The 64,340-nt window shown below is 31.9% G+C and overlaps 2 protein-coding genes and 3 long non-coding RNA genes across 5 annotated transcripts; 3 read left to right on the top strand and 2 right to left on the bottom strand.

The window, feature by feature from the left end:
- Positions 1-5,969: 5,969 nt before the first annotated feature.
- On the top strand, positions 5,970-6,814 carry LOC111708665 (serine protease inhibitor dipetalogastin). Its single transcript, XM_023482106.1, has one exon. It carries the CDS (start codon positions 6,090-6,092, stop codon positions 6,744-6,746), a length of 657 nt encoding a protein of 218 aa, XP_023337874.1. The 5' UTR covers positions 5,970-6,089; the 3' UTR covers positions 6,747-6,814.
- Positions 6,815-9,858: 3,044 nt separating this feature from the next.
- On the top strand, positions 9,859-10,808 carry LOC111708657 (uncharacterized). Its single transcript, XR_002766705.1, has 3 exons — positions 9,859-10,030; positions 10,093-10,213; positions 10,695-10,808. It is a non-coding gene; the product is annotated as an uncharacterized LOC111708657 (long non-coding RNA).
- A 1,515-nt stretch (positions 10,809-12,323) lies between these two features.
- LOC111708664 (glutamate receptor 1) lies at positions 12,324-37,538 on the top strand. Its single transcript, XM_023482105.1, has 20 exons — positions 12,324-12,384; positions 15,719-15,832; positions 16,452-16,549; positions 16,884-16,978; positions 17,575-17,630; positions 17,993-18,053; positions 18,958-18,996; positions 19,343-19,380; positions 25,781-25,856; positions 27,224-27,314; positions 29,455-29,533; positions 30,901-30,970; positions 31,042-31,149; positions 32,197-32,262; positions 32,868-32,942; positions 33,686-33,778; positions 34,127-34,192; positions 35,064-35,136; positions 36,932-37,461; positions 37,515-37,538. Exons 2-20 carry the CDS (start codon positions 15,795-15,797, stop codon positions 37,536-37,538), a joined length of 1,776 nt encoding a protein of 591 aa, XP_023337873.1. The 5' UTR covers positions 12,324-12,384; positions 15,719-15,794.
- Positions 37,539-39,100: 1,562 nt separating this feature from the next.
- On the bottom strand, positions 39,101-42,110 carry LOC111708669 (uncharacterized). The gene is made up of 5 exons (XR_002766707.1): positions 42,045-42,110; positions 41,414-41,465; positions 41,053-41,183; positions 40,595-40,651; positions 39,101-39,162 (listed from the first exon to the last, which is right to left on the bottom strand). It is a non-coding gene; the product is annotated as an uncharacterized LOC111708669 (long non-coding RNA).
- Positions 42,111-51,610: 9,500 nt separating this feature from the next.
- LOC111708662 (uncharacterized) lies at positions 51,611-54,263 on the bottom strand. Its single transcript, XR_002766706.1, has 4 exons — positions 54,219-54,263; positions 53,093-53,250; positions 52,365-52,451; positions 51,611-51,681 (listed from the first exon to the last, which is right to left on the bottom strand). It is a non-coding gene; the product is annotated as an uncharacterized LOC111708662 (long non-coding RNA).
- Positions 54,264-64,340: the final 10,077 nt, after the last annotated feature.

A 64,340-nucleotide genomic window follows, 5' to 3' on the forward strand; every position in this document is an offset into this window, starting at 1 on the left:
TTAAAGGGACTGTAAGCCCCCTAGCAAAAGTCCCAAGCTAGTACAATATATATATCTGAATAAGAGACATATATAACGGAGAACAAATATACAAGATTTATTATGATTAATTAACTCGATACAATCATATAGATACATATTTATAAATATAAGTATAAATATAGCATTATATTCGTGTTGGTTGACATTCTCATATATCCCTTTTTTTATATCTGTTAACTCTTTCGAGTTCTAGAGGAACTACATTTTTATATATCTGTTAACTTTTTCAAATTCAAGGAACTACATTTTAATATATCTGTCAACTCTTTCAAGTTCAAGGAACTACATTTTATATATCTGTTAACTCTTTCAAGTTCAAGGAACTACATTTTCATACATCTGTTAACTCTTTCAAGTTCAAGGAACTACAATTTCATATTTAAAAAATCATATTCTAAAGAAGAACTTAGCTGCACAGTAAACTAAAAAACTTACAGTCTAACGGGAAAAAATATCAAGAGTGTTTGACTGTAGTATTGATATATTTCTAACCAATAACACAAAAAGTATAAATATTTGTATGGTTATCTCAAACCAAGGTACTAAACTCATGTCATTACTTCAAAATTGGTCCGGTTTCTAAAGTGTAATATTTTTTCGATAGGCACGAGAAAAAAGTTGAAATAATTATTGTTTAAAGGTTTCAAAAGATTAAAATTCTCGGTCATAATAGGTGAGGTCCAACCCCCCCCCCCTTCCCTTAGTTATAAACTATGCATCAATTGTGTTTTGAACGTGATTATGAAATTATTCATATATTTCTTGTATTTATTTTAATCTTTCTTATTCGCATTTTAACAGGGCCTAAAACAAAGAAAAACATGTAAGAGAAAAAAATTAGTCCTTCATTTTGCATCACAAGAACGCATTGATTAAATCAGCCCCGTAGCCAGAATTTGTTTTGAGGGGGGGTGGGGAAGTTTTGTTCTATCAATTCTGTTGGATCAAAAAATCTAAGTTTGAAATATCGCAGATTTACACCATCAGGTTGTAAAGACATTTTGATTACAAAATTTGAGTTTGTGACATAGACTTTTCTGGAAATTTTGGGTCTTAATTATTCTATTTCCTGAACCCTTTGAGTGAGTTAAACACAGTATAACACACAAATATAGAGTCCATTCTCTTCTCAACTGTAAACTTTCCTATGTTTAGTAACCATTAGATGATTAGATGCATCAATAAAATATAAATAAATGAAAGGATTCTAAGATTAATCTTTATTTGGTTATTTTGCCAGTTTTCTGTTTTTATTGTAATGTAAAATGAGATTTTTTTTTTTTAAATAAAAAATGTTTGAGAAATTTTTTTTGTAGCCTATAACGCCCCCCGCCACCCATGAGTGTCCACAACAAATTTCAGCTCAATCGGTCCAGCCGTTTGGCCGGCCATAGACAACATATATATTTTATTTATTTAAAATGTTTATCTTATTAAAAATTATTATTTTTTAGGGCATTTCTTTACAAATTTCTTTACAAAAGTAAATTACACATTTTTCATGTAGAACAAACGGGAGAAAATTATCAGAATACAACATATTTTAAGATATAAAATTAATGGTTTAAGATGTACCGTTGCGAATCGGACTTGTCCCTCTTTAAATGAAGGGCCACTTAAAAGGGGGAGGTAATGTCCCGCATAAAAAGTCCGAGAAAAAGGAATAGGACGGACAATAAAAGGAATAGGACGGACAATAAAAGGCAGAAAAGAGCCTGCATTGTTCGTCATATTCATGCTACACAGCAGTTTTGGTTTAGTGAAGTGTAATTGTAATTTCAAGTGAGACTCCATGGCAAAGATGACATTGCCCAATTTAAACGGTTTACCCTTAAAATATTTTTCTGAAAGAGAATGAATGAATTATTTTCTAATGTTTAAAATTTTGAAAACTTATTGAGTGATGATTTGAGGATAGTCTTTAATCTTTGAAGTAATTTGCGGCATTCTGATTCTTCTCAATTTCATTTCAAATCTTCAAGTATCATAACTCCTGTATGCAGAGTCCATTAGCGCCAGATCCAATCAGGGTTCAGTCATGTGTTTGTTGTCTATTCTGAGCCAATAGAAATAGTATGGCGGTAACATCTATCTTTCTATCTATCTCATTATCCAATCAGAGTTAGGAATCCTTCAATCGGCGCTATCAGTAAATGGAAATATTTACTTCTGCTCAAACTATAGTGATGTTTATTGTCGACCAGTTAATACAGATAAAAAATGAACTCCTACTTAAATTTAAATTTCATACATGTTGAAAATGTACGGTTCTGGCATCCGTCCGTATACACTATTGTTGTCGGATAGGAACAAGATTCTCAATAATGAACAGATAGACAGCGGAATAACCCTCAAATCAAAACCGATAATGCAGAAAACTCGTTATTTCCTAAAAAAATGAAATGTATAATGATAAATAAATTATTACAATGGTTTACGAATTTTATAATGAAAAGATTCTTACGATCTATTTAAGGATCTGTAGGTTAAAACCGTCGGGGAGTCCTAAGACGTTTTTATACATTAAAACTTCTGAAAAGAATGACAATTAAATGTTAACGAAAGCCACTAATTCTTTATATGAAAATATTCTTTGCTTAACTTTTGAAATGGGTTCACAATAATAAAAGTGTTTAGACTCCGTTGTCGGAGAACAAAGAGAAGCGGGGCTAAAATTGTTTGGTTTGTTGTCTCTGAGAGGTGATTTTAGGTTAAAGACGACATTACATGGATGGGCGGGGGGAGGTCTTATAGTTAATGGTTGACAACTATACAGGACTTTTCTATGGAGAAGTTATTGAAATGTCTGTTTTAGATAATGCTATTCTTAGTACCCACGCCAAGTAATAATCAAGACATAATGGCACCTTTTTCAAACCTTTTTCAAACCTTTTTTAGAAAATTTTTACGCCTTATTTAGACGGTTTTTGCTACTCTCGGCAATACACCAGGTGTCGAAATAATTGTTGTAAAAAGCCTGTATTGGATTGAGTATAGAAGAAGGAGAAATCAGAGTAAAAACTTGAAATTATGCGTTTACATACACCCCGCTCACGGACTATATACACGGAGTGGCGGGAGTACCCCTCGGTCCTATACATGGACCATCTTCAATAAATCACACTCCGTGAAATCTTTATCTTTATAAAAATGAGAAGAACATTAAGAAAGAAAGAACAACAAAAACAAACAAAAAAACGGTATCCGCCTGAGTTTTGTTGGAACCTTGTATCTTCTGTATTCTCATATATCCTCTTGTATTCTTCTGTTTTCTCCTGTATTCTTCTGTTTCCTCCTGTATCCTCCTGTATCCTTATGTATCCTTATGTATCCTCCCGTATCATCCTGTATCCTCCTGTATCCTCATGTATCCATATATATCCTCCTGTATCATCCTGTATCCTCATGTATTCTTCTGTGTCTTCCTGCAACCCTCCTGTATCAGCCTGTTTCCTCATGTATCCTAATGTATATTGTGTTCTCTAAAGTGACCAATGTGCTCAAGGTTAAGGAAGCATATTTTTTTCTGAATAAAATGAAATGAACTAGAAACAAAAAAGAATTTATCCAATATACAATAAAATAAAGTTTTATCACAATCATTCACTTTCGTTCTTTCAAACCTTGATTTCTTTCAATAATATATTTTCTCTTTTGCCGAGAAAACATGACCTTGATATTTTATCCTCTAGACTTTATAAGAAGTGTAAAAGAAAAGTGTATTATATATTACAGTATTAAGAAGAAACGAGAAAGTAAAAACGGAAAAATCTTAAAGGGACTGTAAGCATAATTTAGAATGATCCTTATTGCAAAGATTAACAATGGAACCGTTAAAAGCTTTGTCTGATCAAGTAAGTTAGATATATAAATATTTGTAAACTGATGGTTTTGGTTTCTTTAATAAAGTGACTGGTACATTTCTACTGCAGGAATACATACGGGAATTATAAATATCAGATACTTTTCTAGTTAAAAAAAACCGACAATATATTCCACTTTATTGATCAGATAATGGTTTGAAGGGTACCATTGTGAATGGGATATTGCCATCTTTGCATGAACAGTCACTGGAAATCACGCTTACAGTCCACTCTCCACTAAATCACACTATTTCTTTGACCAGAGCACTACAAATCACTGCAGCACACACCAAAAGCTTAGTTTTGGGTGGTCCATTTAAAAGACCTTTAGGTCGTCGTTGAAGTCTCATTTTTTGTGGATAACCATGAAGATGAAACCATGACCTTCTTATATCGGTTTTCTTTAAAACTCTAGCAAAAACTAAACAAAAAAAGGAAAAAATAAATAGAATTCTTTTACCGAAAACATTGTCATTTTCTGAAGCAATCTGAGGTATTGGAAACAATGTCGTCTTCATTCAAGTTATTTTTAAACTAAAGAAAGAACAGGAACTCCCTTCCCTGTACACATGAAAATAAAGTAGAAATAATTCTTTTCTTTTTATTTATGTAGCATGTTTTCGTAAATTTATTTTTATATATTTTCCAGAGAGCTCTGGAATAAAGTGAGAACCAGAGAACTTTGAAATATAGTGAGAACCAGAGAACTTTGGAATAAAGTGAGAACCAGAGAGCTCTGGAAAATAGTGAGAACCAGAGAGCTCTGGAATATAGTGAGAACCAGATAACTTTGGAATATAATGAGAACCAGAGAACTCTGGAATATAGTGAGGACCAGAGAACTCTGGAAGTTTGTGAGAACCAGAGAACTCTGGAATATAGTGAGAACTAGATAACTCTGGAATAATGTAAGAACCAGACAACTCTGGAATAAAATGAGAACCAGAGAACTCTGGAATATTGTGAGAACCAGAAAACTCTGGAATATTGTGAGAACCAGAGAACTCTGGAATATTGTGAGAACCAGAGAACTCTGGAATATTGTGAGAACCAGAGAACTCTGGAATATTGTGAGAACTAGATAACTCTGGAATATTGTGAGAACCAGAAAACTCTGGAGTATTGTGAGAACCAGAGAACTCTGGAATATTGTGAGAACCAGAGAACTCTGGAATATTGTGAGAACCAGAGAACTCTGGAATATAGTGAGAACTAGATAACTCTGGAATATAATGAGAACTAGATAACTCTGGAATATTGTGAGAACCAGAGAACTCTGGAATATAGTGAGAACTAGATAACTCTGGAATATAATGAGAACTAGATAACTCTGGAATATTGTGAGAACCAGAAAACTCTGGAATATTGTGAGAACCAGAGAACTCTGGAATATAGTGAGAACTAGATAACTATGGAATATAATGAGAACTAGATAACTCTGGAATATTGTGAGAACCAGAAAACTCTGGAATATTGTGAGAACCAGAGAACTCTGGAATATTGTGAGAACCAGAGAACTCTGGAATATTGTGAGAACCAGAGAACTCTGGAATATTGTGAGAACCAGAGAACTCTGGAATATAGTGAGAACCAGAAAACTCTTGAATTTGATGAAAATTTTAGACTAAAAAATTACTACTTTACATAATTGAATATGGGAGACACCGCAGCTGTGCAGTGTAAACAGGCCTATTTTCCTTCAACCATAATAGTCGCAAGTAAAACTTTTGCTTTGTAAAAGAATTAAATACACTTAAAGGAATTGAGTTTTTCCACAAACTCTGATTTTCTAACCCCTATATCTTTGCGACCCGATGTTGTAGATCTTAGATATTTCAAACTATGAACTCTGTTTGATCAAGTAGTCGTAGTTTGAAATATCAAACGTTTACACCATCGGGTTGCAAAGATATAGGGATTAGAAAATTTGAATTTGTGGCTAAAACTTAATTGCTTTTGCCTAAATATCGTCTTCCTATTCCACAGTTTTTCGGTTCCTACTGTAATTAGCATGAAATTATCAGAAAACACAGTTGAATAGCTAGCTGAATGATTAGATTATATTATTATGTTTTTACTTTAAAGTCTCATATTTCATTATAAAATATTTATATTTTAGACCAAAGAAGATTCAGTGTTAAGGAATATCGTACAATAACTTAAACTTTTCGGAGGAATAAAATAATGAAATTAAGAGTTATACTGATACTTCCTGCAGTACTACAGTGCATTACATGTTTGAAGCGACCTGCACCTCCAGATATAACAGTAACACCTACAGGGTGCCTATGCCCTGAGAACTATAAACCAGTTTGTGGAAAAAATGGCATCACTTACAGCAATTCTTGCGAGGCAAGGTGTAAGAAAATACCTATTCTTTGTCAAAGAAAATGTCCTTGTAAAATCGAAATACCAACTGACCAGTGCATATGCCCAGCTGTCTATGACCCAGTCTGTGGAGCAAATGGTAAAACTTACAGCAATTCTTGTAGAGCAAGTTGTAGCAAAATTGGTGTAAAATGTTCTGGAAAATGTCCATGTAAAACTGAAGACTGCATTTGCCCATTATATAAAAAACCAGTCTGCGGAGTAGATCGTCAAACTTACAGCAATGCATGCCAGGCAGAGTGTAAAAAGAAAAGTGTACAATGCCAAGGAAAATGTCCTTGTAAAATCGAAATACCGCCTGACCAGTGCATATGCCCAGCTGTCTATGACCCAGTCTGTGGAGCAAATGGACAAACTTACAGCAATTCCTGTGGAGCAAGTTGTAGTAAAACTCCTGTAAAATGTTCTGGAAAATGTCCATGTGGTAAACCAACACTTGAATATATAAGATAATAATATAGCAAAATTACCAATGTGATTATCACTTAGAAATATTTTAAAAATAAATCAGAAACTTATTAGTCATTTCAATTAATACTAAAGCTGAGTTGATTTTTTTATATATTTCACTCTCCCTTTTAGTTAATTGCATCTTCTCGACTTTATTCTTTAGAAAAATAAAATATTAAAATATATTTGTTGCTGATATATCTGATATCTACATGTTAATTGTGCAAGGCGTGGAACTCTCTATAATCCGTTAAACGACTGAACCGCTCGAGCCCAGATATTTACAAAATTCTTTTAAATATTATCTTGATCAAAAAGTAGAAATCTTTTTTAAAATGGTGTGATAGCAGATACAGGAGACATTTGTTCCAAAACTAACACTTGGCCCATTTCTAACACTGACTGTTAGAAATGGGCACAAATTGAAAGACTGGGTTTTTGGGATCCCGGCCCATATCCAGAGTAATGGTCGATAACAAAAACTATAACCAACATTTTATTAATCAAGACAAGGACAACAGTTCCCAATTTTAAACTTTTTTTAAGATCAAAATTAAAAAAGGAGTTCTATTTATATTAAATCTCTTGATCGTTTTCAAGACAATGTCAGGTTTTCCATTTTCGAACATATCCTGAATTTGAAACATTGTCGCGTTTTCGAGACAAAACCCACTTTCCCGTTTTTGAGTATAATCCACAATTCAAAACAAAACTTTCAACACTTACACAATAAATCACTGAAAAGAAAAATTATCTTATGACGACTAAATTAATTTCTGAATTATTTCTAGAATCTAAGTTTCCACATTTTATCTGTTAAATTAGAGAATATCGATGAATTATTTTCAAACATTTTAAACAAACAGTTTCCCGCATTTCTAGTTAATTCTATACTCTAAGAACAAATGATAATAATATTTTGATTTCTCAATGCCTCATCAAAAAATCTTGTTTTGTTACGTAAGTGCATAAATGCTTGAAAATTGACATTGATATGAATTCCGGTAATTGTCTCAAAACCAAGATATGTTCCGAAATCGCGACATGAGCTGAAATCTGGTAATTGTTTCAAAATAGGGGTATGTTCGAAAATGAAAGCCAATGTTTATAAATATATGGTGTAATTTTGTTCTACTCGTCTTGGATTTAAAGATATAAACTCTTGAAAAAGATAACTTTGCAGATTTCCCATTTCTGACACTCATTGTTAGAAATGGGCCAAGTGTTAGTTTTGGAACTAATTTCCCCTGAGATAAACTTTGTCCCCAAAAACATTAAATTCTTTAAAAACTTTTAAAAATCTACAATCAAAAACGTATGCATGCATGCAGAGAAAACAGCAACATTTGAAAACTGTTTTAAAAAACTTGGGAAACATTTATATTTACCATTGTACTTAGAGTTTATCCATTAATCTGATTGAAGTATTGAACTAAATTAGATTTCGATTTGTAGACTGAGGTTTTTTTAAACAAATCATGATTGGTTTAAACCAATTTAAACAAATTGATTGGTTTTAACAAATTGCATCATGAGGATGTTTGAAACTCAAATGAAACTTGGAAATTATTTTTTCATCTATTTCATAATACTTTAATTCTATTTCTTATCAAACTCTAAAATATTTGTTTTCGGTTCTTGTAAAAAAAAAAAGGTTGATTAAGCATGATTTAATTCGAGATTAGCAATTAATTTTTTTGTTGTTCAAATAGTAATTTATCCGTTTAATATCAGCACAGTGAAAGTTTGATGCTTAAAATGGCAGCATCTTTTGGGAGACAAAATATAATCCAGAACATTCATTGCAAACTTTATAGTGCTGCGAACCAATATAAAATACAGTATTAAAAAAGTATTAAAATATATAAATACTAGGCTTTTAGGGCGCTTCGCGCCCATCTTCTATTTAAATTGTGAACATGTTCTTTTGTTTACATTTTAAAACAAAGAAAAAACTAATTTTGCGGATTTAAAAAAAAAGATTGGCGGATTTTCAAGAATTTAAATTTTTTTTACAAAATTAAAAACCTTTAAAACACATTTTTTTAAATTTTTATCATTCACAAACCATCCCTGTGGTCACGTGATGTCCTACAAGAAATTTGGGCCCGATTGGTTCAGCCGTTTTGACGTTTATTGGATACAAACAAACAAACAGACACCCAGACAAGCCAAATTTGTATATAGATATAATAAAGTATATGAAATGCAGTATTAAAGCACTTATTTAGAAAATATTGAAACTAAAATTAAATAAATTTCTTGTCAATTAAAAATATTTAACTTTTAAACTTTTTGTATCTTTTCAGAAAAGAAATGTTCTTTATATCTTTGTTAATGCTCTTATTCTTTAGTTCATTTCTACACGCAGAACAATCTTTACATGGTGTTAATAATATTAACAATATTATGCACCAGTTTACCAGGAAAGTAATATATTTAAAACAAATTAAAAACTTAAATGTTAATTTAAACTTTGCTTTAAAAAGAGCAATAAGTAATAATAATGGTTTGATTATGTTGAAACTATAAAGGGTCAACCCAGACCAAAGTATGTCTTTAAAGAACTTAAAAAAAAACAATATCTGCTTTATTTACGTAGTTATGGTTTAAAATCAAATCTTTTTTTTAACTGCAGTAAACATTATAACAAATTAAACAATATATAAAAATAAACATCAACCTCAAAAACTATAGTTTCATTAGAAGTAAATATTTCCATTTACTGATAGAGCCGATTAAAGGATTCGTATCTCTAATTGGATAATGAGCCGATTAAAGGATTCGTATCTCTTATTGGATAATGAGATAGATAGATCGATAGATGTTACCGCCATACTACTTCTATTGGTTCAGAATAGACAACAAACACATGGCTGAATCCTGATTGGATCAGGCTCTAATGGACTCAGCATACAGGAGTGGTTATCGAACAAAAATGTTTTAAGTTAACAGAAACCGAACTGAATTTTTTATTTGATAGTAACTAAACAAACAAAAAATAGTTAATTAAATAAATGAAAAGTTACTATTTATAAAATCAGGTGAATTTTTTCTAAAATTTTTTTTTAAGTTAAGGTTAAATCCCCTTACATGAAATGTTTGTAATTGGTTGTCAAGCAGCTCTGTTAATAAACGAAAGTTTTTATATGAGTGAAACACGATAATTTTTATTCGTAAAACAAAAAGTTTAAAATAAACTGTGTAGATATATTATTTAGTATGTACCTGCATTCTGGTGTTGGATACCAACTTTTTAGCCATCAATGTTTATTCATATGTATTGGGTACGAAAAATAAAATTAGAATTTTTTTAGTCAGACTATCTTAACATTGATTTGTTTAACAGGGATGGACCAAAGATTGAGTTTTCTTCAGCCAGGATATTTTTAGAGGATTGGAAATCGTTCACTGATATTAAAGATAATATTATTTTTCATAACATATGCTTCTTCATAATATCCAACAAGGTGGCTTCAATTTCCAATTATATATGTATTATAATTGTTTGTCTGTCTGTTTTTTCTTGTTTTTTTGTCTTTTAGTGTCCAATAAACGTCAATACAGCTGAACTGATCGGGCTCAAATTTTTTGTGGGACTTGTGTGACCCCAGGGAATTTCAAAATTTTCCTCTAACAAAATTCGATTTTTGAAAATTTTGAAAATCCACGTAATTTTTTGTTTGTTTTGTTTTACAATGCACACGAAGATAACAAGTTCAAAATTGAATTTTAAGATGGGCGCGAAGCGCCCTAAAAGTCTAGTATTATATATTATTTAAGTTTTTAACAAAATGTTTCACAAACGGTCAAATTCTTTAAACATCTAAAATTCCAGAATTGTTCTATAATCACATAAGTAGTGTTTATTTTTTCTAACACTACTATTTCCGATGTCTCTTTGAAATTTTATAGATATAAAAATTTCAACAAAATGTTTACTTGATTCAGGGTCTAGGACAGGCTCCTGTTCAAGTTAGAGGATACAAACCCACTGCATTATTTATATTAAATGAAAACGAAGATATAAAACCAACAGGAAATAAATAAATAATTTGTTTTCGATAAAGTTGTCAAACTAATTAAAACGTTAAATAATTTAGAAATATACACTTGAAAAAGAGCTGAAATAAAAAGGCCAAGATAGAGTGGAATAACGAAACATGTTTACACACAAAACTATATTTACAAGTTAACTATACAAACTGGTGATTGAATGATCAATTCAACACGACATTTGCCTGCGGTAGCGAACGTATATTCCATTAAACTTCTCCTATTCAATGCTTCATAAATACTGGGTGTGGGGAATCCAATATGGCTGATCCCTGCTCCTTTCATCCCTGGCTTTATATTCCCGTAATTCTCCTTTCCAGAGATGAGATTTTAAAAGCTTAAACCCGACTAAAACCCTAACTCGGGCTTAGATAGAACCCAAGTCAGGATTGGTTCTAATTCGACCAATGAGAGACTGTTTTGCAAGCTTTCTCTCTGTAGCAGACAGATTGCCGTCAGATCAGCTGTGACAAGGAGATGTAAATTTCAATAATTCAAACTTTTGTAGATACATTATTTTCATAGTATGTTTATTTTATATAACTAGAAATTTAAGGCGCTTCGCGCCCTTCTTTCTAGCCTTAGAGGGCGCTTCGCGCCCATATCCTAAATTAATTGTGAACATGTTCTCTTTGTGTACATCGTAAAACAAAACAAAAATAATTCGCAGATTTTCACAAAAAATTTCGCGGATTTTCAAAATTTTAAAAAATTTAATGACGATCGAATTTTGATGGAGACAAATATTTGAAATTTTGATGATTCATAAACCTTCCCTGAAGTCCCTAGATGTCCCACAAAAAATTTGGGCCCGATCGGTTCAGCCGTTTTGACGTTTATTGGATACAAACAAACAAACAAACACCCAAACAGACACCCAGACAGACAAGCCAAATTTATATAAAGATTAACAAAATTTGACACCACAAATAATTCCCGAGATTTTAAATGTACAAATATAAAAGATTTTATGAAATTTACAATCCTCAGCTGCTGAAGACTCGAGCCTTAAAGAGAGTAAAACCCAAGAGGGTTGGTTCTTATCCAACTCAAGGCCATCCAAAACCCGGGTCTTGACTTGAGCTTTACTTGGGTCTAAGCAGACGCAAAGACCGGGTTTTAGTCGGGTTTAAGCTTTTAAAATCTCATCTCAGGCTCTTGTCCTGGCCTGTCTGTACTAAAATAAAACTAAACTTGAGAAGGGTTCAATACCCTTTGAGGCTAGATAGATAACCGGTCAGCCTTATCAGATTAAAAACATATTAATTGTAATCTGTCTATTTATATTTGGTTCACAGTAATAGTAAGAGAACTATGTAATAATTTTTGTTTTTATATTAACAGAATTTTACTAATTTTCTAATTTTTAAAATTTTACTGATCTTTTTCTAACAAATCTGTGTTATTCAAGTTACAATTAAAACATGTTGCGACACTTAATAGATGGAAAAATTACATTTTATGCAAGTTTTTCATCTGATATACAATTACAAAGGATCTGCTGATAACATTATTTGTTGATTTTTGGTATTTAAGGAGATATTCCAACTTTATATTTGAAGTCTGCAGAATCATTTATAGTCAGGTAATACTGCTAATGTACTACTAATGTACTTATATACAAATGTGTAGTACACACCTACTCCATAACAAGTTCTCGACACATATCTATCCAGGTCCAACCCATTCACTATCAAAGTCAACCAGGACACAACCCACTTGGGTCTAATTGCCACACAGGGACACAAGAGTAGCTATCCAACATTCTATTGATCCAGGCTCTAAATGCCACACAAGCAAAGCTATCTAACAAACTATCAATTCAGCGCTTTAAATGTGCAACATAACGTTTCAAATGTTTATACTTTTGATGAACACTATCGTAACAAAAGCTAAAATCTAGAAAAATCAAAACGTGGACATCTCTAGAAGGGGCAGTTATCTACGAAACTCTCCTATTAATGGTTACCAAGACTCGCTTCGTGGTTTCTATGATCATTGGGAATTTTTGGAGTAGGGAATGATCTAAGGATGTATTGTTGTGACCAGGCTATCAAGATCAGCTAATAGAATAGCTCCACGGATGATGACAGGTGCAGCACGGACACAAAAAGATATCTCTGCTAAGGAACCTTGGTAGCCAAACATAGATATCCAAAAAAAAGTAAAAAAATATTTAAAACCTCTAAAAGTAGAGGTTTCCTCCCAATTCTAAAAAAATATAAGAATAGAAATAAAAGGAAAAGGAAAGAATACAGAAAGTTACATATTTTTTGTTTACACTAAGCATATGTGTTTGTGGTTCCAGGCTGATCATCACATCCTTCAAGGTGATGGAGTAGATGGTCATGCCTGGGAAGAAAAAAAATGATGATTCTTTGGTGTTTTGTCAGGTTGAAGATGATGGTTCCATGGATAAGGTCGGAGTCTGTACTTCTAGGATTGTTGGAACCAAGCAGTTTGCAATGGGCAGGCAGGAAATATTTTTAAGACTGACTAGGACTTGACATTCATGGACTCATAACCTGTGACTGATTTCCTTCCAGGCTGGAGGATTCTTTAAACTCAAAACTTGCCAGAAGCACCATGATAACCCCATTATGATCCATTACATTATTGCAGAAATTGTCTCACTCCTTCTGGTTCTATGTATTTCTTGATAATGATGATCTTTGCTTGATTCCTGGTTTAAGCTGATTGCTATTAATCCTTCATTTTTCCTGCTTGCTGGCAATATGTCTTATTATTCCTATGTCTGTGATACGGTCCTGTACTCTCTATGCCATGGTCCTGTACCGGTATCATCTCTGTTCTCTCGTAGTTAATCTCTGTTTTACCTCGTCCTTATCTTGCCTAAAACTTTCATTCAAACTGAAGAGGTATTTTTCTAGCTTGCCAAGATGTTCCAGTTTTGCTTCCACGTTTTTTTCTGATTTCTTCTCAGACTCTGTTAATCTCCTTTTCTTCTGTTCCAACTGTACTTTTCTCTGTCTATGTCTCCATTTGAGTTATCATTGTTCTCAGCTAGAGCTGTGAGGGTAAGAGTGTTAGAACCTGTTTTTTCACAACTGACTTGCTCTTAATCCCTTCTTGTCTGCTGGTTGTCTCTCTGAACATTCTGGTTGATTCTCTGGAACCAGATTATCTTTCTTACTGTCCTTGCTGTACCTGTCTAACTCGGTATTTGTTCTGGATACAACTGTGGGTTTATAGAATAGCTCTTTGGATCACTCTTCTTGCACGTTTTGCTTATCTGCAGTTTGAACTTTCTTACTTTCCCCTTTCTCTCAGCCTTCATTCTCTTGTTGATTTTTCTCTCCTTTACCAACTTCCTTGATTCAGCAATTCCTCTTCCTTTATCTTGTTTTCTTATTATCTCTTAAAATCCATTCCTTTCTTTTGACTTTGTTTCCACTCTAAGTACTTGTTTATCTGTGTCTTCTGACCTTGTTTCCACTCTAAGTACTTGTTTATCTGTGTCTTCTGACCTTGTTTCCTCTCTATAGGTGTTGGTTTTTGATTATTGATAAAATAGAGCTTGTTCTTAAAAGGTATATCTTTTCATCCAGATATGAGGTTAGGTTTGACAGCCATGAGAGAGTTCAGACTCTTTATTTTAGACTTCATTCACTGTAATGCCCTTGTTCTTGATCATGGTGTTTCTCCTGATCTAGATGTTTCTCTTGATCTTGAACCCTGCTGTTTTTCTTCATATTTGATATTTTACTATTCCATTCTTTAGCTGTTCCTGCTGTATCCCCTTCTAGATCTGTTTTTCCGTGATGAAATAACCTGATTCCTGTACATCATTTACTGTTTCTCTCAATGTTTTATCTACATTCTCTTGTTTCTTTGGTTCCACAGCTTGTCTGATGCCTGATCGCTCATTATCTTTCTTCAGCAATATTAGCTCTTGACCTTTGTTGAAGTTCTTGTTTTCCCATTTTCTTTCACTTAGATTAATCATTAAACTATTGGCAATGATTCTAAAATTCGCTTAATTCTGTTTTATCTTCTCTTCTTGTCTCTACATGCATGTAGCTTGGATATTATCTAATAAACTAGAATTGTTTTTTTGACCGACCTGTGTTATCAAAACAGGACTTCAGGATTACTCTCTTGCAGTAAACAGTATGGAGTTACTCTATAAACTAACTTTATGTAAATATCTTATGTTACAAGTTAACGTGAAATGATGTAATTACAATTCCTACATCGTTGTCTGTATCACATGATAAAGCCAATCATGTTACATATTTACCGCACAGTTAAAGTTTAATGTACATATTTATAAGATTAGCGAGAATAGATATAACGTAGTCAAGTTATCTCCACAAATGCTTACAATGTAATTTAAATATATCACATGATTTAATCTAATCATGCTATGTATTTAATTGAAACGCAGTTTCAATTAATAATGTCATTATGTATAAGTCTTAATAAAATTTACAATGTACTGCAGGTTTACAGAATATCATGTTTACACGATATGTGCTTCAAATGAACTAGTTTTGTTTTCATAAAATATTATGTTTTTATAAGAATCATTTATTATAAAATATTAGCATTTTCTTTGCAGAAAAGTAACTCTAGAGTGACTCTAGACATTATTTCAACTGGCCATCCCTTCGTAGAGTGACATGTTTAATTCACAGCGGTATCTTTCAACGATTTGTCTGAACAAGACATAATGAAATATAAATTTGTATCTCTTCAAAGGTTAGCTTTTTTAAATTGCTCCTACAGAAACAATGGAGGAAATTTGCCAGAATGAAACATTATTCAAATTAGAAAAATGTCGATACCTGTCACATAAATAATCTTAGCTTAGAATCGGGCAAGCTCTTTTCAAATGAGTGGACACCTCAAAATACAACAGCAAATAGAATTTTCAATAATGAATTAACATATCCTAGAACTCGTCATGGAGAATGGGTTGACGGTGTTTGGTCAAAACATTATTCAAAGCTGATATTTAGAAATAATACTGATATGAATCATCTTCAAGCTTTTGCTAACCGGAAACTAAGGTAAACTGACGAAGACGACAATAAAATATGGAGGTTTAGTAGCGGTTGTTTGCGTTAACAATGTCAAAACTTTACTTGCGATACTTCCCAGGAGNGCACAGTGGGGTATTTTATGGGGTAAGGGGAGGGGTCACTGGTTTTTGTCACAATATTCATCTTAAAATGATTTTGTCTCTTGTTTCATGTTGAGAATGGGCAAAATGAATATATTCTGATAATCTTTTCATTTACAAACATTGTATCAATTGTAGCTTGCATTGATTTATTATGATATATCAATATTTAGATGTAATTTTGTTAAAGAAAACTATTTCGGGGAAAAAGTATATATTTTAAAGTACAAGAAAGCACATACAGCGGTTTCGGGATAATCTAAATATATAAATAGATTAAGAGTAGCGTGTTGAACATGAAAATCCTATTTTAAGGGTTTTTAATGAAATAGCGGGTTTTCGGTCGAACGTCTTAACAGAAACAAAAAATTAAAAAAACTTAGAGACTTCTTTCAAAATAATTCTTAAGCGACCAAGCCAAGTCATTTTGCTGACCCCCTAATACCCCACTGTGGGGGGGGGGGGTGAAATTTTGTTAAGAATATACTTTCAGTAACAAATTCTAGAATTGCTTACAACGACATTAAGCCGTTCTTTAACTTGAGCTCGAAAGAGGAGTGTGATCAGAGGACATATGAAGGTCTTTATCTAAATAGTTACATAGGTATGATTATTTATTATATAAAATTGCAAATAATAAAAATAATCCAAATAAAGTATTGATAGAAAGATGTAATGTTTTTTAATTTTAGCGCATTAATTTCATCGTAATACTTCGAGAAGAAGAAAAAGGTGTAAGAAAATGTAACAACATTAGCGCGCAACATTTTGTATATATATACATATATATACATAGTGAGAACCAGTGAGAGTGATATATATGTATATATCTTTTATTTAAAAAAGAAGATGCTTCAAAAATGTTTTATTTCTGAAAATATCTTTTAAGTTTCTTTATTTTTATATCTCAGTTATATATAACTATATAATTTTTTTAGAAAAAAGAAATCTAAAAATTGAACTGATATTTTGTAACAATACTTGGGGGTCTTTAAACCCAGAAACCCGACAATGGAATGGTGTAATAGGACAGGTTAAAAATGTTTACTTATTTTTATATAAACAGTACAACAAGTGCTGAGAATTTGTGCGTTGATATTGTTGAATTTGTTTTGATTTTTTTTTCTTCTTGTACAGGCATGCTTTGGCGCAAGTCCAGCTAGTCTAAGATATAACCGTTCTGCAAAATTATAAAAAATGCTCTATTTTTTGGAATGGGACTTATTATTCTAGGTTTTGAATGGCGCTAAAAGAAGTTTTAATTCCTTTTGTTTTGCAATTTTGTATTATTAAAGGGAGTGTTTGCGAACAATGAAAAGGGGTAGGTTTACGTCGAAAAATATTCGATGTGATTGAACCTAATCTTACTTCTATCTCTTGCGTCTATGAAGAGAAAATGGTTAAACATGACTAATACCTAAGATTGTATCGTAGTTTAAAAAACGCTACGTTCTTCAGTCTTCTTATGAGTCGTTTTTAACAATTTTCTCCTTAGACGCAACTGATGGAAGTAGTAAGATTAGTGGCGATCACCATCGAATATTTTTCGACGTTAGCCTATACGAACTCTTTCATTTTTGCGAACACCCCCTCTAAATAAAAATACTAATACATATAATCAATTTCAAGGTCGCGTATGGAAGTGCAGAAGTAGGTGTTGGTTTTATCTCCTATACAGAATCAAGGTTATTCTTTAGATTCAGATGATTCATTTGAACAATATAGTTTTATATAATTTTAATATTATATCCATGAAAAATTGACAGCTCTGTTTTTTTGTTTTTGTTTTTAATAAACTTGAAAAATTACTTCCAAACCTTTTAATTTTTCTTTTCAAATTTCGGAAATTCACAATTCACAAGTAAAAACAAGAAAAACTTTCACTGCTTTTATTTCATATGCCTTCTTTATTCATATTAAAATTGAAATATCAGTCACACTCGCAAACAGCAAAGTTTATCAATAGTAAGGGGGAGGGGGGAAAACAGAGATTACTACTTTATATATATACAGAAGATATAAAACAATTAAAGAAAGATGATTTCAGAAATAGTATTGTATCTTACTCCCATCCAGTAGGTCTAGATACAACAAATTGGATATCAAAGGTACAGATAAAATAATAAAATTTATTTATTTATATTCTTCAAAATATGGATTTACAATCTATATACAATTAAACCCTTTAAATATCAAATACATCAAAAGAATTCATCAAATGTCGTATTCTTCACTTTCTAATTATGGAATGTTGCAGATATTCAGTTTTTTTAATTAAATGAATATGTGGAGATCTTCATGGCTATTTATTTGTTTGCGAAAATACTGAGATTTGCGTAAAATAGTAAAAACTCGTTGAAAAATTGTCAAGGCGACATTTGATAAATTCTTTCGATGTTTGGCTCATTGAGGGTTTAACTGTAATAAAGCTCTTCGTTCATATATATATATATATATTGTATGTATGATGTATATATGTTCGCTATAGCTGGCCAAACGGCTGGACCGAACGGACTGAACATTTTTGAGAAAATTCATGGCCCATGGGTACCTTAGGGGTAACATAGGCCAAAAAAATCGACATTTTCTTATTAAAAATATCTATTTTTTAAATCGATTTTTATATTCGATTTTTTATATTCCACGGGCAACGCCATGCACTTAGTATCTTATAAGAACCAATGTTCCCCCTGGCCCTTCTTAACCCGAATTATCATTATCTTTCTTTCATTTATTCTCAATCATAGGATATTTGTTTAATGCGGAATTACTTTTTTGCGAACATGGAACCCCATGTTGGGAAAATGAGTAAAAAAATAAACTTTTCTTGTTGGAAATTGTTTTTAGAACCTATTTATCTCTTATGCTTTAGTAAGTTCAAAAGGAATTGTGTTCAAAAATGAAGGATTTCTATTTAAATTTTTAAATTAAATTAAATGTTGATCAATATTGATTACAGCTTCTAGTTTCAAGTTCTTTCAAACACTGACATTTACGGAAATATTTTTAAAGTACCCTGAGAGGACGTCTCCGTATTTGAACATAATTCAGGTATAATTTTGAAACTTTTAAAAAACATTCTAATCAAGAATGGTGTAAAGAACAGCTTTTACAGTGAAACCCTTAATAACGAATACATCGAAAGAATTCATCAAATGTCGTATTCTTCACTTTCTGATAATGGAATGTTGCAGATATTTAGTTTTTTTAATTAAATGGTTATATGGAACTCTTTCAAACTGTTTCCGCATATTCATGGCTATTTATTTATTTTCTCAAATACTTAAATTTACGTAATATATTATAAAACTCATTGAAAAATTGTCAAGACGACATTTGATAAATTCTTCCGATGTATTCGTTATAAAGGGTCACTGTATTACACTTATTTCTCTAGGTGTTTGATCTTAACAGTTGGATAGCAGTTTTGGTTAGGTGAATTTTCAAGTTAATTTGAAAAAAAACATCAAAAGGATATTTATTGATAAAGGACACGCAAATCGAAATGCTCTTAAGACTACGCTAACAGACCCTTACAAGCATACAAAGGATTACATATAAATACTTTAGGGCTGGGAAAAGTTTCGTTAACGGAATTAACGGAGGTTTTCGAAAATTGATTAAAGAGTCCGGTAACGAACGACAAAAACCGTTAACTTTGAAATCGGTAACAAAACGGATTAGCCGTTTTTCAAAAATAAATAATTTTTAAAAAACGGTTAATTTTGTTATTTCATTCTTTTCTACTTAAAGGGAGTGACCGGCTATGTAAGGTAGTTGAACTGAGTATGCAGTGGTGTGGACAAATTCTTTCGGATTTATTTGAGACATATTAAACTTTTTAAAGATCTGTAAATCCTGAGTTTGAGCGCAAATTCGACGTTCAAAACTCCTACTTTGGGGGGTGGATACGTTTTCAGAATTAGTTTTTTGAAATTATTAAATAACGACGACATAAAATGTAAAAAAAGTTCTACAATAAACTACAGACGTCATGTATAGGAACATGTTGAGAAAATAAAAATTATTCTTATCATCGAAAATAAGTAATCTTGTTCAATTAATAGTTTCTATCTTCTCATTATTCTTGTTTCTCATTATTCACAAAGATTTTCGCAGATTTTCCAGAATTATTACTGAAAAGACGACATTTGAAGAATTTGAAGAAATCTGCGAATAAATTCAAAGAAGATAAGAAATTCAATATATTAATGAAAACGAAAAAATCGATTTTTGAATTGATTTATTAAAAAATTTCTTTGGAGAAATATGTTCCTACCATTTAATTAGATTACTGTCTAATATTTACTTTATTTTCCGTTATCTTTATTTAATAATTTAAAAAAGACTAATTCTGAAAACGTATCCACCCCCAAAGTAGGAGTTTTGAACGACGAATTTAAGCTCAAACTCAGGAATTACAGATCTTTAAATGCACAATGTTTCGGTATTTTGAAAAAAACACACATTTTTGCACTTTTTCACGATGCAAAATTTGGTCATATATAAACATATGCAAACAACTGAACATAAAATCCTGTGTTTACAAACCGTATTAAGTGTCAATCTAATTATCAGTACTAATTTTCAATTATCTACATTTTACCACCCCAAAGAAATACGATCACACTCAATACAAGTGTACAGTGCTAGATACGTAAACATATCATGATGTACACAACCGACCACTCTATTAATTAATTAATAGGGAGGTCGGTTGTGTACATCTGAGGTAAGCTTTACCTCTTCGTTTATTACTCTATGGTTCTTACTTTTAAAATTAACGCTAACAAAATTTTTTTTAACGGTTGGAACTACCCGTTAAATAAACGGCTAGAAAAAGTTGGAACGTGCCCTGCCCTATACTTGGCACATTGATTTTCTTAATCAAATTTTGATTTTAGGACGCCTCCATTATTTATTATATTTCTTCTATTAATATAGGATATTAGGATATTAACCCCCCCCCCCCCCCGAATTTATACAGGGAATTTGGTAAATTTTAGCTTAAAACCATGACCAGCTGGGGGTGGAAGGTTGAAAATGTTTTAGCAATATTTTGATTTGTATAAAAAAAACTTCATTTTTGATTTAATAAGTAGTGCTGTAATAAATATTGGGTAACATGATATTCTTAAAATTCGGTGATGGTGATGGACCAAACTTATTCTGTAAACTTATACAAGTACATTTATTTATTATCTATGTTTGCAAACTTCTACGTAAAAATCATTATTCATTTGAACTGCGTTTCAAATAAATACGTAGCATGGTTAGCTTAATCCTTTTTTAGTATATACATTCAATTTATAAACATGTGGAGAGATAACTTAACTACGTTATATCTATCCTATCCATAAATATGCACATCTTGAATGGGCCTATTTCAAATGTGCTGTAATGTGTAACATTATTGCATTAATCATGGGCGCTACGACATATGCTCTATTTCCATTTGCTCTATGGCCATTTGCTCTATTTCCATTTGCTCTATTAACCATTTGCTCTATGAGTAATCACGTCATTTGCTCTATAAACATATTTTACAAACATCTAATCATATTAAAACTATATTTTTACAATTTTACATTTTACAGTTCTTCCTACAGTTTCATTATTCCACCAACTTCCTGGAGATAGTCTTGTTTGTCTGGCATTTGTGCATATTGTGAGACCAAGCTAAATATAGTTTTCACCACATATTAGGTTTTTTACCCCTCTTATTACTGCATTTCATAGTCAAGTCACTTTTAGGAATTCCAATAAAAGCTATTTTATAGTGTATTTTTATGTTATAGAGCCAATGATGTGTTTAGTCATAGAGCAGATTGAATATAGAGCAAATGACGTATAGAACAAATGACATATAGAGCAAATGACTTGATAGAGCAAATGGAACTAGAGCAAATGGCCATAGAGCAAATGGAAATAGAGCAGATGTCGTAGCGCCTTAATCATGTGATATATATAACGTAGGAATTGTAATAATGTCTATTAACTTTAAACCTCAAAGAATTGTTAGAATCAGAAGCATTGAATTGGAAGCCCTGAAGCAGAGATTGGAACAAGAACTTTTACAACAGGAAATGGAAGCCCTGCTGAAGAGATTGAAACAAGAATTTAAAAATGAGAATAAGATGAAGAAGTGAAAACCATACTAGAGCAAAAAAATAAGACGGACAAGAATCAACAATGCATGAAACATCTAGAAGGAGTAAAGAAAGATGGGAAATCAGATGATAATACATGTATGGAAATGGCTGAGACCAAAGCTAATATTGAAGAAAGAATACTAGAGTTTATAGAGAAGTTCTCCTGAACATAATGGAAACCTGGAGGAACTATTAGAATGGTGCAAGAAGTTTGAGACTAATCTGAGGAAATGTGAATGGAAAACAATCCCAAATGAAGATATAAAGAGAAAGCTGCAGTCCTGCATCACTGGACCAGCCAGGAGACAGATAATACAGTTTTTACTCACAGGATTAGCATTCGAAAGATGTGAAATAGGAGTTTACAGAAATATTTAAAAGATTCGCAAAAGTAAAAGATGAGGAAAGATGGAAACAGAGAGAATTTTGCCAGAAGCAGGAATTCCTAGATAGGAAACAGGAAAGTAGTGAAGACACCAGAGAATATTATGCTGAGAAAAGCGAGCCTATCTAGATTGGTTGGACAGAGTGGAAAACATGTTGAGTGATGAAGAGAAAGCTCTGGTTGAGTGAAGAAAAGATTGAGTCTATAAAGATAGGTGGTCAAAAGGATTAAATCACAAAGTTACTTTTAACACAAGAATTACATCATAACACTGGAAGTGCCAAAGCCAGGTTTGGAAAAGAAAGTAAATCATCCACCGGAATCGTAGAAAGAAGATTTCATTAATTCCATGCTACCAGAGTTACCACAATCAGGTCAAGAACTAGAAGTTCAGGTGGAAAATAATAAGTCATCAGTCAATATACAAGGCGTATATGTGAAGAAACATAAATATGTAGATAAAAGATTAAAAGATAGGATGAATTATTTACAAAAACCTCAGAAAATCCAGAATCAGGTCAATAACTAACAGTTCGGGAGGAAAATAATAAGTCATCAGTCAATATACAAGAATACAATACAGAAGAAAGTAAGAATACATTTATTCATGAAAGCTTCAAGATAAATGAAAACGAGATGTTAAACCAAGAAATTAAGTTAAAAGAAGGAAGGTGTCAAGCTGTCTAGATTATCAGTCCTGATGCATCCCTTAAATGATACATGAAGATAAACATGTCGAATATGAACACAGAAAAACAAATATCTAGAGCAGAAAAAACTTCTGAAGAAAAAAATCAAGATCATGAGATGCAAAGAAAGCAAAAGAAAAGGAGAGAGATTGCAGATTCTATCAGAAGAGAGGAACAAGAAAAAAAAAGGAAAATAGAAGAGAGAGAATTGAAATGGGGTATGATGCACAGAACTATTCGCATGAAAACCCCATAGCAATGTTTAGAACAAATGTGGAGTTAGACAAGCACAGCAAGGACAGTAAGGAAGCTAATCCGGTTCCAGAGAATCAACCATAGAGTTTTGAGAGACAACCAGCTGATAAGAAGAGAATAAGAGCAAGTCTTACAGTTGTGAAAATGTACAGGTTCCAAACCCCCTACCCTCACATCTCTAGATGAGAACAATGTTAATATGAATAACTACATCAGAGATGAAGGTACGAGAACAGGATGGAGAGAGTGTGTATATAGAGACAACCAGCAAGAATGATGACAGACTTGTAAGGGTCAGTTTCAGCCAAGAACCAAACCAAGATCACCAGTCTCAGAAAACACATAGAACAAGAAGCAGTGAGACAGTTTCTGAAATGATGTCACACATAGTAATATTGTTATCTGGGTTCTTCTGGTAGGTTTTGAGTTTGGAGAACGCACAGAAAAAGAGCACAGAGGATTAGCTAAACCACAGAATGCAGTGAGGTCCGAGCAGTCAGTCAATGGGACCCGACTCAAGTACAGATCTGGAGACAGATATAATGTACCACTTTCGTGTCATAGTGATCTTTTTGATAATGATTCAGGGATAAAAATATATATCCCAAGTTCTCTAATCTGTATATAATGTGGCGGGAAACTCAAGTTGGTTGACCCGCATCAGGAAGGGGCCCGAGTAAAGAGGCAGGGTGCATTTACCTGGGATTTTGTTGGCATCAGAGATTCCTGAAATAAAGGAGCAGGTCAGCCTGCACAGAAACCAAAGGCAGTTGACGACAAACCTTCATATCAAGGAGTAAAAGAGAAAATTGGATTGTTAGTCGGAACTCAACCTCAACTTTATTTCCCGAATAACTCCTATCAAGACTCGTTTGTTATTTTTATCATCAATAAATTAATTGTATCATACATCGCTTAATATTTGGTTAGGATGAACTAAGTTTTGGCCCTTCCAGCATAAGAGAAAATACCCTTTCTCTCATATATTACAATAACTCTGGGGAGAGAGTTTGATGCAGTAAGAAAGGGAAGACACTTGGAGCAGCAACGTATGGAGTCAAGAGGTAGACACATAAAAGATGTACAGAGTGAAAGTGTACAGCAAGAACTAAGTGTCATATTCAGTATAAACAAGAGTGAAAAACTGTTCAAGTGTTCAAAACTTCCCTGATTCCAGAACAAAAGTGCCAAAAGGTTCCCAAGCAGAAGTGTCAAACTGAGTATAGAAAGAAGTGCCAGACTTAATATGGATAGCAGTGCAACACCGACTAAAATACAAAGTATACCATCAAAGAAGAGAAGGATTATAGGACGGGATTCAAGAATAAGTACAGCTGACTGCAACATGATACAAGAGAACCAGTTGGAGACCAACTGTGTCAGGTGGTGTTAAGGAGCCAGTCCTATAACCACAAGAAGGAGTGCAATAGCATGCAGAAGTACATGGAAAGGGTCACTAATGAGAAGGAATCTCAGAATATATATTCTGAGGAAGGAATGCAACATTGGGACTGAGTGCAAGGTTGAAAATGACCAGCAATGTAGACAGAAAGGTTCTTGAACAAGAGAAGGAATTGGAGAATGCAACCTAGTGAACAATCCTGTCTGCAATGGTATCCTATGAAGTGATCTCTATGCAGTGCAAGGAGATATCCAAAGAAAAAGGTTGGGATGAATATACTCCAGTTTACCAGAACATTCCCAAGATGGTGTGCCAGAATGTTCCAAAGGAAAGGTCTTAGGATAAGCCTAGACAAGAATGACATGATGGGCCAAGAGAAGAGTGACATGAGGTTCTCAGAGGGTATATTGACTATGTTTCTGTACAAGAATGCAAATCTGTCAATGATCTTGTATGTTGCCCTGTACACCATGAATTATGCTGGGATGTTACAGGACAGACAGTAGAAAACAAGAATGTATGATTGAAAGATTGAAGATACTGTATGATTGAAAATAAGTGTTTGATTAACCACATTATTCAGCCACTTCTTCCTACCCCCCCCCCCCCCCCCGTTTGTAATAAATATCGGGTATCACAATATTCTGTAAACTTGCAGTACGTTGTACATGATTAATTATCTATGTTTAAAACTTCTACGTAAAAACTGTGTTTAAAAAAAATACCTAGCATGGTTAGTTTAACACCTTCCTAATATATTGATTCAACCTATAAACATGCGCTATATCTTTCCTGACTGATAGATTTTGGGACAAAGTTTTACGGCATCTTTTTTTCTCTCTTCTTACACTCCTTATTTTTGGGAGGACGTCTCCCTGGTTTTCAGGAAGGGGATGGCCCCCAATATTCCCTTACCCTTCTATCTGACTTATTTTATTTAAAACCATTACAGTGCTTTGGTATCTGGATTTTTTCTTATCTTAATATTGGTTGTTACTGAACGTACTGGAAACACTGGGCTGAGGCAGGTAAAAAAAATCCAGAAATTGTATAAACTGCAATAAAGTGCAACATTTCTTTGTATATTTGTAACACAAGAATATTTGGGAAGATACAAGGGTTAGTAAGAAAGGATGAGACCTAAAAACCTAAAAAATATGATGTCTTAAAGCTTGATTTTTGGTTTCTGCAATCAATGATTAATCACAAAATTAAGCCAGTTTTTGCCTACTTCAAGCAACTATGAATGAAAGAAAATAGATTTTGAAAATTCCATACAATCGTCTCTGAAGTCTCACCCTTGAAGTATGATATTTGAAGGTAACACCAAATATTTTGTCTGAAACCTTGGATTTTTTGTGAGAGTCACTTTCACTTTCTGCTGCAGGAAAGTGAAGTAGGAATTATAAGAATTTAACCATTTACAATCTTGAAAAATTAAGTTATCTTTCACATTTTTTATCCAACAAAATTACCATTGAATCGGTCATTACTATCTTTAAATGCGGGGTCACTTGATATTACAGCAAGATATTACAATGATAGTCCCATGCAGCTTTTCATTATATTTCAAAAAGTTTGACAATTCTTACAGATAAAAATCCATAGAATAGTGTTGACAAGGGTTTAGCCATATTTACATAAGCTCATAAGTTCATTCTCCCAGGCAGGGAAATGATGGATAATAAATGCAATCTATAAAGCCAAATAAGTCCGGAGTAAGTCCATGGGTATTGAACTCCAAGTATTTATGCAAAACTAAATAAAACAGAACAGAAATAGAACAGATAAGGCCAAGCTGGTCGCAGGGTGCAGTGAGCCTGGAGTATAGGCAGCCTGACAACAAACTCCGGAGAGTATTGAACCCTTTCTTATCTAGAGAAATAGGGAAGTTAAGGAATAATATGATGCTGGGGAAATGAGGAACGGCATCATCTGCCGGCAGTGAAAGGAATATCGTCGTCCATCTTAGGCCCCGATATGAAGTCAGTCAGCATGAAGTATCTGAAGATAAGAGTTGAATGGAAATATATTTGCCCCTAGAAGAATATCATGTGTATTTATATCTGTTTTAGTTGGTCCAACAATAATCGTTTTATCCTTATAATGTAAATATATTGTGTGTGTGCAACCATGCTTTGTAATTCCACTCAATCTTGGCTTTTTCAAGTCCATAATATATTTATCAGAGTGATTAAGATGCGCTGTAAGGATGATTTGTTTTCTGAACCCAAATCATATATTGTCACTTGATATATGACTTCTTCAGATAAAATTTTTACATCCAGTATCCATTTTTAATCAGTATTACTGCAAATCCTCCATAATTAGGGATACTTTGTTATAGTGTGCCCAAAAACTGTTAAATCCTCAATTACTATTTGTTCATAATAAGGATTCAGATAAAATTCTTGCCTTCTTTGTCCCGATTGCTTTAATGAATGCTGAGGCCATGCCTACCTGGTTTCTTAATAATAATAAAAGAGGTAACATTATATTTCCAATAATTTAACCCTATCACGATTGGTAGGGGGGGGGGGAAGGGGGTCCCCAGTGAGGGTTTTTACTTAATAACTTAAAAACAACTTACACTAAAGCGCTCCAGCTTTTTTCAAATTTAAATATGATCTGAAGAAATTTAGGAAAATTTTTTCCTTTGATGCATAAGATTGTAGTAAATGCCTACTCCATAACAAGTCCTTAAAATGTATCTATCCAAGTACATCGGTCTGCTAGCAAAGTCAACCAGGACAATATCCACACGGCTACAATTCTGTGAACTATCAACACCACTACCAATAAGCACGATCTTGTTAGCAATTAATCAAATTCTAAATGTCACACAGGGACACAAGAATAGCTATCAAACAAGCTATTAATCGAGCTCTAATTGTCACACAGGGACACAAGAATAGCTATCAAACAAGCTATTAATCGAGCTCTAAATGTCACACAGGGACACAAGCATAGCTATCAAACATGTCCGTAATTATCGATCCCAAATTAAAGGGGACTGTTTTCACAAATGTAAGACTTGCCTTTCTTGTCTGCTGGTTGTCTCTCTGAAGTTTCTGGTTGATTCTCTGGAACTGGATTATCTTTCTTACTGTCCTTGCTGTGCCTGTCTAACTCGGTATTTGTTCTGGATACAACTGTGGATTTTTCATATAGTGTTGGATTTATAGAATAGCTCTTCGTATCATTCTCCTTGCATGTTTTCCATAACTTCAGTTTAAGCTTTCTTATTTTTCCTTTTCTCTCAGCCTTCATTCTCTTGTTGATTTTTCTCTCTTTTACCAACTTCCTTGGTTCAACAATTCTTCTTTTTACTTGTTTTCTTCTTATCTCTTTGTCTTGATTCCTTTCTTTCAGCTTTGTTTCCACTCTATAGGTATTGGTATTTTTTGGAGTTCTTGTTTTCTAGCTTTCTTTCTCCCTGTTCATCATTAAACTCTCGGCAATGACTCTAAAATCAGCATAAGTCTGTTCATTTTTCTTTACTTGTCTCCTTATGCGTGCAGTTTGAATATTGTCGGATAGACTAAGATCATTTTCTTGAATTATTCTTCTCTGGCCTGATTCTTGCTCTTCCAAAACATGGTTGCTTCAAAGTTCTCGTCTTCCAGTTTTCTTTCTCTGACTTCTGGTTTAGGACTCACTTCATGTTTTGAGTAAGACAATGTCACTTCTTGTTATATTACCATTCCCATCCCATGCTGATATTTACTGCATAATTCCCCTTATTCCATTTGTTGAAAAACTGTGTTTAACCATGGATGTTAAAAGCTCCTCATCACTCAGAAAGGCTTCAATCACAGCTTTGTCCTCATCACTCACTAATCCATCTACGTAACTCAGATCTAGGTTACACTCCACCCACTCTCTCTCTTCCTCACTCATTGAGTTTTCCACTTTGTGAACTGTGCAGCCACTTTTCAACACTACTTCCAATAATCGCGATGTTGTTAGCAATTGGTGTCAATACAAACACTAGCTATTAATCGCCACACAGGGACACAAGAATAGCTATCAAACAAGTTATTAATCGAGCTCTATATGTCACTCAGGGACACAAGCGTAGCTACCGAACAAGCTATTAAGCCAGGCTCTAAATGCCACACAGGGACACAAGCATGGCTATCAAACAAGTATCTAGGTTTGCTCAGGTTAACAAATATGGGGATTGCTATGCTATTTGCTACAGGATATTATAGAGGTCGGTCAAATAGCTGGTTGTTGTTTCAAACAATCAAGAAGAGAGAGTCTATTAATTTTTAATTTATTAAGCTACAGATATAAAATGAAATTATTTGAGAAGCCCTTGGAAAACTAAAGGTCACATGTTAATGTTTGTCAAAAAAGAAAATGAATAATTTTCAACATTTTCCCAACATCCCTTTTGAATTTGTTTAGCATGCACCTTATGTAACCTCTATCTAATTTGTTTCATGAGCTGAACTTGAGACATGTACCACACTCCCCTTTCATAACTCCAAGGGAAAATAATAGGGGGGGGGAGGGAGGTGGAAAACGCCCCTCCAGCAATCATTATAGGGTTATATTTGCAAAAATAAATCATGAATTTCTTACTGTATAAATGACCGACAAATACTTAATATCATCTAGTTTTGTCTGGAAGTTTATTTTTGCTGGGTTTGACCTTTGCTTCAACAATTCTTACTTTAGCATTTTCCTGTAATCTAAGGTAAAAAAAAATATTTTCTTTTTTAAAAATGTTCTTTTTTAAAAATTGTTTAAAGAGTTCTATATATCATCTTCCATATAGATTTATATAATAGTGTAGAGGATCTCAATGTCGTCCTCTAGTCTGAGAAACCAAACCAAATATAATGTAATTACTAATTACATTGTGCATTGTGTTTAGATCTTAAAATATGTATATAGTTCATTTATTAACTTCATGGGGTACTCCCTATAACCATCAGAGTAACCCAATAGAAAGATTTCACAAAACTATAAGGTCACTTTTGAAAGCAAAAAAGCCAATAAGGAAAAATGATTGGGAAAAACGTTTACCAACTTTGATTCTAGCATACAATGCTAATCAACATTATTCAACTTTGTGCAGTCCTGCTCGGTTATTCTTATGCAGAGAAGCTAACCTGCCACATTTATCACTTTTCCCAAAGTTCAAATTGGATTCATTGCACGCAATTCCGTTGCCTATATTGTGCGCAATTTTTACGGAATTGCGCGCAAGGGCTCGCAATTTCGCACAGGTTAAATCCAAATGCTTTGGAAACCCTACTCTTGCACCGTCTCCGAGCCATCTGCAATTGTGTCTCCATGTCAAGGGTTCTATTCTCCGATAAAACATATTTGGCTTTTACAATATTTTACAATATTTTACAATAACCAAAAGCTTTTTTTTTTCAAAAATATCATTAACGAAGACTTATTAATACAAATTCTTTCTGTATCATTAAAACTTTTTTGAGCATATTGAGATTTTTTGAAATATCGTCTTTTGACATGGATGTAAAAGCCAAATATCTTTTATATTGGTGATCAGAATACTGAGGGTTGAGACAGAATTTCAGAGGCTCGGAGACGTAGCGAGAGTAGGGTTTCCAAAGCATTTGGATTTAACTTGCGCGAAATTGCGAGCCCTTGCGCGCAATTCCGTAAAAATTGCGCACTATAAAGGCAAAGAAATTGCGTGCAATTCCGTCCAACTTATCATGCTGCATACTTTACTCCAAAAATGATATATCATAATTGGGTGGAATGGAATTGAGCATTAAAGTTGCTGAATTTTCTCATTTTAATCCAATAGTTCTTCATAACATGTTTCACAGTTGACACCCTGTTAAGGCAGACAAAAAAGTTAAATAAAAAATAAGCTCTATGCGCGTAAATCTCCAGAATGCTCTTGAGTAACAATCATTTAGTTAGAAATAAAATATGGAACAAATGTAGCAATTTTAAAAATTATCTTAGCCGCATTTTATTGTCCAATATTTTGGGCAAAAATAACTTCAATTTGCAGGATGCTAAGTAATAATAAAAAATAAAAAAGTTCCTCATTTTAATTTGGTGTTATTTTTATAGAGCTGTGATGCTAACCCCTGTTTATGAAAGAGAAATTGACTCTGCCCAACATGTTGTTACTGAGCGGAAAGTAAATATGCTAAAACTATTATTACAAATTATTTTCATGTTTTAATTTTGTTGAAAAACTATTTTTTTTAGACTGTTATCTCAACTCCAGCTAACAAGTGGATAAAAGATTATCTAGAGAAATCTGCAAATCCTTGGAATGTTAAAACACTGGAAAATTTCAGATTTTGGACTTCTCAGGTTCCCCCCACAAAATTTTTTTAGGGACAGCCAGGAACCATAACAATCGCATTATTATGACACCTATATGTATAAAGTTGTAATTTGTTTAAAACAAGGAAACACTATACAATGTTGATTTAAATCAAAACAATTTCTCATACTAATGACATATATAGATATATATGTATATATAAATATATATCTATATATGTATATATACATATATAGATATATATGTATATATACATATACTAGCTTGGGTTGCCCATGTTACTCAAAGTTACTCCCGCTGTTTACCCGCACTTGGTCGTAAATTACGATTTCTGCTATTTTTCCCGTTTAAAGACGACACAACCAAGCTAAGAACATTCCTGTGGCTCTACCGAGTTCCTCAATTAAAATTTGAGACAAATCGGTCAAGGGGTTTCTGAGTTATGATCGGACAAACAAACAAACAATCGGTTCAGCCGTTTTGACGTTTATTGGATACAAACAAACAAACAAACAAACAGACAAACAGACAGACAGACAAGCCAAATTTATATATAGATTTGGAACCCAGGTTACATCAAAGTCACTCCCGCTGTTTATCCGCACTTGAACGATTTTACTGTCAAACTAAATTTTCCCGATAAAAGTTGACTCATTCAATATATAATCTCAAACCAAGCTGAAAACTTTCCTATGGGTCTCCCGAGTTCCCCAATCAAAATTTGAGGCAAATCGGTATAGGGGTTCCTGAGTTATGATCGGACAAACAAATAGACAGAAAAACAAATAGTACAACTTTATATATCTGTTTGCCTGTGAACCTTGCGTTCTTAACCCGCACTTGGTCGTAAATTACGATTTCAGCTATTTTTCAGCATAAAAGTAGACCCAAACAAAGAATCTCAAAACCAAGCTATGAACACTCCCGAGGGCCACCCAAGTTCCCCAAACAAAATCTGAGGCAAATCGGTCCAGGGGTTCCGGAGTCATGATCGGACAAACAAACAAACAGAGATTAAAACTAATTATTTATATAGATATAAATATTCATATATATAGTATTTTATAATTAAGGAAACTCTATCAAGTGTATTGAAATTAATTGCAAAGGAACAAAGCAATGTAATGTTGGGAACCAAGGTATGCAACTTAAATTAAAATAAAATTGGATTTCTCTATCAAAAATTCAGATTTTTTCTATTTGTTGCCATAAACTACCTTGTGAAACATATAAACAAATAATTCTCTTGATCGACAAATATTAATTCAGTTAGCAGTTCTTTATATAGTCCATCCATTGGGTTACATAAGTAAAGAATCTCCACTTCTAAAGTTTTGATAATTTTAAGATTGAGCTGGTGGTCAAAACTTTTCTGTGAAATTGAGCTAATCTAAAACGCCTAATCTTTATATCCAGTCTGGCAACTTTTAAATCCAAGAGGGAGTTATCCAATAGTATCTTTGCAGGATACTGGGATTCAAAAAAAATTTTACCTCAGGCCTAAAAACATGCACTTAAATTTTACATTATACATTTAACAACTCTAAGGGGTTTTGAATTATTTTCTGTATACGATCTTTTCAGGTTATACGCGTTTTATCATCGAAATTTTCATATCATTGTCTTAAACTTAAATTAGCATTTATGTCCTCAGTCCTAGATTTGTATACAAACAATATATTTTACATTATCTATAATTTACCATGTCCAATTTGTTTAACTTGTTCTCTACCTAAATATTAAGGATCATATACAACTGAAGATTCAATCAGACCCGGCATTAGCCTTGCTTCCTCGGCCCATATTATACTTTAGTAAGGTTAGAAACAATGCTAAGGATTCATAATATTTCATGCGGATCCGGACTTTGAATCTGTCTTTTAAATAAAGGATCTGAGCTGGACAATCTTGTAATGGATTCCCTTAATCCTGATTGCTAAATCTCTGTTTATCCACTGTCGACACTTTTTAATTTTCTTCTTAATCCTCCCTTTTGAATATTCCTATTAGATTCCGACCAATGAAAGGTCTCTTATGGATCGCGCGCAAAATTTCCAAATTCATTTCTTCAATCGACAAGCTGATTATTTGTATTTTAGATACTTTCCTGAATATTCATAATGTAGAATTAGAATTAATTGATATTGAAAATTCTGAATTCTGAATCCAGAATTTTGCCCAAAACTCAGATTTGATCATCTTTAATATTTCAAACTATTATTTACCCGTCAAATCAAATAATTTAAATTTGAAATATCACAGGCCTACATACAGCATTGGTGTACAAGGATATATTGATTAGAAAATTAGAGTCTGTGGCAAAAACTCAATTCCTTTGTTTTAGAGAAAAAACTGAAAAATGTTGACTATTTTAATGAAAAGACTCGATCCACCATTTAATGGTGGAAAAGGTTTAATGGAAATCTCTTGAGTGCAGCGACGAAGCAATTTCGAATCCTAAGCACAGTTTAGAAGTTAAATATCTTAGCCAAGTTTTAGCTGTATCTGCATTCTGCATGATTAATATAGATATCCAAAATATTCCAGATACATTTTATGCAGGAAACTGTACGACCATATTACAGTGGCTGGGTTTTAGCAAAAGAATCTAATTGGATGGATGATTTAAATAATCATATCTTAATCTGCAATCAGGTAATTAATAAAAAAAAGAGGGGTGGAATATTTAAAAACATGCCTTAATATTTACAACCCCACCCCCTCACATAATTTTCCATCGTGAAAAGAATTTTTTCTGTTGTTTAGATATGATTATAGGCAGTCCATGATAAATCCTGTTTAGATATGATTATAGGCAGTCCATGATAAATCCTGTTTAGATATGATTATAGGCAGTCCATGATAAATCCTGTTTAGATATGATTATAGGCAGTCCATGATAAATCCTGTTTAGATATGATTATAGGCAGTCCATGATAAATCCTCAATCCAAATGAAAAAGAATCCTCTTTTCTAGTTTTTACTAAGTTAATAATTGTTTAGGCTGGTTTTGATGTCAAGATACGGAATTCTTTTAATACAGTTTTTAACTTGGAAAAACCTGATCAGGTCAAAACAAAAGATACTCTTAACTATAAAGGGTGTCTCAAAAAACAGTAGTTGTAAGTAGAGCATCAATTTCTGACCAATGATTTATAAATACTAAAAATTTCCGATCGAATGATGTAAACTAGAGCCTTTTACAATTCAAATTTAAAGTTGTGTAATTGCTCTGATATAAAGTAGGGGAAGGGATGGCCAGCTAGATACTCAGACATCAATCCTTGCAATTTCAATTAATGGGATTATTTGAAACTAAAATTATACATCACCCAAGTATTTTGAGTAGGGGGGGGGCATGTGGCCATGAGCCCCGCAATATGCTGTTCGAACCCAGGTATTTAGCAGAACCCTGTTCGAACCCTGCAGAAGCCTGTTCGAACCCCGCCAAATAATGCTAAAAAAATAACCTTTTAATGATTATTGCCTCTAAAAAGAAAAGAATTTAAAGATGTAAACGTGTGAGAATAGGTTCCATACTCCTCTTGTTCTAAGATAAAAATCAATGCTTAAAATCAAAATTAAAATTTCTTTTGGAAACAACTATAAAATGAGCACTATTATGTTTTAACACTGTCACATTTTTTTTATTTGTTTTAATGTGTCAAAGACTAAATGTTTATTTTTTTTTCTTTGGAATAAATTGTATTTGTATCTGAGGAATAAAATGTATTTGTATCTGAGGAATTCTCAAACTTCAAACTTAAATTAAAAAAAGCTGCAAGAATGATAAAAGGCTCTAGTTTACACACTTTGTCCACAAATTATTAATAGATATCATAAACGTCAAAAATCGTCAATATTGGTCCCAAATTGAGGCTCTACCTACCAGTACAGTTTTCTTAACCAATTCTAACCTTAAAAGTTTTTCATATTTCAGGAAAAGATTTCTATATTGCATCTTGCTATTGCGTTTTACGTGTTTGGAATAGGGTGTACTTTTGCTCTACTAGGCAATAATTGTTTTTAAATAAATAAAAAACTTAATATTTTTTATATTTAAAAAAACTATCATAGTTTCAGGAAGATTCACTTTCTGTTGATAAAAAAAGGATATCTGAAATTTAAAACACTAAAAAATAAGTTCTGAAAAAGATTATTTTTTTCTTTAATGGGAGGAATTTTTGATAAATGAATTTAAAAAAAACAAAACTTTTGTTGTAGTGTTCTGCTGTGAAGTGATGTATTTTAGAATTAAGTATAATAAATTTGTATCTAATGTCTGATGTTAGATCACTATAATTTGTAATAAATAAAAATAAATAGAAAATGTATGTCTTCTAAGGGATATTTTCTAGAACATTTAAACAACAATTTTGCCGCTACTTGCCCTACAGGAATTGCTGTTACACCATTTTTCCCACAAAATAGGCCATAGATAGCTGAGCAGGGCATGTGCACTGGATAGGTGGTATTTAGATTTTACAAGGACATTTTCCTTGACATTTTATTGCAATTTTGCTACACCCTGCTCTTCAGGAATTGCTGTAAGTTTTACCCTTTCCGCCAGAAACTGATTAGCTGAGCATATGCACTTTTCTTTTTACACCCTGCCTTATCATGCAGTGCTGTTAGCGTTTCCAGAGAGTTAATTTTTTTTTGTTAAAAAATTAAAACTTAATTTTTTAAAATTCTGACATACATGAAGATAGTCAAGTTTGGAAGGAACTGCTCTGGAACCAGATTTAGTGAACCACATAGACGTAGTTGAACTGCTTCTAGGTTCAAGTTCACAAGAAGTGACTCAGCTTTTCTTTGCGGTTAAATTATTTTTCGCTATTTATTAAATATTTTGCGATTACCATTAGTTTGATAAAGAAATCCAATGAAATTTTTATATTAGTTTGAATAAAAGAAATCAACGTAAAATATAAATTAATTTATTAGTTTTTAATCTGAGCTTTTGTGAAAATTAACTGAATTCTTTGGCGGAAGTTAGAAATTATTATTATATTATAGAGATTTATTCACACACAAAAGGATATACATACTTATATACAGGGTGTCCCAAAAAATGCACATTTTTTAAATCTTTGGAACATTTTGGATCGATTAATAACAATTAGAGGTATGTAGCAGTAAATTTAAGGAAGTATTGACTATTATAATATAAATTATAGTATTAATTATAATATAAATTATAGTATAAATTATTTATTCTAATATTTGATAGTTCTTGTAAAACCTGAACTTTCCATGCATGGTCCATTGGTCCAATGGGACATCAAAATTTCATTTTTTTCTTAACTAAATTTTACTAAGATCAGATAGATTTACAAAACAATCATTTGCAAAAGAAAATAAATTTCTGCCAAGAACTGTGTTAAATTCATTTTTTAATAAATTAGAAAGAAATCTAATGCAAGGCTTGATTCAATAGTCTCATAGAAAGAAATATAACAAAAACATACAAAACTAGGTGTTTCAGGAGAAAATATTTAAAAACTTTAAAAAAAAAGGTTTTAGGATTACTTCCCCCCAATTCTAAAAAAGGAAAAGGAAAGTTTTATTTTTATTGTTTACATTACATTTCTTATAACTGACACTTCTAAGAGTGCAATATTTAGTTTATTTGAAAAATTATTTTAAAAAGAAATTAATTTGATAGAAATAACAGACGTGCCGACACATCTTAATTTCTTTCAAATAATCAATCTACTTTTTATATATTTTGGTTTATATTAGGCAGGCATAAGCATAGTATTTGTATCAGGCATAGTTGAGTTTATATTATTTTCTATTTGTCAGAAATTATTGTATATTTATTATACTCACATCGTCTCATCCTTCTTGTTGTTGTTATTGTTGTTGTACTTGTCGTTGTTGAATTCAGGATTGTTGTTGTATTCACAGTTGTTGTTGAATTCATGGTTGTTGTTGAATTCATGGTTGTTGTTGAATTCATTGTTGTTGTTAAATTCATGGTTGTTGTTGGATTCATGGTTGTTGTTGGATTCATGGTTGTTGCTGAGTTCATTGTTGTTGTTGAATGCATTGTTGTTGTTGGATTTGTTGTTGAGTTCATGGTTGTTGTGGAATTCATGGTTGTTGTGGAATTCATGGTTGTTGTTGAATTCATGGTTATTGTTGAATTCATGGTTGTTGTTGAATTCATATCTGTTGTTGGATTCATGGTTGTTGTTGAATTCATGGTTGTTGTTGAATTCATGGTCGGTGTTGAATTCATGGTTGTTGTTGGATTCATGGTTGTTGTTAAATTCATGGTTGTTGTTGAATTCATGGTTGTTGTTGAATTCATGGGTGTTGTTGAATTCATGGTTGTTGTTGAATTCATGGGTGTTGTTGAATTCATGGTTGTTGTTGAATTTAGGGTTGTTGTTGGAGTTGTTGTTGAGTTTATGTTTGTTGTTGAGTTTATGTTTGTTGTTGAGTTTATGGTTGTTGTTGAGTTCTTGGTTGTTGTTGAATTTATGTTTGTTGTTGAGTTTATGTTTGTTGTTGGTCTTGTTGTAGAGTTTTCTGTTCCTAATGTTGTTGAAGTTGATGCTGTTGATGTAGGGCACAAGAAATTCTCCATTTTTCTACCAAGAATACCATCAAAAGTTTGGTTAATCAACATACCACCTTCATCGTTTCTCAGAGAACAGGTTCCATCAGAAGTCCAGAAATAGTTTGTGCAGTCACTTAAATATAAAAGATTAAGTATTGTAACCTGGTACAACAGTCACCATTGCAAAATCTAGATATGTACTTGCTTGTCTGTGTCTGTTTGTATCCAATAAACGTCAAAACTTTTGATTTTTGTGAAATCTAAAAAATGCGCAAAAATTTGTTTAAAAATCCGCGAACTTTAATTTGTTTTTGTTTTATACAAAGAAAAGATTCTCACAGCTACAGTCACAATTAAAAAGTTAAAATAGAGGATGGGCGCGGAGCGCACAAAAAGCCTAATAATTAATATTTGTTTATGAATAAATATATTTCCTGACACGACTACATTGGCATCCACAAAGTTCAAAGCTGCTAATTCTGGAAACTGAAACAAAACAAAAATTAAAATATGAGTTTTTTCACAAAAATTAGGTTTCTGCATTTTGAAATTAAATTTTCATTTAAAACCCCCGTATTAATCTATAATAATTACCTTGTACTATAGTACTCCCATTAGAGTCAACTCCATGTTGAGGACAATAAAACTTTTCTTCAGAACAATCTAGAATTAAATATATGATCACTTTGTTCTTTATTTTAGCCCTATAAAGGCTGGGGGGTCTGAATATACGTATAGCCTAGAAATAGGCCTTAGAGAATAGATATAGGGTTGAAATGCATGTTCATAGGCTCATAGCCCAATTTTTCAAGGCCAGCTCATAGAAAAAAAAGTTAATAATTTGGGTGTTAGGGAGGGTTGGAAAAAATGTCTAAAAAAGGGTAAAAAAGTGAGAAAAATATTTTTTGTTTTAAACAAATACTATTTAAAAAATCAAATTTTTAATGTCAATTAATTAATTACCATTTTGTGTGATTGCAGGAACATCGACATGGGTTGAGGAACAGTTGAATATTCCTGAGATTAGATGATCATTTCTACTTTCTGAAGGAATTGTATTCTTGCACCAGCAGTTCCCAGTTGGGGACCAAGTAAAACTTAAACTTTTACTAAAACCAAAACTTCATTAAAATTAAAAAATCTGATTTCTTGCTTCACACCCTATACCTTTGCAACATGATACTGTAGACATGATTCTGTGAGATCAAAAGTCAATATTTAAGATATAAAAGATTTTATGGCTTCAGGCTGCGATGATTTAAAGATTAAATTGGAATTTGAGGCGATAGATTAGTTTTCTTAATGGAATCCTTAAAATAAAATTTTGAAATAATTTTTTTTGCCAAACATATACTTCAAAATAGAAATATTCTACAGAAAGTATTAAATTGATAAAATGAAGTTAGTTTCCTTATTTTGCTACAGAAGCAGCTACACTCTGCAGGGGTAGTTGTGTAAGTTGGAGAGCCTGAAAAGTAATGTTTTCTAGAAAAATTAAAACTTTATTCTTATAGGACACAGAAGGCAAGGTGTAATTTACTAATTAATGCGTCATTGGCTTATGCCAGTTTATGCCTCTTAGCTACTCCCGTTTTGGATTCATTCACAAGTATGAAAAAGTAATTTAACCGATTATATAAAAGCAAATTTAACCGATTATATAAAAGCAAATTTAACCGATCATATAAAAGCAAATTTAACCGATTATATAAAAGGAATTCAAAACATCGATAGCTCTTCAATAAGAGGTGTATTAATTGAAAAAATATTTAAACCTTGCATGCAATTTACTATATACCTATATCACTCCCCCGTAAGTCATATCCAGGCAATTTATTTTAGTTTAATGTGTATACCTATAACATTCCCCCATAAGCTATACCCAGACAATTTACTTTAGTTTAATGTGTATACCTATATCATTCCCCCATAAGCTATACCCAGACAATTTACTTTAGTTTAATGTGTATACCTATATCATTCCCCCATAAGACATATCCAGGCAATTTACTATAGTTTAATGTGTATACCTATATCATTCCCCCATAAGTCATATCCAGGCAATTTACTTTTTACTGTGTATACCTATATCATTCCCCCATAAGTCATATCCAGGCAATTTAGTTTAATGTGTATACCTATATATCATTCCCCCATAAGTCATATCTTGGCAATTTATTTTAGTTTAATGTGTATACCTATATCACTACCACTCAAGTCATATCCAGCCAATTTACTTTAGTTTAATGTGTATATCTATATATCATTCCTCCATAAGTCATATCCTGGCAATTTACTTTAGTTTAATGTGTATACCTATATATCATTCCCCCATAAGTCATATCCTGGCAATTTACTTTAGTTTAATGTGTATACCTATATCATTCCCCCATAAGTCATATCCAGGCAATTTACTTTAGTTTAATGTGTATACCTATATATCATTCCCCCATAAGTCATATCCAGACGATTTACTTTAGTTTATTGTGTATACCTATATCATTCCCCCATGAGCCATATCCAGACAATTTACTTTAGTTTAATGTGTATACCTATATCATTCCCCCATAAGTCATATCCTGGTAATTTACTTTAGTTTAATGTTTATACCTATATCATTCCCCCATAAGCCATATCCAGCCAATTTACTTTAGTTTAATGTATATACCTATATCATTCCCCCATAAGTCATATCCTGGCAATTTACTTTAGTTTACTGTGTATACCTATATCACTACCACTCAAGTCATATCCAGGCAATTTACTTTAGTTGAATGTGTATACCTATATCATTCCCTCATAAGTCATATCCAGACAATTTACTTTAGTTTAATGTGTATACCTATATCATTCCCTCATAAGTCATATCCAGACAATTTACTTTAGTTTAATGTGTATACCTATATCACTACCACTCAAGTCATATCCAGGCAAGTAGCACTCTGTCTGTATACAACCTGTATAATCAGTCCTTTTATCAAAAGTTGAAAATGCACCAATTCTAAAAGAAAAATCCGGCAAAATTTAAAAATGATTTTATATGACCGACTTTTAGAGCAATAGTTAATTAAAAGCTTTGCGTCCTAAAAGCGCATTACTGTAGATTTTACTAATAAGGAAAATGAATTTTTGCCACAAACTCAAAATTTCTGATCCCTAAAACTTTAAAACCTAACGGTGTACAGTTGTAATATTTCAAATTTAGATTATTCAACTTAACAGAATCTAAAGTTAGGAATATCTAAAGTCTACGACATTGGGTTGCAAAGATATAGGGAATGGAAAATAGAAGTTTGCGGAAAACCTAGCAAATATAATATATATTTTGTCAAATCAAGATATCTGCAGAAAGTTATACTTGTTGTAGGAGAAGTACATTCTTCCTGAATGCGTCCAGAAATACCATGAGGAGCAACAGAAATATTCTCTCCTCCATCTTGTTTTAGGAAACAAGTTCCAGCGTGGGTCCAGAAAAAATGCGAACATGCGCTGAAATTATCCAAATCTCGGTAAACGAAAAGGTTTAAAACTTATTACTTAATGCTTTTTGAAAAAAGGTAATAAATCGATTTTGAAGACAAAAAAAAAGCTGAAAACATTCTATTACTTTTTAAAGTATTCATGCTTTTTCTTAGACATTCATCTCTTGTTTTTAAAATATAAGCCTATAAAAAAAAGTATTAAAGAAACAATTATATAAAAAACGTTAAAAGGTTTACCTGACTCGACTACATTGACATCCACAAAGATCAAAAGTTCCAATTCCTCCAACTAAAATAATAACATTAGATATCTTATAATCAGAATAAAGAATAGAATATTGTATAAGAAATTTCAATTATGGTTTACGTATTAAGTTACTGAACTCATAATTAAGGTTTTTATGTATTCTACAAGAGAATCAACATTTCTTAAACGATTTGTTTAACCCTATCCCTGCTGGGGTACTTGAAAATTAGGATACGTTGGGGGGGAGGGGCAATTTGACCCCTCCACCTCTAAATCCCACGCTTTATGTCCAAATATGACAAATGATACATCATTGGAAAGCTCTTTTGTATTCTACTTTTAGAATCTGCAAAAAATTTGCAAATTTTTGAGAGGCCCTTGACCATGCCATTACAAATATGCAATATTTTTGCAAAATTTTAAATAACCTGATGTGTAATTAATAAAGACTAAAATGTGCAACTTCCTTTGGCGGGTAGATTGCAAATTATTTGCAAAATTTGTGCAATTTATTTCCTTATGTCATAGGCTTTCCAAAAAGCTTAAAGTCTAATAAATCACCCCCCCCCCTTCCCCAGCAGAAATAGGATTAATTTTAAAATTCCTCTTGGTTTTAAATACCTTCTACAATAGTACTCCCATCGTATTGAACTCCATATTCAGAACAGTACTTTACTCCAGGACAATCTAGAATCATATTAATTAGTTATATCTCGTAATTTCAAAAGTATTCCGACCCCTCGGGGCTTTCTCGGAAAGTATTTAATTTCTATTCTGAAGAATTAGAATTTATAAATACCATTTTTATTTCCAAACTGATATTTTTACTGTAGGAACAGGTCTTTGTCAGAATCTCAAATGTGTTATAATTCCTATATCTTTGCAATCTGATCGTGAGGACATTTTATTTTGCAATCTCACATTATACTAACAGAATTCATAGTTTCATTATTGTTTCCGATATTTCTGATCATTTTCCTGTTTTCTATATTCGACATTTTAAAGATAAATTCATAAAATTAGGTGGAAAAAATAATCAAAACAGCCAAGAGCTATTTTCCACCTAATTGCTTTATACTTGTACTGTTAATATAATCATCAATTTTGTGATTGTAAACTCTATCTGTATACAGATACATTTATTTTAGCAATAAACTTTATCTTATCTTATCTTATCTTATCTTATCTAGTTTGAATATCGACGGTCTACGACATTTTGTTGCAAAGATATAGGGATAAGAAAATCAGGATTTTTATGCTCTTTCTGTGAATTTAGAGGAGCGATCCTATTTCATCAAATAGATATAAAAGGAATTGAGTCTTTGCCGCAAACTAAAATTTTCTGATTTTTATATCTTTGCGACCTGATGGTGTAAGCCTATGATATTTCAAACTATAAATTCTGTTAGATTAATTAGTCAAAGTTTGAATTATCAAAGTGGTACACCATCAGGTTTCTAAGATAAAGGGGGGAAACAAATCAGTTCCTTTGTTGAAATGAGTGTTCATTAGATCGAGCTGCCTTTGGTAATTTTTGACATTTTAAACACTTATTGTAACACTGCAAACACTGCAAACAAATTAAAAGAAAATAATCAAATCTATTCTATTTTATTGGCGCAACTTTGTAACCCCGAAACGAAACTCCTCTTGTTTTGATTTATACGGCATAAATATAAAAACGCAAAGGAATTGAGTCTTTGTCACAAACCATGATTTTACAACCCAATCTGGTAGATCTTAGATGAAAGAATCTTAGTTTGAAATATCAAAGTGGAAAAAATATAGGTATTAGAAAATTAGAGTTTGTTACAAAGACTTAATTCCTTTATCTGGTTACATATTAGTCAAAAAATTCTTGTTCCTTTTATTAGTTATGATTGAAAACAGATAATTGATTATAATCTTACGTCAAATTTACTTTAGTTTGACGTGCTAAATGGTCTTCAAACAATCTAATATTATTAAAGATATTACCATTTTGTATAATTGCAGAAAAGTCGATGTTGGTTGAGGAACAGTTAATAATCCCTGAGATACGTTCTTTTTCGGGGTTTTCTTTCAGATTTTCCGGAATTTTATTCTTGCAATAGCAATCATTGTTCATGTTCCAAGTAAAACTTAAGCTTTCACTGATGCAAAACTTCATTCTAGGCTTGACGGTTAAAAGGGATTTTTAACAATTGTTTTCGGATTTTTTATAAAACAAAAAAATTCAGTCTTTGTCACAAACTTTGATTTTTAAATCCCTATATCTCTGCAACCAATGTCGTAGACATTACATATTTCAAACTAAAAACCAGGTAAGGTTAAATATTGAAAGTTTGAAAGGTTGCATGCAAGGATATAGGGATACGAAAACTTATGTTTGTGGCACATACTCAATTCCTTTATTGATACATGTATTCAAAGCAGAATGCAGTTAATCATTTTCCAATCTTCTTGTTTTCTGGCTGTCCTGTTTTACTGTGTTTAATTAGCTGCATAATGCAGTTTCGATAGATGACCAGGCAATTTGTAGCATTTAAATCTCTGCATTTATTCCAGTTCTGTTTGATTTCCACTAAATCTCTGTAAAGTCAAATTAGGGATATTTTTTTAAAAAATTGCTTTTTAATAATTCATAATTAAGACATGTTAATTTTCTCTCTATCCAACAATATGGATATTTTTTCCTTACATTATTATCAATTAGGAATAGAATAAACAAGATACCTTTAATGTGCACAAACATGTTTACATATTAAAGACCAAAATAAAATATGGATATTCAAATTGGAAAAAAGACACAATGATCAATTTTTTGAAGATGTGCGATTTACACATTGGTTAATAAGGTTATAAAATGTCATTCATCATAGCAATAATCTTTTATATATAAAACTCATGTGACAAACTTATGAAGTTAGGTTCCTAAGTTTGGTACAGTAGCAACTACATTCCTCAGGGGTTGATGTGGTGTATGGCATCCCTGAAAAAAAATTATTCTTTTAAACAAAGATTTTTAACAGAAAGAGATTTGTTTGTCCCCAGAACATGATCGGGTTGTAACGATCAAATCTCGTGTTTTTAGGGGTTTTTATTGATCTGCCAGGGGGTCGTAATCTGGCAGCACATTCATCAATCCACACAGAGAGGGGACGAAGGCCAACCACAACAGTTTCCAGTCCGAGCCACATTCTCCTCGATTTTTCGTCCGAGCCACTTCAAAATCCTTTTTTGAAAATCTGGCCACGCTAGGGCATTCTCTACGTGGTTAGAATAAAGTTTTGCAATGATTTTATAATGTTGGAATCTTCAAATCCATGAGAATGATGTCATTTAGGTTAAAACTTAAACCTCTTTTGCCTCCAAAATGGCTAACTTTCATATTTCAAAATGATATCAAAGTATTAACTTGAACATGGCTATATTTTTTACATTTCAACCCATATAAAAAAATATTGATTTCTGATATATTTACAAATAAGGCAAATGTTTGTTTTCGTACCAAATCACTTCTGCCTTCACGATTATATCCAAGGAGAAAATAATGTTTAATATAAATTATTAAAATTATTTGCTACAATTTATCCGTCTTAAACCTATGAATTCAAACAGTATTTAAAGCATTATGGAAATGTGGGCGAAAATAAAGTGTAAGAATAGAAACAGCTGTTTTTATTGAATTTCAAAATAATTTGCGGCATTTTACGCGAAAAAGAGCTACTGCAGACGGATGTTTATTTTATAGAACATCGTTTTGGGAGCATATACATTTTTTCACAAATTATAAAAGAAAATTCAATATTTCCTAAAGTGGACAGATTTTCAAAAAGTATTCTTATCTTCAAGGATTGGACACTTAAAAAAAATATTTTTGAAAGGACAAGGATTTCGAGGTGGCTCGGACGAGAAAATGATGAGAATGTGGCTCGGACTAGGAATTGTTGTGGTTGGCCTTCCTCCCCTCACTCAAAATACGCTTCATTTATATTAAGAATATGGTTGCATAGATTTCAGCTGCCTAAGGGCCTACAACTAGCCATTCCACCCTACAACTAGCCATTCCACCCTGCAACTAACCATTCCACCCTACATAACTAGCCAACCCATTTTACAATATAACATTAATAGTAAAAACTAATCCACTATATACCTTCTATATCATTCCCTGGGAAGCCATATCCAGGTAAGAAGCACTCTGTCTGTACTTTACAATCATCTAAAATAGATATTGTTTGTATTAAGAATCATGGATCATATAAAATTATAGTTTTACTAAGCAGACAAAATTATTACAATTAATGATATTTGTTTTGTATTAAGAATCATGGATTATAGAAAATTAAAGTTTTACTAGGCATAGAAATAATTATTCATACTAGTTAATGATTTCAAGACATTATTACAATTAATGATTTTTCTTTTATATTAAGAATCATGGATCATAGAAAATTATAGTTTTACTAAGCAGACAAAATAATTATTCATACTAGTTAATGATTTAAAGACCACTAAAACAATTAATTATATTTTTTTACATTAAAAATAATTGATCTTTTTACCAAGCGGACATAATAACCATTCACGCTATATTTAATGATTTAAAACCCATTACAACAATTAATTATATTTTTTATATTAAAAATAATTGATCTTTTTACCAAGCGGACATAATAATCATTCACGCTATTGTTAATGATTTCAAGACCATGCTATAACAATTAATTAAATTTTTTACATTACAAATCGTGGATCATTGGAAATAATAATTTTACTAGGCAGACAAAATAATTATTCATAATTTTAATGATTTAAAACAATTACAACAAAAATGATTTTTGTTATACCTTTATGTACATAAGTTAAAGGGACTGTTTAGGTAAAATGAAAATGAAAGGGGGTTTAAGCTAAGCCTAAAAATATTTCATAATATTTATATCTGATGTCACTGTCTCAAGAATTTGATATAAAACTGTGTCCGAGTTTTGTTTTACAGTAAAAATCATAAAAATGATTTAAAGACCACAATTTATGATACTTGTTTTACATCAGGACTATAGATCATATATATATATATATATATATATATATATATATCATCATTTATATTTGTAAGCAAAATTACATTGAAATTAAACAAATAAAAGTTTACAATTTAATTCGCATGAATATAGTTTAGTTATTCAGAGGGGGTTTTCAGAAATGAAGTTTCTTGGTCCCAGTGTAGTGTTTTTCGTTTTTAAAAAATGTGGCATGATGACAGCAATGCAAGGCTTGATAGATTTTCACACATTCCTGGGTTTGCAGAACTTATGCAGTTTCTTTAGATTTGCTTTATTTGATATGTCCTCTTGAGCCGATTTCAAAAGGGTGAACAAACACATCCCTCGTTGTTATATCCGTGATAAAATGTTCATACTTGTTCATCTTTTGAGTGTTGGCATTTTTAATATTTGTTTCCAATGGGACAGTAAGCTCAAAAATACCCATCTTTTCCTCCATTCTATCGATAATTACTATATCTGTGGCCGAATTCAAAGAATTTGAGCGGCGGTTTAGATTTAAGCCGCGGTTTAAATATGGTTGGTTCCACTTAAAATTGTATCAAATGTTTCAATATTTAAGCCGGCGCGTAATTTAAACCGGGTTTTGGCGGATTTAAACCGCGGCTCAAATTCTTTAAATTCCATCTCTGGTTTCTATTTGGTGACCAGGAAGTTCAGGGCGAACAGTTTCTCCCCCTGGAAGGGTCATGGGACGGGATGTCGGCATACATCAAAAATCAGTCAATATCAATTAATCCAGTGATATATTTAATAAGAGTGTTGTGCCTCCAAGTATATCTTTCTAAATATGGTTTGCATTTCAGCACCTGCCTGTAAACAAAGTTTTGATACAGATTTTCCCTCATTTGGGTGTCCAAACAGGAGTTGAGTAAGAATTTCAGTGTACCTTTCTTCAGATTGAACATGTAAGATTTCCAGATCATGTCAGATTTTTCAAGAATTGCCAGGCAGAGAAAATGTCCTTGTTTTATGAGTGATTCTGTGTGTTCTCTCCAGAAAATTTCATTTTCCAACGACACTTTTTCGCTAACAGTTGTTTTCATTTTTTTTAAGCATTGGTGTTTGAAAGCTTGGTTATTCTTTTATTTAAAAAAATGGATCATATATACAATACAGATATTATTCAAAATAGTTATTGACTTTAAGATCATTACAACAATCAATTATAGTCGTTCTAGCTACATTAAGAATATGGATCATTTTACTATGCGGACATAACAATTATTCATAATATAGTTTATTATTTAAAAACCATTATAGCAATATTGATTATACTTTTTTACATTAAGAATTTTTGACCATTTAAAATAATACAAAATAGTTATTCCTAATACAGTTAATGATTTAAAAACCATTACAACAATCAATTATATTTTTTTGCATAAAGGATATGGATAATTTTTACTATGCCGACATAACAATTATTCACACTATAGTTTATTATTTAAAAATCATTATAGCAATTGATTATACTTTTTTTACATTAAGAATATGGATAATTTTTACTATGCGGACATAACAATTATTCACACTATATTTTCTTATTTAAAAACATTACAGCAATTATCTATATTTTTTACATAGAGAATATGGATAATTTTTACTATGCCGACAAAATAATTATTAATAATAGTTAATGATTTTAAGATCTTTAGTCTAGGGTACTCAAAAACAGACCAAGTTTGGACAAGGGGGTACGAGAGCATTTGCTTAGGGGGGGGGGCACAATTAAAAAATTATGGGTCCCCCCCCCGTGGCAACATTGTGCCCCTCCCTTAAAAACCTCTTTTTTGAAAAAATATTGACGCCTTTTTAAATTTTGTTCTGCCCCCCCCCTGGCTATTTTTTGCTTCCCCCCTTGGAATTGTTTTGTTCACCATAAAAATACACCAAAAAGACTACATTTTTGGGTGTTACTAAACAAGGGTGGGGGTGGGGTCTCTCTAAAAAACAGACGGAGTTGGGGTAGTAGTTGGGTATGATTATGACATTATAAATTCTAGAACTATTTTTTTTGAGCTATCTAGACTTTGTAAACGTGCATATTTCTGAAAAGTATATCAGTGCGGTAAAAGTGGTCCGATCTTAACAAAAATCCTTGGTCAAATTTTTGCTGCATTCATTTTCGCGGAAATATGCAAAATTTCGCAAATAAGGTTGAGATAAAGTTACTTTATCACCCAGTTGTAGGGGTGATGAAGTAGTTTTATCACCCTACAACAGGAAATGATTTAAAGACCATTACAACAATTAATGATATTCGTTTTACAATAAAAACCATCAAAAATATAAAATTATAGTTTTACTATGTAGACAAAATAATTATTCATTTTTTGAACAATATTATTGACTAGTGAAAAATAAAACTTTATTTTGTATTTTCAATATATTATGAAACAATTGCTTTTTTTGCAAAACTTGTGCAATCCGTTTCCTTATGTCATATGCTTTCTAAAAAGCTAAATTTTATCAAAATCTGACAAGTGAAAGTGGGTCAAAACAAAGATTTAGTTTGTTACAGGAAAAAGCAGTCATTCAGGCAGTGTGCCTGAGGACTCAGGCAGTTAGTATTAAAGCCCGGTTTTAGGCCTAAAGGGAGGGATTTTTTGAGTTATGTAACAAAAACAAAAGGTTTTGAAAATAAGAAAATGTTTGAAATTTCTCATTTTCAAACTTAAAGGTTTTAGATCACGTCCCATCGAGAGCAAGAGTAGATACTAAAAGCAAATTTTTGTTAAGCATGACGAGTACAACAATATTTGACACTATTAAAATCAAGGAAATGAGTTTTAGCCAAAATATTGATTTTCAAATCGCTATATCTTTGCAACCTGATGGTGTTAACCTGTGATATTTCAAAGAATCATTATCTGATCTAAAATTATTCATAGTTTGAAATATCTAAAGTCTCCGACATTGAAATGAAAAGATATAGGGGATAGTTAAATCAGATTTTGTGAAAAAAAACTCAATTCCTTTCTACTGATTTGATAAATAAAAAAATTTTCGGATGAATTTAAGTTTTGGACCTCAGAAATATACCGGTGTAAATCAATTTATGAAGTATAAAATGAAATTTTGAAAATTAATCCTATGCAGAATTATTGTTTTTGCAAAAGTGCACATGTTGATAGCCAAATATAATTAATTGTTTTAATGGTTTTGAAATCATTTATTTTGTCCGCAAAACTATATTTTTATTTAATCCATGATTCTTAATATAAATTGATTTTAAATGATCCATGATTCTTACCCTAAACAGGCTGGGGGGTGGCGTATGGCGACCCCCCCCCCTGTTTTTTTGTCCTATCACTCTTATTTTTGACACTATCACCGTAAAATTTTGTGACTTTTAATGAATAGTAATTTAAGGATTTCTGCAATAAAATAATTTTTAATAGGGTAGGATACAGGGCGGAAAAAAGTCTTCAGTCTTTGAATTTTTTTAAAATATCCCATAACTTTTTTGTGACTAAAGCAACAGATCTATAAACTATATTTTTGAAAAGCCTTTGTGTCACACTTCGATATTTGTTTAAAACAAAAAAAATATTTTTTTCATTTTTCTAACAATTTTTTTCAATTTTTTTAAACCCTCCCTAGCACCAAATCTATAAAAGTTATCAATCTATTTTTTTCATTGAGCCAGCATACAAAAATCGGGCTATGAACATGCATTTCAACCCTATACCTACTCTCTAAGGCCTTTTTTTCTGCAAAGTAAAACTATTACGATTCGTAATGTAGAATAAATATAATTATTGTAATAAAGGTCTTTAAATCATTAACTATTATAAATAATTATTTTGTCGGCATGGTAAAAATTATCCATATTCTTAATGTAAAAAAAATTGATTGCTGTAATGATTTTTAATTATAAATAATGATTGTGTCCGTAAAAATTATCCATGGTCCTAATGAAAAACAAAAATAATAGATTTTTAATAGTATAAAAACTATAAACTTTTATGATATATTTCTATTAATGTGAAACTGTGTCAATTAGGTATAATGGTTTTTCAATTTGTTAATATAATACATTTTTCTTTTTTATTATTTAGGCTAATAGTTTATGGGCAAAATGGTAATACTGATGATAATACAACTATACTTTTATACTGGGAAGTTAAAGTGAATTTTACTTTACCAAGGGTTCCCAAGACCAATTTTGCCTACTAAACATTAAGAGCCCAGCGAGGTAAATTCTGGTCAAGGAAACCCGGTTAAGCAAAAATTTTAATTTCCCGTAAAAATTGGGTATACACAATTTGACTGTCTTTAGAGCTGAAAAATGTTCAGAAAACTTCAGTGGTTAATTATCTTAATGTCCCTCCTTGCATGGGAAAATTATGGTTCGGCAATCAAAAATAATTTGATTTTACAATATTGTTTTAAATTGCGTATAGCTAAAAACGTAAAACAGTGGTTTAAATCTTACTGGATGCAGACATCATAAATCCAATATTGAGAATTTTGTCAAGAAATATTTCATTTATTCTAAAATCGAAGAGGAAAAATACCGAGTAGATCAAAAATCTGAAGTGTTTTTGAAAATGAAATGATCCTCCAAAAACAACTTTATTTCTAGATATTTTTATACTTTTTATACTGTAATCAATGCTGATTACTAAACGATCATTTGATTACCTTTTACAGGTCCAGTTGGCTCTTTACCTAGAGAAGATGTATCATTACTCAAGCAGTCATATCTACCAGAGATTACGTCTAATCTGTCCGACTCAATTGGGTCTGTTGCTTTTCCACACCAACAGATATTATGGTTGGAGTTCCATGAAAACACAGTATTATCACTTTAAGAAAAAAAAACAAATGTTTTTGTATTTTTTTTTATAGAAATTTAGCATTTTTGAAAATTAATCTAAATAAAAGACAGAATCCAACAGAGTTCTGCATATGTAGAAAATCAAAACAATTTACCACTTTTGGAAGGACTTAATTTGTGGACGTACTAAAAGCGGGTTTCAAACATTTGAAAGTAAACTCTTTTTTTTCTGCCACAATTCCATCAAAGGTTTAAGGGTACCGTTGTGAATTGGGAATGCGCCTCTTTAAAAGGGAGTTCACGTAAAATTAAGCTGATTTAAATGTTGACTATATTAAATTTCATCTTTAATTTTCTATCCTCAGTTTAGAACAATGACAGCTGCAGTCTTCTGCTGATCCGGGCTTGAGCGTTACATAATTTCCTAAAGGAATTGACTATTTGCAACAAACTCTGATTTTCTAATCCCTATATCTTTGGATTCCAACTTCTTAAACCTTTGAAATTTCAAACTATGACTTTTATTAGATCAAAAAATATAAGTTTGAAATATCCAAGGTTTACGACATCGGGTTCCAAAGATATTGGGATTAGAAAATCAGAGTTTGTGGCAAAGAGTCAATTCCTTTCATTTCAAAATTACTAAAAGTTAGGAATTAATCTTTTCACGATATAAACACACATAATACTATGTGTTTGCCACAAACTCTCTAATTGTCTAGTCCCTATATCTTTGCAACTATAATCAAATCGAATCAATGTTGAAGACCTTTGTTCAAATTATGATTTCTGTCAAATTTGAAATATCAAAGTACTGCACCATCAGGTTTGAAAGATATAGGGAAAATAAAATTTGTGCTTGTGGCAATAAATCAGTAAATGTTGTATTTGCGTCATGTTCATGACTTATGGGTTCTTTTAGTTTGTAACAAAAGAAAGAAAGAATATTACTAAAATGCTTTCCCAAATTACTCCCTTTCCGGTTTTCAGGTTAGCTAGTTTTAAATTATGAGATTTTAAAGCGGTCATTTTTTCATTTTAAACGCTGACACGGGGTGTGAGGGAGAAGCATAGAGCCATTCTTACTTTAGATTTTTCCATTCTTACCGTCAGCGTCGTTACTATAATAGGTGACCCCTTCTTTAATACAGGCTGGTTTAATATTACAATATTCTTCTCCTGTATCTTGTCCTCCTACAAAATTAATTTGATTATAAAAATTTTAATCTTGTTTAATTAAACGGACTGTGTATGTGTAATTTCAAGTGACCTTTCACGTACATAGATGACAATGCCCGATTCATGATGGTATTCTTGTAACCATTAATTTATCAATAGCTTGTACGATTTTGTCGATTTTCAAGTTTAAAAAAGTTTAATTCGGATAATTCCTTTATGTTGTCCTGTAGTAGAAATGCGCAAGTCACTTTTATTGACAAACCACAATAAAAATAATCAAAATTCTAAACTAAAGTCCAATTCATACCAGATCAGACAAAGCTTTTTTGGAACTGTTGTCAATCGGGCATTGCCACATTCTTTAACCCTATCCTAATTAGGCTATTTTTGTCTAATATAGATGGGGGGGGGAAGACAACTATGATTTTGCCCTTAGAGTCGAAATAAGGGGGTGTGATACACGTTCCTAGTCCAACTTTTTAAGGCCGGGTCATTAAAAAAATGAGGCGTCTAATTTTAATGGTTAGAGTGCAAGAGTTCAAAAAGTACGTCAGAAAATTTTTGAAAAATACTTATTTTTAATAAATAAAGAAACCACAAGGGGGGTGGAAAACACCTGGAATGGCCACAGTTGTATTTTCAATTGAGAATTTTACCTTCAAATTGTACTGTTGTAGTAGGCTGGTTGACATCATTTAAGCAATTGTAAATGCCTGAGATAACAGTCAAGTTTTCCGTCCCAGTCGGTTTTATTGCTGTTCCACATACACAGTTCTTAGATTCAGCGTCCCAGGAAAACAGAGTATATCGGTCACTAGAAAAAAGTATTATTTTTCAAATGTTCATTAGCATGTGTATGTTTGAATGATTTTGAAACTCATTCACAATATAAACAGAAGGAATCAAGTCTTGCAAATAACTCAAATTTTCTATTGTCTATATCTTTGCAACCTAGTGGCGTAAACCTTTGATATTTCAAACTTAGATAATTGTATTTAACAAAAAAGGAATTGACTCTTTGCCACAAACTCTGATTTTCTAATCCCAATATCTTTGGAACCCAATGTCGTAAACTTTTGATATTTCAAACTTATATTTTTTGATCTAACAAAAGTCATAGTTTGAAATTGCAAAGGTTTACGACGTCGGAATCCAAAGAAATAGGGATTAGAAAATCAGAGTTTGTTGCAAAGAGTCAATTTCTTAATTGTTTTAAATATCTGAGGTCTGCGACATTATGTTGCTAAGAGGATGGGGATAAGAAAATTAGTGTAATTGTGGCAAAGAGTCAATTCCTTTTACAATATTTGTGAAAAGTTAGTTTTCCTATGTTTAAAAAGCAATCCATTTATCTATCTAAGTAAAAATTGTTAAACAGACAAAAAACTTCCCCCCCCCCCCTCTATAAATAGTTTTACTTTTTGCTTTTTAATCTGAATCCAGTTCAAACTCAAATCAATTTCTTTGATTTTATCAAACAAAACATTAAACTTACTAGAAAATGTTGTTAAAAATTAAAAATAAAAAAACGAAAAAAAATTATGTTTACATATGGAATATCACAAATGAAAACTTAATTTCACAAAATGTACACGATTTCACCTTGGGACCTTTCAGCTTGATTAGTTTTCATTTTACGAAGAAATAGAAAAACTATTTTTTTTGTTTACATTCTAGAAATAAAAACAGCTCTGTTCATCTCGAAAGCTCTCCTATAAAAGGAGTTATGATTTACTTTAATCTAGAGAGCATTATATTTGAATTTTATCTTTACTTTTTTACCTCTGACAATGACAACTGCAGCGTTCTGGTGATCCGTCGGTAATATGTTCTGTCAAAGCTAAGAATATTTCAATAGTAAAGGATCAAACTACTTAGTAATTACCAGCCTCAAACTATGATTTTCTAATCCTTATAACTTAGCAATATGATCAATCCTTTGGATTAAAAAAAAAGTTTTAATTGTCAAATATTAATGCTATCAGAGTCTTAACCTAAAGAATGCGCGGAATATAAGTTATAGCTTAAAAGTTCTATAAAATAATGAGTTGCTACTTAGATATTAAATTTTCTCAACATAACCCTGAAGGGAGATTTGAATTTCCCGGAAAAAATCTGAACCAAGCAGAGAAAAGGATTTACTGAGAGATATTACGTAACCATTGCTCATCAGCAGTTTTTAAATTTTAAATTATTTACATACCCAAAAACAAAACATATATTTCCAGTTACAACCGTGCAAACGTTAATTAATCTAAAACGTAAAATTTATTCAATCAAGGTTTTCACTTTTAAATATAGCTTAAAGTTGAATGCCGCTTTCTTAGATAAATGATGATTGATTGATAGACTAATTTTGAAAATGCGGGATTTCAAGATTTTAACCCTGGGTTTAAATTTGAACTCGTCGATTTTGGCAAGTTAAATATTTAAACCCAGGGCTAAAATTTAGTTTTAAATAAAGTCAGAAGTGGCATTTAAGCTAAAACTTAAAATTCAAGTCGAAGCTTTTCGTTCTTCAGTTTTAGACTCTGGTTGCAAAGATATAGGTATTAGAAAATTAGAGTTTAAGGCTAGTATTCAGTTTCTGTGAATGTTGTATCATAGAACATATCAATTTTTTTGTCAATTTGCTAGAATTTTTCTAGTCATTTTAAGGTTTTTAGATATTTTCATCATTTAGCATTTTTGTGAAATGGATTCTATTTACACCAATTTTAGGTTTAAAAAATAGTTTGGAGCATTTTTTATAAACTCATTTCTTGACTCATGTCAATGTGGGACGATAGTAGAGACTCCGCGGGACTGTAAGATTAATTTCAAGTGACCCTTTATGTAAAGATAACAATGCCTGATTCACAACGCACATGAATTTACGTGTACTGTCAATATTTGACTACTTATACATTATTTCTTAGACTTTTTTCTTAGGTACTTTTATGTCGGTATGTATACGTTTTGAATGAAGGAGTAAATGATTAACAAGTTTAGATAGTGAAATTAGAGACCTAAACACGTTTTTTTAAATAGAAGAAACCGAATGCTTCTTACTCTGGTTAGACCGGGGTGAACAGTACCCTTAAAAGCTTTGTCTGGTCAAGTATGAATAAGATATCAGTGCAGTTTATATAATTTTAAAACCTGTATTTTCAATTGTGTTTACATTAATAAATTAACTTGCGCATTTCTTGCAGGATATCATATGGGAATTGTAAAAATTAGAAAATAATAAATGTTAAAGCTAACGACAATATTTTCAATATTATTGATAAGATAAAGGTTTTAAGGGTACCGTTGTGAATCGTGCATTGTCATGTCATGGAAAGTCGCTTGAAAAATGCCTTTAATCAAGGTTTATAATAGGCTTTACAAACATCTAAATGGGTTTTCTCTTTACAAATATGTTACCGTTCAATCCATTATAATAATAGCTGAAACTCTTCGTAATACAGCTTGGGGCAATACAATAATTTAATCCTGTATCCTCCCTGTATCCTGCAAGTTTAATATTAAAAATTTTTTTTAGGATTACCTTTAGTCTAAAACTGATAAAATTGATCAAGGGGTTCACTATTTATTTTAATTCAAAGAACTCAATTAAGTTTATGCTACAAACCAAAATTTTATAATTTCTTCATCTTAAAACTTAATAGTGTAAAACTTTGATATTTCAAATTTAGATTATTTGATCCAACAGAATTCAATAGTTTTAAATATCTAATATCTACGACATTGAGTTGCAAATTCATAGGGATTAAAAAACCAGATAATTTGTTGTAAAGGCTAATACTGTCGAAACGTTGTAGAGACTAACATACAAAACAATAGATTGATAAAACTTGTAATACACTTAGAACGTGGAATGGTCGTTCGATTGCGTTTTTTACAGTTTTAGTTGTCTTTTTACCTTGAGAAGATGTATCTTCAGTTGGTTTGATTGCATTACTCAAGCAGTTGTATCTACCAGAGATCATATTTGTGTGACCCGTCTCGGTTGGGTTTGTTGCTCTGCCACACCGACAGTTTGTATGATCGGGGTTCCATGAAAACAAAGTGTAGTTGCGTTTAATAGACTTCACGTCAGTATAACTACAAGAAAAAATATCACAATTTTTTATATTTTAAAAAGAATTTTATTTAAGTTAATCATTTTAATACAGAATCTGAATAAAAAAATCCGGTCTGAAAAATTTTCCAAAATGAAAAATATGTCAAAAAAAGCTCCTCTACATACAAAATATAAAAAAGGGTGGATCCCCTGAATGGAGTTAAGATATGTAATTTTTTTTCTTAAAGTTTAATATCAAATTTTCTTTCCTCTTTTTCCAACAATAGCAGTCGCATTCCTCTGCTGTTCCAGTTTTTACAGTCACAGACTCATCTATAAAGTTAGAAATGTAAAAGAATTGAATCTTAGTCACAAACTCAACTTTTCTGATCCCTATATCTTCAAACCCAATGTCGCAGACCTTTGATATCTTAAACTTAGATTATTTGATCTAAACAGAATTCATACTTTGCAATATCTAAGGTCCTACCATCGGGTTGCAAAGATAATAGGATTAGAAAATTTTAGTTTGTTGGAAAGGGTAAATTAATTTATCAAAAAAGAGTGAGTATGTTGTTTCCGAAACAAATTTGGAAGCAAAAAAATTGTAAGTGTAACAGGACAGTTTATTTTGTTTTAAATCAGAATGCACATATCTATAGGGTTAAATTGTTAATTCAATAAAAATCGAAATACTTGCTACAAGCTCTAAATACAGCCCTTATATCTTGGAACCTCATGTAGCAGATCTGTGATACTTAAATCTATGAATTATGTTAAAACAAATAGTTTAAGTTTGAAATATCTGAAATATCAGGTTTTCAAGGATATTGAGATTGGTAAAATATGGTTTGTAGAGAGTGTTTAGTTCAGTTTCTTTGTACGTCGGTATTCAAACATTTTTTTCTTTATGACAGATGATACCCTCTCCACTAAACTATATCATTACTCGGTGTACTGCAAATTACGGCAGAATGCAATGTAAGCGTAGTTGAGTGTTAATATATTACCATAATCTCCCGCTTTTCCATAAGTGATGTCTTCCCTAATACAGTCTGGTGGAACAACATTGCAGTTTTTCAGATCCTCTGCTGCAATGAAAAGGATGAGCAGTTAGAATTAAAAATTTAAAAATAAGTTCACTTTAAAAATGTTATTTGATTCGGGGACATGAAAATTTGTTTTGAGGATATGGAAATTTTATTCTAAGACAAAAAGAATTATCTAAGGACAAGGTAATTTGATTTGAAGACAAGGAAATTTGATTCGAGAACACTAAAATATGATTCGAGAACACTAAAATATGATTCGAGAACACTAAAATTTTATTCGAGAACACTAAAATATGATTCGAGAACACTAAAATTTGATTCGAGGACAAGCAAAAATATAAGGGTTCTTAAATAAGCAGTGTAATATTGTTAAATGTTGTTGTAGATCATATAAAAATGAATTGATAGCTATTTTTATAATCTAATTAGCCCATTATGAAATCATTTTGTTTAGCTCCAGTAGTTTCTTTAAATACCTTGAAAAGTTGTTCCTACAGCTTTGCTTGTTGTTGTATCTTCAGTTGGTTTGATTTCAGTACTTGAGCAGTCGTATCTACCAGAAATTATATCCGGATTGTTCTTCTCAATTGGGTTAATTGCTTTGCCACAAGCACAGTATTTCGTATTGGAATTCCATGAAAACAGAGTATAGTTGTGTTGTCGGCTCCAGTAAGTATAACTTAGTAAGGAAAAATATTAACTAAATATTTCTTAATAGATTTTTATCTGATTTTTTTTACTCTACTGAGGCAAGTAGTACGAATGTTCTTACTGTTCAGGATTAACTTATATTCACGTTTTTATTAGGTGATTAAAATACATCAAACTAAGCATACTAATTCATTTTTACTTTAATATTTTAATGCCAAGCTAAAAAAGTATGGAAAATAAAAATAAAAATACTAATTTGAAAAAAGTATGGAAAAGAAAAATAAAGGCATTTTATACTAATTTGAAAATACATAAAAAGTACCAATTTTATACAAATAAATAAATGATAATTTAACCAAGGATTCGAATTAATATTGTCAACATTTTTTGTATTTTGACCCTATTTTTTATGATATATAGAGTGTATCGTTTTCATCACCAGCAAATTATTTCGCGCAATTTCTCTGAATACGATCTGTGCACACAAAAATTCAAAGTGATGCCGCTTGATGCTTTTTAAAAAATGTGATTTTTTGCAACGATTTTTTATCTTAATTTTTCTTTCCTCGTCTTCCAACAATAGCAATCACATTCTTCTGCTGATCCTAATTCTAGACGAGCACCTTAACAATTATTACAGCAAAATATTTGATGAGGTTAAAAATACAAATCCAGCTAAATAGTAAAGTTTATCTAAAAAGATTGGAGTAAAGAATGATGCAAATGAGCAAATAACTATTGAATGTCTTGATAAAAAAAAACGATAAAAATTCTATTTTTTGAAAAAGATATAAAGTATGTTGTGACAACGAATTTTCTTATAAGTAAAAGATGGTAAATACAGTAATAACCAGATAACAATATGCAGACAAGATGATGCACAGCAAATAGAATAGGTATAATACTTATTTACCAGACACTTATTAAATCACATATGTAATGAAATGGATCTCTTTAAACTGAACAATTGCTGTGTTTCATGCTCATTGGACTGTTAAAAGTTTTAACTTGATTCTAAAAGTCTGGTTATCACATTGAAATTTGGTATATTTAAACCAATTCTTTACCATAATATCCTGAATATGTTATCCCTCTTCGAATACAGTCTGCTGCAATAACATTGCAGTTTGTCAGATCCTCTGCAGTAATAAAATGAGCAGTTAGAATTGAGAATAGGATTATTTTCAGGTCTAGCATATTTCAGTCAAAATGAAAAACTGATCAAATTGAGCTGGCGGTTCACTTTATATATCTTCGAGGACACGGACAGTGGACTCAAGGACGCGAAAATTTGATTCGGGGACAGGGAAATTGGATTCGAGGACACTGGTAGATAAGGCTTTTTTGAAATAATATTTCCTTGTACTTTAAGTATAGTTAGTACAACTAGCATAACATATGGGGTTTGTACAAATATACAAAACAAAAACATGTTTCATTATCTTTCTAAGTTTCTTTTTTCAACATTGGATAGGGGTTGATTGAACTTTCAACCTTTCAAAACGTAGAAAAGGGTGCAGGTTCAGAACTTGGAAATCCAATTTCAGAAAATTCAGAATTTAGAAGAAAAAAAATTTAATTTCCTTCCCAAACTCGACTGATAAAAAGACATTATTTTTAAAGATTTATTTTGTACGTTTCCAAAAAGGATGCATTTTGAAAAGCAAAGTGGGCGCCAAACGTCTTTTTTTCAGTGATATAAAGTTAATTAAAAATTCTTTCCTCGTATATTACTTTGGTGTTGTCCCCACTTGTACTTCTGAATTAAGTTAATAAAATTGCGCGCGGAACGTAAAAGATTTTAATACATTTTATCGCTGTTTTATAACTTTTGGGGGAAGTGGCTGAATATTCTTTAACTTTATTGTTATAGCGAGAACAATTTGTATTACATTTATTCACACTGAACTATTCCTTAAAATGACCCCACAGGGCCCTTCCCTTCAATGCATTCCCCTTTCCAACCAACTAATTTGTTATTTTCCAACCATTCTTTGATTATCTACCTTCCCCTTCCCTACCTTTCCCTTCTCTACCCTTCCCCTTTTCTACCCTTCCCCTTCCCTACCTTTCCCCTTCCCAACCCTTCTCCTTCCCTACCATTCCCCTTCCCTACCTTTCCCCTTCCTTCCCCTTCTCTACCCTTCCCCTTCCCTACCATTCCCCTTCCCTACCATTCCCATTCCCTAACCTTTCCACTTTCTTCACCTTCTCTACCCTTCCCCTTCCCTTCCCTTCCTTTCCCTACCAATCCCTACCCTTCCCTACCCTTCCTTTCCTTTCCATACCCTTCCCTACCCTTCCCTATCCTTACCTTCACTACCCTTCTTTACCCTTCCCTTCTACCTTTCTTTTTCAATTTTAAACTCATTTTCTCTGTGTACTGAATATAATATAAAAATTTTACCCTTTAGTAGTCTGTATGATGTATGATAGAAGATATCTTGATATTAATTTTGGAAGCCTTTCCGATACATATGCATAATATGAGGAATATTATGCAGTATGTGTTCTACTTACATTTATTGATTTTGCAAAAGGTGGTTTTGTAGATTATTTTGTTGGCTCATTAATAAAGAGATTTTTTAAACTTTACTTTCATTTACACATTTGTATTGCATAATTTTGTGTGTTTGGACTTGAGAAATTTTCACTTTTAGAATCTGTTTTGGATATTTTAATTTTAAAAGGGTCATGAAAAAAGTCGACTTTTATTACTTTTGAAAATGTACCAATTTAAACAAAAAAGAAACACAAATTTTAAACGATTTTTAATGGCGAATTTCAGGGCGACAGTCAACCATAAAGGCTGGGGGGTCTGAATCTATGAATAGCCTGGGGGGGGAGCGTCCCACGCCCCTCCCATTAAAAAAAGGTCTTAGAGAATAGGTATAGAATTAAAATGCATAATCATAGACCAATTTTTCAACGCCAGCTCATTGAAAAAAAATTAGACAGATAATTCTAATAGTTTGGGCTCTATAGGGAAGGTTGAAAAAAAGCCCAAAAAAGGTAAAGTTGTAATTTTTTCAAAAAGATATCCAATTGTGACACATGTTTCTAAATCCATTTTTTAAGGAATTTTTAAAAATATAATTTTTAGATCTGTAGCTTTAGTCACAAAAAAGTTAAGGGCCATTTTAGATTTTTTTACACAGACCGAACTTTTTACCGCCCTGTACCCTACCCTATGCATTAAAAAAAATTGACAGAAAAATTCTTTATATTAACTATTCATTAAAAGTCACAAAATTTTACGGTAATAGTGACAAAAATGAGAGTGCTAGGACAAAAAAAAACTATAGGGCCGGCCAAGCCTGTTTAGGGTTAAAAGCTAAAATAGTTAATGGGTGAGGCCTAGTTTTTACTAAACTTCTTTAAATAAATTAGTAAAAAAATACTCTACAGATTGACCCCGAGAAGTAAAACGTATTCAATGACCTCTTCAAATGACAAGTTCATGATGTACAAGGGGTTGTACGATTTTCAGCTTTACAGTCTGCATGAACAATCTATTCTAATTTATCTATGAGTACACATGAGATCATTAGTGCAATTGATCTGGAATACTAAAAATATTTGTTCAATTGCGCACTGATTCTTTTTTTCTGTAAATATTAGTGCAATTGAACGTTAGTGTAAATGAACATTTTTAACAAAAAATTTGTTCAAACGGACTAGATTTTTTTCTGTAAATATTAGTGCAATTGAACGTTAGTGCAAATGAACATATCTCCAACAAAGAATTTGTTCAAACGGACCAATTTCTTAAAAAAAATATTAGTGCAATTAAACGTTAGTGCAAATGAACATGTACATGGTGAAATTTTAGATTTTAGTTCGATTGAACATATTTTTGTTCGTTTGCACTAAAATATGTTCATTTGTACTAATGGGCAAATGGTAAAATTTAAAATTTTAGTTCGATTGAACATATTTTTGTTCATTTCGCACTAAATATGTTCATTTGTACTAATACTATTTTGTGGGCAAATTGTGAAATTTTAGATTTTAGTTCGATTGAACATATTTTTATTCATTTGCACTAATTAATATGTTCATACTAATATTTTATGGGCAAATGGTGAAATTTTAGATTTTTGTTCGATTGAACATATTTTCGTTCATTTGCACTAAAATATGTTCATTTGTACTATAATTAATATTTTATGGGCAAATGGTAAAATTTTAGATTAATTAGTTTGATTGAACAATTTTTTGTTCATTTGCACTAAATACGTTCATTAGTACTAACATCGATTTTACCGGAACTTTTAGCTTTAGTTCAATCGAACATTTTTTGTTTCCCACTACAATTTATGTTCCATGGGAACTAATTAATTAAATGAACCGAATTCCGCTAGAATTTTAAAAAATAGTTCTCCACGTGCTCGAAAAACCTTCCACGTGGTTTTTAGTTTGATTGAACAATTAGTCGCACTAAACGTTAGTCCGAATGAACGTTAGTGCGAATGTACGTTAGTCCGATCAATCATTAGTGCAAACGATCTACGACACAAAGTAAACCAACCAAAATGTTAGAGCAAAATTTTGTTAAGACGACATTTTATAACTTAGATGATCTGCACGACGAGAACTTGTTGCGGCAAGGTAGATCTAAAAATAAAAAGAAAACAAGCTCGCCGCTCGGGAAAACTGATTAGTACGTTATATATAGATAATAGAAGAAATACGTCTTGACCAATTCCATAATATTGGAAGGTATATTCCTAGAGAACGATTTTTGGACCCCCCCATCTGATTTTTTTTACTCTACTGAGGCAAGTAGTACGAATGTTCTTACTGTTNATTTAGTTTTTTAATTAAATGATTTTATAAAAATATCACAATATGGGATATTTCATTGTATGTTTTTATACTGACTATTTTCAGATACTCACTAGGCCGGACCCTTTAATATATTTATAAAGCCTACAAAACTCGCACTTTTAGTTGGTATAAGAATTGGGTTAATCCTAGAGAACAATATCTGAACCCCCTCCCTCCCCCTATCGATGTTGTGCATGGCCTAAATTTCAACTCCTTTAAGCAAAATTAATATGGTTTTTTATATTTGCGGCCATGATTTATTATTGACAATAACTCTTAAATAATGTCAGGTGGATTTTTTTGGTGAATAGTGCTGATTTGAGATACAAGATGTGTTGAAGAAATGGTGTAGATGATAATAGTGACTGCTTGTATTGCTATGTTTTCAAACATATTATTTCAGAGTTAATGAGAAGAACTTTTCTAGAAAATACAATGGAGAACCGGTATGCCTGTGATCAATGTGCATATGCAACAACAAATTCTACAAATTTAAAAAGACACAAAGAAAGCGCCCATCTGGGTGTGAGGTATCCTTGTGAAAAATGCCCGTATAATGCAACAAAATTATCAAGCTTGAAAAGACACATAGAAAACCAGCATGAAGGAGTGAGATATCCATGTGATAAATGTGATTACACCGCGACAGACTCATCAAATTTGATAAAGCACAAAGCAAACAAACATACAGGGATCAGATTTGAATGTGATCAATGCAATCATGTTGCAGGCGCACTGTATAGTTTAAAGAGACATAAAGAAAGTAAACACCTAGGGATAAGATATCCTTGTGATATTTGTGATTTTGCTTCAACATCATCTTCAACATTAAAGACGCACAAGCAAACCAAGCATTTTCTTTTGAGACATCCATGTGATCAATGCAAATATTTTGCGAACTCGAGTGCAAGTTTAAGAAAACATAAAGCTAGCAAACATCAAGGAATAAAGTATCCATGTGATATGTGTGAGTATGTGGGAACACAATTGTCTAATCTGAAGACACACAAGAAGAACAAGCATAGCTCTTCTAACAGTTTACCTATAACTGCAGCACTTCTTGAAAATGCTCCAGATTGTGTAACATGCGAACCTGAACTTGATTTTCTCAAATATGAACCTGATCTTGGGAGACAAGAACAAGATTTATTAAAACAAGAACAAACTTTGGTAAAACAAGAGCCTGATTCGATTAAACAAGAACTAGATTTACTAACACAAGAGCAACATTTTACCAACCAAGAATAAGATCTTATAAAACAAGAATAAGATTTTTCCAATTATTTGTCAGACTATTAAAAACAATCCCTAAACAAGCCGTCC

The sequence above is a fragment of the Eurytemora carolleeae genome, unplaced genomic scaffold (genome assembly GCF_000591075.1).
Source record: "Eurytemora carolleeae unplaced genomic scaffold, Eaff_2.0 scaffold866, whole genome shotgun sequence".
Classification (NCBI taxonomy): Eukaryota; Metazoa; Arthropoda; class Copepoda; order Calanoida; family Temoridae; genus Eurytemora; species Eurytemora carolleeae.

Coding starts and splice junctions, on each gene's coding strand:
- LOC111708665 (XM_023482106.1), top strand. CDS start 6,090: ATGAAATTAAGAGTTATACTGATACTTCCTGCAGTACTACAGTGCATT.
- LOC111708664 (XM_023482105.1), top strand. CDS start 15,795: ATGAATCATCTTCAAGCTTTTGCTAACCGGAAACTAAG. Junction 18,997..19,342: donor CGTATTTGAACATAATTCAG/GTATAATTTTGA, acceptor TTATTTCTCTAG/GTGTTTGATCTTAACAGTTG. Junction 37,462..37,514: donor TGGGTGTTGTTGAATTCATG/GTTGTTGTTGAA, acceptor TGTTGAATTTAG/GGTTGTTGTTGGAGTTGTTG.